The following is a 59,407-nucleotide window of genomic DNA, read 5'->3' on the forward strand; positions in this document are numbered from 1 at the left end:
GTGCCCAGACGAATTACATTATTTAATCCCCCTACAACTATATAAAGTAAGTTATGTCATCTCCGTCTTACAAATGAATGAGACACATGGAGATTAAGCAGTTTTTCTCCGGTTACACAGCTAGAGCTGGGGCTTGAACCTTCAAGATCAATCTAGCTGCAAACCCAGTGTTCTTTCCACTATTCATTCATTCATTCAACAAATGTTTATTGAGCACCTACTCTATGCCAGTCCTGTTCCAGGAGGTAGGGATAGGACAGTAAACAGACACAAATCCTTTCCTTCAGGAAGCTTACTATCTAGGAGACAAAACTCCCATTTAATAAGAAAGATATATAGCATGTCAGAGTGATCATGCTAAGGAGGAACATAAGGAAATAAAAGACATAAGGACAGGGGATAGGAAGTACTGGGGAGGTTGCAATTTGAGACAAGGTGACCAAGAGGTCTCCCTGAGAAGATGCCATTTGAGAACATTCCTGAAGGAGGGAGGGAGGGAGTCATGTGGATCGGAAGCATTCCAGGCAGATGGAGCTGCTGGTGCAGAGGCTCTGGGGCAATAGGAATGAAGCCGGAGAGGGCCTTAAGGCGGCGGGAGGACTCTGCTCCTCTGAGGGAGGCGGGCCGCTGGAGGGACTCTGCACCTCCTAACTGGATCACTGGGGCCACTGGGTTAAGAACAGCCTGTGGTGGGAACGTGGCAGAAGCTGGGAGACAGCCCCGCAGCCTCTGCGTTCTCCCCCAAGTACTCCCATTCGCCACCTTCTTGTGAATCTGCGGGTGGTTCGTCCGCACCTTCCGCTCTGTGCCCACGGCTGCCTCCTCCTGCTGACCTTCACCGTCACCAGTCTGAATTACCCCAACAACCTCTGTTTTGGGGACAGAGTTCAACAGCCCTGTGAGAAGCCTGCCTTTCCACTTGACTCCAAGTTACTTGATAAGACCCAGAACTAGAATAGAGCCTTGCCCAATCAATGTTTAAACCAACGAAGCTTTTAGGCTTTGTTTCTCCCATCCAAAAAGTTCCCTTCAAACCCCCAAGGGAAAGGGAAAAAGAAGGAAAATTTCATGGGTCTCCTGCTGCAGCTCTGCCTGGAACAGCTGGCCCATGGGTCTGGCTGGGACTGGACCCTCCTGGGGACCAGGGTGGGTAAATAAATGTCAGATGTGTACAAGAGGAATCTGCAGCCAGCAAGCCCTGTTGGGCCTCTGGCTCCCCTGCTCCTCTGAGTCAAGCCCCTTTATTATAAAGGGGATACCTTTATAATCCTTTGCAAAGTGACAGGATGAACACCTGCAATACCACACCACTGTTTCCCCACCCATTCTGCCCAACCATCCTCCTGATCCAGCCTGCCCTGACCTTTCTCTGAGGGGAAGGACATCTAGAGCCATGCCATCCAGTAAGGACACAGCCACATGACAGATGTGGTGCCTGGGCATTTGCAATGTGGCTGGGATAAATGAGATGCACTGTAAGTGTAAAATAATACCCACCAGATTTTCAAGACTTTTTTCACGCCTGTAATCTCAGCACTTTGGGAAGCCGAGGCAGGAGGATCGCTTGAACCCAAGAGTTTGAGAACAGCCTGGACAACACAGCGAGACCCCCATCTCTATTTTTAAAAATAAAAATAAAATACCTTGTACAAAATAAAACTGTAAAATAGCTCATCAATAACATATATTAAAATGTGTTTTGCAATTAAAATATATTAATTTCAATGTATTAATTGTATGGGTTTCTTTTTCATTTTTGAATGCAGCTATTAGAAATGTTCAAATTATATCTGTGGCTCACACTATATTTCTTTTTTCTCCCCCCACCCCACCGAGATGGAGTCTTGCTCTGTCACCCAGGTTGGAGTGCAGTGTCGCAATCTCACCCCACTGCAACCTCTGCCTCCTGGGTTCAAGCGATTCTCCTGCCTCAGCCTCCTGAGTAGCTGGGACTACAGGCACCCACCACCATGCCTGGCTAATTTTTGTGTTTTTAGCAGAGACAGGGTTTCACCATGTTGGCCAGGCTGGTCTTGAACTCCTGAGCTCGTGATCCACCCACCTCAGCCTACCAAAGTGCTGGGATTACAGGAGTGAGCCACCGTGCCCGGCGGCTCAGGCTATATTTCTAGTGGACAGGGCTGTTCTAGAATTATGACTGGCCTCCAGTCACCTCCACGGAACAAAGCAAAGAGATGGCAAAAGCGGGCTAAGTACAATTATTTTGTGAACTGATAATGACAAGACAAGTGTGATCTTGTTTTTCTTTTCTAGTTCACACACATGAGGAGGAGACAGCAAGAGACACCACAGGGGCTGGTCCAGGAGATGAGGGACAGCCTATACCAGCTCCAGCCAGCCTGCCTTTCACCAGTCCGGAGGGTGGTGTGTGTGTGTGTGGTGCCAGATTTGCCTATTAAAAGCTCCGACCGTGTCCCTGTTAAACTTCAGAACCCTTCATGGGCCCCTTACACGGTCCAAGTGCCTCACTATGGGCCTTCAAGACCCTGAACCACCTGAGCCAAACTTGTCTTTCCAGCTTCATCTCACATGCTTCCTGCTCAAAACCCCCACAGCTGTCAGTTCACGCTATCGTTTAGTCTGCTAATCAATTATTCAACAAATATGTGTTGATTATTTCCTACATACTAGCTACTGAGGTCATGATGATTAGTAAAAGACACACTGTCCCTGTACTTGCTGGGGACCACACATCTAGCAGAGGATGACAGGTAAATGCATAATAGGCAGTTAAGCACATTGCAGTAAGAGTAGTAGTTGGGGAAGCACAGGGACCATGGGTGCACGCAAGAGGCACCTAAACCAGCCTGCAAATCAGGGAGGGCTTCCTGGAGGAGGTGGCATCTCAGTTGAAGAATGCAAGTCGCTCAGACTGAGGCTGGGGAGTGGCAAATATCCCAGGCAAGAGAGAACTCTTGAGTTCAAAAACTGGAAGGGCAGAGAGGAGGGCAGGGTGCCAGTGGCAAATGACTGACCTGGTGCATGTGGCAGAGGCTTTATGAGCCTTGTGAAGGAGTGTGGCGTTTATTCTGAAGTGTTTATTCTGGGAGCTCCTGTCTCCCGCCTGAAAGGCCTTCACCCCTCCTCCCTGTTCACTCAAATCCTGCTTCCCCAGTAGGATCCAGTCTGTGGGGCAAGCCAGGCGTTGGAGGGAGAATGAGCGAAGGGCTTTTGGAGGCTCCAGCCTAGGGCCAAGGAATGGAGGTACTGGGGCTGTGTTTGCGGTCTGCTGGTGTTGGAATTTGGGGCTAAAGCTGGGTTTGAGGTTGGCGTTGGGTTTGGGGGCTGGATTCAGGAACAGGAGTCGAGGTTCGGGCTGAGCATGAGGTTGGGATCTAGGACCTTAGTCTAGAATCTGAGTTGGAGTTAGGAGTTGGGAGCTGAGATTTCTAGCCAGACTTGAGGTTGGATTTGGAGTTGGAACTGGAATTGAATTTGGAAATGGGGCTGGGAGTTGGGGCTGAGATGTGCGGCAGGAGCTGGGACAGGGGTGGAAGCTGGGGGTTCTAGCTAGGGTTTGCAGCTGCAGCTGGAGTTAGGGGGTGGTTTTGAAGCTGGAGCTAAAGTTAAATCGGGTCGGAGCTGGGGAATGGGTTGGCGCCCGGACTCTGGGGCAGATACACAACATTCCTCCTGCGGCCCAGGTCGGCGAATTGTGTTCCCAGCCCTAACAGCAGCAGACAGAAGCCCCTCCCTTCCCAGGAATGCCTCTGCCCAGCAGAAGCAGCAGTGCCACGTCAGCCAATCGGCTCAGGCCCTGCCCTGGAAACGACACCTGTTCATCCTCCTCCCCACAGGCTCACCTGAGTGCAGGCTAGGCAGGTGAAGTGTCTCCCCGGAAACCGAGCTAGAGCGCCCCACCTGCTCAGCCCTGCCTTCTCGGATGGGATCCAGCACGCCCAGGCTTCTCGTGAGTTACCTATTGTCCCCCCACACCCCACCACCCCTACGTTCTCCCACTCGCTTTTCCCCTGAGAACCTCCACCCTGCCCCCAGCCTGGCCCCCGCTGTCTCAGCACACCTCTGCAAGCACTTTCAGACCAGTGAAGTCACAGCCCAGGGGAATGCTGGGACAGACTCCATGGCCACGCCCACCTCCCCCACTTCCTTGGAGGCATTGGCACCAGCCCCTGCCCACCTGGGGGGTAGGGGTCAGCCTCTGCAGAGGAGTCTCCGGCAGGTCAGATACCTTGTCAGGATGTAACCTGTGTACGGCCACATAGTAATATTCCCAGAATGACCCAGGACCTACATCTTCTGCCCTGTCCTGCCTGCTTTGGAGGGGTAACATCATTTTCATGTATTCAAAAAGCACGCTTTGAGCATCTATGCAGGCTCTAGGCCCCGTTGGAATTCCGAAACGAAGATGTCAGGTGGCTCATCCCCACCCCTCAAGATAAATGTTATTGTCCTCACTTTTCAGATAAGGAGACTGAGGCTGTAAGAGATGAACCACTCAGGCTTCCTGGCACCTCCCCTAGACCCCTCTCCTGGGCTCTGCAGGGCTCTGGACTGACGAACCCCCACCCACACGTAGCACAGGCATCAGCCTGCTTGCTTCTGTCTCTGTCTCCTGCTGCAGACTGGGGCTCCATGAGGGCAGGGACCTCATGTGCTTTATTTTTGCCCAGTGTGAGACATGCTGTCCTCTGGAAGACACGTTAAATCAGCAACCACTGTTAGGTGCCTGGCCATGCTCCTACCGGTGGGAAGGACTGGAGCTGGGGTTCAAATCCAGAGCCCTCTTTTTTCCTTTGCTCCACTTTAGAGAAATCGTGGAGGAGGATGGCATGAGGGAATGGCGAGTGTGGAGAAGAGCAAGGGGAGCAGAAAGACCAGTGAGGAGGTGGAGGCGGGAGCTGTGAATACAAGAGCAGGGAACTGGCTAAAGAAGTGTTTAGAGGTGGAGCCCTGGGGACAGGATGTGGATTAGATACTGCAGAGGGAGGAGGAGCTGGCCGAGAGGGCGGTGATGGCATGCCTGAAGTGAGGAACGCAGGAGGAGCAGGTTTGAGTAAGATAACGAGCTTAGGTTGGGACCTGTTGCATCACAGGGACATCAAAGTGACAAGTGACTCAGGAGGGAGATGTAGGTTGGAGAGAGGAATTTGGGAACCGGCAGCTTATAACACCAAACTCATGGCTGTGGGATTGGATGGGATGTTAGGGGAGGGAGGGTGTTAGGGGCCTGGTCCTAACCCACAGAGGAGGAGGAGACACAGCCCTAAAAGAGAAGTATCGGGCCGGGCGCGGTGGCTCAAGCCTGTAATACCAGCACTTTGGGAGGCCGAGACGGGCGGATCACGAGGTCAGGAGATCGAGACCATCCTGGCTAACATGGTGAAACCCTGTCTCTACTAAAAAAAATACAAAAAAAAACTAGCCAGGCGCGGTGGCGGGCGCCTGTAGTCCCAGCTACTCAGGAGGCTGAGGCAGGAGAATGGCATAAACCCGGGAGGCAGAGCTTGCAGTGAGCTAAAGTCCGGCCACTGCACTCCAGCCTGGGCGATAGAGCGAGACTCCATCTCAAAAAAAAAAAAAAAAAAGAGAAGTATCAAGGTCAGTCAGGCTTCTGGTTCCAGAAGGGTTAAGTCATAAGCACCCCCTCCATCCCCACAGCTCCCCCCCAGGAACCAGTGGTGACAGCTGAGGCCATGTGAGTAGGATCCTGAATGAGGCTTTATCTCTGGCTGTTCGTCCCATCGTCCACCGTGGCACCAGCTCCCTCAGCCAGCCGGGATGGGACCAGCGACTGAGAGAGCCAGAGGCAGAGAGGTCAGGGCCTGGGTGAGGGGATTCCCTGGAGGGTTTTGGGGGGTACTATATGGGCAGGATACTCTCCTGGCTTCATTGGAGAGCCATTTCCAAGGGACAGTGCTGCAGAGGGGGCTTTCCCAGGGGAGATTCAGGGGGACACCGGGGTGGATTCTCAGGGGTCATCCCCAAGGCTCCCCAGGTGGGACCATGGGGGATAGGTGGGCTGGGAGGGTAAGACTGTGATTCTTCCCCTACAGGTGAGGGTGACTATATCCTGGACTGTGAGAGGAATGGGACTCTGGGCCTGTAGCTGCCAAGCAGGTGGCGGGTGCTCCAGGCTGTGATCTGCACCCTCTGACCCCTGACGTTGACCTACCCTGACCCCTGCCTGACCAAGCCATGTCTGAACAGGAGGCTCAAGCCCCAAGGGGCCGGGGGCTGCCCCCAGACATGCTGGCAGAGCAGGTGGAGCTGTGGTGGTCCCAGCAGCCACGGCGCTCGGCGCTCTGCTTTGTCGTGGCAGTGGGCCTCGTGGCAGGCTGTGGCGCGGGCGGCGTGGCACTGCTGTCAACCACCAGCAGCCGCTCAGGTGAATGGCGGCTAGCAACAGGCACTGTGCTCTGTCTGCTGGCTCTGCTGGTTCTGGTGAAACAGCTGATGAGCTCGGCCGTGCAGGACATGAACTGCATCCGCCAGGCCCACCATGTGGCCCTCCTGCGCAGTGGTGGAGGGGCCGATGCCCTCGTGGTACTGCTCAGTGGCCTCGTGCTGCTGGTGACCGGCCTGACCCTGGCCGGGCTGGCCGCCGCCCCTGCCCCTGCTAGGCCACTGGCCGCCATGCTGTCTGTGGGCATTGCTCTGGCTGCCTTGGGCTCACTTTTGCTGCTGGGCCTGCTGCTGTATCAAGTGGGCGTGAGCGGACACTGCCCCTCCATCTGTATGCCCACCTCCTCCACCCACAGTGGCCATGGCGGCCATGGCAGCATCTTCAGCATCTCAGGACAGTTGTCTGCTGGCCGGCGTCATGAGACCACATCCAGCATTGCCAGCCTCATCTGATGGAGCCAGAGCCCTTCTTCCCACACTGGCCTCAGTGTCCCCAGAGCTGAGCCAGGGTGTGAGTGCATGTGGACGCTGAGTATACGTGAGTGCGTGTATGCCCCCAGGCTGGGTCAGCTCTTCTGTGGATTGCAGAAGAGTGGTGCAATGTGATGAACAGCCCATGTGTTCCCACACATCCACACCATGGGAAGGTTAATGCGTGCCTCCTTGGAACTGGGTGTTTGTGTCCATGGAACTTCCTGTCTGTATCTCAGGTCAGTAGACGCAGAAACACCTCATGATGAAGACTCTTGAGCCCCATTTCCAAAACCCCTCAAATCCAATCCTGTCCTGTAACATCCATCAAAGATTTCCATAGGGGTGACTGGTGTCCACCCAAGACTGCACCAGTGCCTGCTCATTGAGGAGAGTAACTGCTGCCAGGCAGAAAGAATATGGGCTCTGCAATGAGACAGACCTGGCAGGGATTTCCCCGTTGAGCACTAGCAGCTGGAGGAGTTGGGAGTTCGTGGCTATCATGGTTGTGTTCATCGATTGTGGGGATGAAATGTCATTGTGCATGGAAGGCGGGGCTCGTGGCTGATGTGCAATAAAATGGCGGCTGCCGTTGTCATTGTCTCCATCTCAGGATGTCACCTCAGAGACCCTTCCTCCCCTACCCCAAGCCCCGCCCCATCCAAAACGAACTCCTCACTCCTATCTCAGCCTCATAAACGGTGCCTTGAGGGTCTCCTCAGTCAGGCCTATGGTTTCTCCTGTTAGGTAGGGAGAGGACGGACTGGATACCAGCCTTGGGAAGGTTGTTGGTTTCCAGTCCCAGGGAGAGGTGAGGGACCTGAGTCCTTCGCATTTGCTCACATGCTGGGTCAGGATGAGGCCTTACGTGTTTGGTGTTATTAGCTGGTTTCTCTGGCAACTGCACCTGCCATCGGCTGTGCCTCAGCAGATTCCCTGAGGGCGACTGGGAGGCTACAGCTCCCTACCCGACCTCTGAAACCAGAACATCCCGCGTCTGGGCAGTGGCTGTGCCAGCTGGCCTGCTCTAGGTTCCTGGGCATGGGAGAGGTGTTTCAAACCCCCTAGGGTGGTGAGAGTCACTTCCTGCTTGGAGTCAGCCCTGGGAGGATCCCCCCTCTGTAGCATGCAGTGCCGTTTCCTGGGTGATGGAGATCCACGGGAAGCAGCACTCAGGTGTTTCATCACTTCCTGCTTCTCGAGGTGCAGACTGCATGAAGCCCGTGGAAGATGCCCAGAGAGGCAGGGAAATGAGACCTGTCTTCAAAGAGATGTTACAGTACAGAGGCTCTGACAACAAAAAGTTGACTTTCAGCAGGCAACGTCAAGGATGTCTCCTGGAGAAAACACCGGGCTGACAGATGAGGGGAAGAGTGTTGCCAATGGAGGGAGGGAACAGCGTGAACAGACCCGGGAGAGAAAGACAAGGCGTGTCCCAGAACGCCAAGGACAACAGAAACGGCTCCCCTGGGTGCTCCAGGGGTACCTCATATCCACCATATTCCAAACTGACCCTGCTCCTCTCATCTTGAACGAGCTCCTCTCTCACCCAGAAGTGCCATGCTCAGGGGGCATCTAGGTTACAGACTTGGTGCAGTGCTAGATGGCACCGTCACTGTCTCCTCACCCAAGTCCAGTGACAAATCACCAACTCCTCTGCTTTCCCTCACACAGATTTGTCTGGCAAGCCATATCTTCATGCTCACTGCCCAGAAGGGACCCTCTTCATCCCTGCCTGAGTGGCACATCAGCCTCCTTCTCCCTGCTTCTGCTCTTTTCTTCTCTTCATTCCCCTTCCCCCGGCCACGCACACGCACATCCCTTGAGCCAGAGTGATCATCCTAAAGCTAAAACGAAAATGTGCCTCAGAGCCTGTCTGTGGCTGCCCACCCCTTCCAGGCTCCCTAACCTGGTTTGGTCCCACTCAGAAAACCCCATGAGCAGCCCCGCTGAGCTATTTCCACCAACTCCCCAGGCCCTCTCATTTGTGCCAGCCTTTACATGTTCTGTGCTCTTTGCCTTCTCATCCTTCAAGATCCAGTTCTCCAGGGATCTTCCTTGGCCCTTAGACCAGTGAGTTTCCCTCTTTCTAGGCCCACAGCACCCTCCATTGTAGACCCATCTGCAATTATTTCTTTTTGTGCCTGTCTCCTTGATCAGGTGAGCTCGTCCTAACCAGACTGGCATTGTGCTCACCTGCTCATATGCTCATCCCTTGCTCCCAGCATAGGCATGACACAGAGTAGGTCCTTTTTTTTTTTTTTTTTTTTTTGAGACAGAGTCTCCCTCTGTTGCCCAGGCTGGAGTGCAGCGGCAAGATCTTGGCTCACTGCAACCTCTGCCTCCCGGGTTCAAGTGATTCTCCTGCCTCAGCCTCCTGAATAGCTGAGATTACAGGCGTATGCCAGCACACCTGGCTAATTATTGTATTTTTAGTAGAGACGAGGTTTCACCATGTTGGTCAGGCTGGTCTTGAACTCCTGACCTCATGATCCGCCCACCTCGGCCTCCCCAAATGCTGGGATTATAGGCGTGAGTCACCGTGCCCAGCTGACACAGAGTAGGTTCTTTATTGGGTGGATGAAGGACTCCGGCATGGCCAGATGGCAATGTGTGTGCAAGGAGCAAGGAGAGACCCACCTATAACTGGGAGGGGATAGGGAAAGTAGGCCACTGCCCCTGTTGGCCCTGAATCTGTCCCTCCCAAAGCCCCATGCTCTCTACCACAGTTCTCACTCTTCCTGAGTGCCCAAGAGCAATCGATCGCTATGACCCACTCCTGGCCTGATATGGGACTACAAAATGTCCTGCTTTCCTGTAATATGGGGAGAAATACCCTTTCCTTTCATCTGAGACAGAGTTAGACTCTTGCAATTCTCACATTATTATTATTATTTTTTTCTTTGAGATCGAGTCTCCATGAGTCACCCAGGCTGGACTGCAGTGACGTGATCTCTGCTCACTGCAACCTCTGCCTTGCAGGTTCTTGTGCCTCACCCTCCCGGGTAGCTGGGATTACAGGCGCATGCCACCTTGCCCGGTTATTTACAATATTTCTTTTAAGAAACTAAAGAAAAAGCAGAAGCATAGAGGCTCAGAAAATGGGGAAAGAGGGGGTTACCTGGCATAAGCATCTGACTGAGCAGCTGCCGTGGGCGAGTCCAGCACCAGGCTCTCCCGGGAAGGACGGGAGATGGAGACTAGGGCTCATGGCCCCAGAGAACTGATCCCATAGGGTAATGGACAGCCAGCTATAACAGGAGACAGGTGATGGTACGGGCTATGTGAGGCACAGGCAGGGCAAAAATGTGTCTACCTCCTCAATCACTAACGTAGGCTTCCCACAACCTCTTGCCTTCAGCCTGCTCAAGTCATTTCGCTAAATACTTTCTCCGCCTCCATTGCAACCGGAAGCTCACTGGCATCTCCGTTCTCCCTCTGTAAAGCTGCTTCCTCCTGACTTCACTGCCCTCTCCTGTCCACCCCCTTACCACCTGGTTAAGGTTCTGTCGCCATCATTTCACCTGCTCTTTGACAGACTTGTCAAGTCCTTAGCCCCCTGCCTTTGGGTGCCACCCTCCCAGCCAAACCCCCTCCATGGACAAATCCACCCATCTGCCTTGGATGCACCTGCCCCACTGTGAGTGGCCATTAGAGAAATCTGCACAGCCAGATAGCCTGCTGTCACTGTGAACTCCTCTATCAACTTCTCAGCTGAGGCCAGGCACAGTGGCTCACGCCTGTAATCCCCGCACTTTGGGAAGCTGAGATGGGTGGATTGCTTGAGCCCAGGAGCTCAAAATCAGCCTGGGTAACATGGCAAAAACCCTGTCTCTACTGAAGATACAAAAAAAAAAAAAAAAAAGTTCTCATCTGAATCTGCACTGCGGTTCCTCAGTGACACTGCCTTTTCCTGGTTGGCTCCTGCTCAAACAGTGACTCTGAAGTTCTCTCCACCCTCTTCACCACCCCCAACCCCAACATCCCCTCCCTCTGCACTCACCTCCCACCCCCAGCACCACTGTCTGCAGAAGACTTAGCCTCCTCCCTTCGTGACAAGGCGAGAGCCCATGACAGGAGCCCTTCACCACGGCTCCCACCAAATCTATCCTCCCTTACTCCTGCTTGGCCAGTGGCCTTGGCAACCCAGCAGAGGAATTTGGACTTTGTCCTCAGGACACTGGAAAACATGGAAAGACTTTCACCAGGGGAGTAGGATACTGTGGCCAGAATAGGATTTGGGACTTGCTGGCTGCTGTGTGGAGCCAGGGATTGGCCTTAGAAGAAAAAGAATGAGAAGAAATGGTCAAACAGCCCGTCTCGGCTGGCCACCGAGGGACAAGAAGCAGCTGGCCCAGCTAGAGAGTTTGGGAAGAGTATCCCAGAAAGAAGGAATAGCACAAAGAAGGGTCCAGACCTGGAAATCTAAACTGGCATTAGATGAAGGAAAAGGCCAAAACGGGGGCTGATGGAGAGATAGCGTAGCCTGGTCTGGACCTAGAGGCTCCCCTCGGATGGTGTGAGGTGGAGAGAGGGACTTGACACATGTTCCTCCTGGGTTTAACAGTCAAACTCTAGATTCTAAGCCATGTCTCTTCATATCTGAGACTGGAAGAATCTGCTCTAGAAACTGCCAAATCTAGGCTGGGCACGGTGGCTCACACCTGTAATCCCAGCACTTTGGGAGGCTGAGGCGGGCAGATCACAAGGTCAGGAGTTCAAGACCAGCCTGGCCAACATGGTGAAATCCCATCTCTACTAAAAATACAAAAATTAGCCGGGCGTGGTGGTGGGCACCTGTAGTCCCAGCAACTTGGGAGGCTGAGGCAGGAGAATCGCTTGAACCCAGGAGGTGGAAGTTTCAGTGAGGTGAGACCATGCCACTGCACTCCAGCCTGGCAACAGAGCGAGACTCTGTCTCAAAAAAAAAAAAAAAACTGCCAAATCTGGTCCAGTCCAGGTGGTCCTCACATCACATCCAGTAACATCTCACAGGAGACTTCGGGCCTCTGGACACTCAGGTCTCCTTGAAGGAGCTTCCTCCAGGCCCCAAGGGACCCGCACATGCCCCGTCACACTCAGCTCATGCAGGAGCACAAGGACAGGGGCTGCCTTTCTGCCTTCTGCAGGGGTCCTGTGAGACTCCCCTGGGCATAGCCCTGGCAGCCACCCCAGATACCTGGAGGGCAACAGAAGCTGAGGGCCAGGCTCAGCCAGGGACGGGACACACCAGCTCTACCCTCATGACCTGCTCTCCAAAAACTGGACCTTGTACCCTGAAACTTCTCAGCCCCTATTCACTGTAGAGGGTGAAGGTGGGAGGACCCAGCCCAGGCAAGATAAGAGTCCAACAGCCAAGAGGGTCCTTCTCTGAGTCTATTTCATTGTTACTTCAAGGTGAGATAACGGTGTTATTGTGGAGTGAGGTGAGCAAATTGCAGTGAACTTGTTTGAGCCTCATCTTCTCAATCTATAACATAGATTAAGCAGGGCTGTTGTAAGAAAATGTTAGAACAGCCAGGCGCGGTGGCCCACGCCTGTAATCCCAGCACTTTGGGAGGTCAAGGCAGGCGGATCACTTGAGGTCAGAAGTTCAAGACCAGACTGGCCACCATGGTGAAACCCCGTCTCTACTAAAAATACAAAAAACTTAGCTGGGCGTGATGGTGCATGCCTGTAATCCCAGCTACTCAGGAGGCTGAGGCAGGAAAATCACTTGAACCCAGGAGGGTGGAGGTTGCAGTGAGCTGAGATCGCACCATTGCACTCCAGCCTGGGTGACAGAGCAAGACTTCCGTCTCAAAAAAAAAAAAAAAAAAAGTGCTAGAACAACATCAGTACTATTATTCTACAGCATCAGAGATTCTAATTCAAATCCTTTGCTGTCCTGACCAGATCTTCCAACCTAAGTCCTGAGAAAGAGACAATCAAATCCCCAGCGGGAAGGGAATGAGGAGGAAGGAGATGAGCAACCCCCTCCCTCAGGACGAACACTGGTTACCTCTTATGAGGAGCTGTTGCCCTCAGGGTGCCCACAGGGATATCACTAACACTGCAGAGCACTTGCTCCGCTCAGTTCCACTTAACATAGACTCATTTCATCCTGCTAACAACCTTATGAGGTAAGCACTGTTTTAATCCCCATTTCACTGAGAAGTTGGGGCGCTGAGAGGCTAAGTAACTTGCCCAAGGCCTCCCAGCATATACATGGCCGAGCCAGGATTTAAATTCAGGTAACATGTGCCCTCAACTCACTTTGCCAGTCTGCTAGGAAATTGCTGGAGTTTCCTTTTTTTTTTTTTTTTTTTTTTTTTCTGAGACGGAGTCTCTCTCTGTCACCTAGGCTGGAGTGCAGTGGCGCCATCTCAGCTCACTGCAAGCTCCACCTCCCAGGTTCACATCATTCTCCTGCCTCAGCCTCCTGAGTATCTGGGACTACAGGCACTCGCCACCACACCCAGCTGATGTTTTGTATTTTCAGTAGAGACGGGTTTCACTGGGTTAGCCAGGATGATCTTAATCTCCTGACCTCGTGATCTGCCCGCCTCAGCCTCCCGAAGTGCTGGGATTACAGGCGTGAGCCACCGCGCCCGGCCAACTGCTAGAGTTTCTTAATCGTCATGTTGGTGGCTTTGTGGGACTCCATCTTTGGCCTCCACACACTGCAAGGGATGTTGCCTTGCCTTTGAGGCAGCAGGATGAGACAGTGGGTGGCTGGGTTGGGATTCCCAAGGCAGAGTAGGTAGTGGCAGCTGCCAAGGAGTGGAGGACAAGGTGAAGGAGCAGGGGCAGAGGTAGGTGGGGCCAGGACCCGAAGCCAGAAGAGGCCAAACCAAAGAGGGCCTGGCCGCATCCCAAGCTCCCAGCAGCTTCAACACTCCCAGCCCTTTGTGCCTGTGGGCCCAGGTCATGCTCCCTCCTTGCACTTGAGGCCAGGCACGCAAACCACAGTGGGAAGAAATTCCTCCAAGGAATCAAGGCCTTGAAGAATGGGGTCCAAGATTCTTGTGACTACAGGGCCCTGCTCAGGCAGGCTGGCCACCCACAGCAGGTTCTGAGGGGAAGCCCCGGCTCGGGCACCCTGCGGGGCATAGGCTCAGCAAAATCAACTGCGGGTCTGGGATCAGGCCATTACCTTCTTCTCCTGGGTCCCTCAGAGGTTCTGACTGACGCCCGAAAGAGTACAGGAGAACAGGGCCAGCCGAGCACAGAACTGCACGCAGGGCAGCTCCTCTGTGGTGGCAGTCAAAGGAGCCCAGGGGCAGGGGGCAGGCCCAGCTGCCTGGGCAGCAGGTTTTCCTTGAAGGCCAGGACATGCCCCTTAGGTCAGTCTCTGGGGTCCTCCTCCAGGGTCTCAGGCTGGGGCAGCCTCTGCTCTCCCCAGGCCTGTGAGGGGCAGACCATCTCTGGACTCAGGAACCATGGCCAGGTTGGGGGTCACGTGAGCTGGGCTTCCCTCCTCTCTGCTTCCTCCAACTCCCTTGCCAGGCCTTGGTCCGCTGACAATCTTGAGATGTGTTTCCCACTCCGCTCCTCCCTGGTGATCTCATCCACTCCCGCTCTCAGTGACCCTGGTGCTAAGTGTTCCCAAGCCTGTGTCTGCAGACTAGACTTCTCCCTGCGAACCCAGCGGCCCCGAGGCATCTCCCCTGAAATCCTGCATCCAACACTGAATCCCCATTGCCCCGACCTGCTCTTTGTCCATGCACCCAGCAACCAAGCCAGAAGCCAGGGCGGTTTTTTCTGATACCTACCTATTCCCCATATCCAAAGTCAACAGGTCCTATCAGCAATTCCTCCCTCCTGTCTCGGAGTCTGTTCCTATGTCACACCTTAGTCAGGTCTTATCACCTTCTCTCAGTGTCTCCCCCTAATCCATCTCTGCACAGCAGCCAGAATGACTTTTCTATCATGATTATGTCATGCCCTTGCACAAAAAAAGTCCACAGATGAGCCTCCATTGTTCTCGGGTTGAAGTGTGAACTTGGCATCCAAGACCCTAACAGATCCAGTCCACTCTTGGGCTTCCTCACTACCATGGGCACCTCTCAGACACTACACTCAAGTCCTCCTCAATCTCCCACCAAGCACCTCACTACATTTGCCAATGCCTCACTTCCCTTCTGTACCAGCTCATTCCTCAAAGGCTGACACTGTACTTGGGGAACACATGGGGGCGGCTGCCTGGCTCATGAGAACTGCCTCTTGTCTGAGAATGATCTGGAACAAACAGATAGGTTCCCAAAACCATGTCCCTTGGACTCACAGCAGATTATGCTTTAAGCCCCTGTATACTTGACCAAAGCTAGGCCAAACTGATTCTCTTGTCTGAGCACTTGAAACTTGGAATTGAGAGTTTGGAAGTCCTGGTTATAGAGAGTCCCATCAGTGCCCCTAAATAACAGGATGCTAGATGTGAAATGCCTGACCTCTGGCTGCTGGGACTGCCTGCTTCCTGCTGTCCCTTTGATTCTATGCAACAGCCAGGATTCTCCCCCAAACTCCTTTCTATTGCTTGCAATTAAAAATAGCTTAACTCAAGTCTTTTCCATCTTAAAACTAGCTCCCTTGTGCAAGAATCTGAGGATACAGAATAAGACACAGCCTGGGGCCTCAGGGAGCTCCCTGAGGAGTTTAGCTATGGGGGCAGGCATAGTAAGGGGCAAGTACAAACTGTCATAGAGATTAAAATAATCCTGTAAATCCCAGCACTTTGGGAGGCAGAGGCAGGAGGATTACTAAAGTCTAGGAGTTCAAGACAAGCCTGGGTGATACAGTGAGACGCCATCTCTACAGAAAATAGCCATGCACAGTGGCACATGCATGTATTCCCAGCTACTTAGGAGGCTGAGATGGGAGGATCACTTAAGCACAGGAGGTCGAGGCTACAGTGAGCTGTGATACCCCCACCATACTGCAGCTTGGGTGATAGAGAAAGACCCTGTGTCAAAAAAAAAAAGATGGCCAGGTGCGGTGGCTCACACCTGTAATCCTACCACTTTAGGAGGCCGAGTCACCTTTTGGAGGGCAGATCACCTGAGGTCAGCAGTTTGAGACCAACCTGGCCAGTATGGAAAAACCCCATCTCTACTAAAAATACAAAAATTAGCTGGGTGTGGTGGTGGGTGCCTGTAATCCCAGCTACTTGGGAGGCTGAGGTGGGAGAATCGCTTGAACATGGGAGGTGGAGGTTGCAGTGAGCCAAGATTGCGCCACTGCACTCCAGCCTGGGCAACAAGAGCAAGACTCCGTCTCAAAACAAACAAAAGATGAAAACAAAATGTGGACAGGACAATACTAGAGAAGGGCTCATGGAAGGTGTTGTGGAGGGGGGAACATCTGAGCAGTGTCTTCTAGCTCTGAGAGATAAAGCCCAGCTCCAGAAAAATAAAAATGAGTGACAATTTTTTATTTTTATTCAAAATGAAAATAGATTTATTAATTCCTGTGAAAAACATATTATAACCAGATTACCCACTTTATTTATAGGAAAACAATTCATTAAGAAGCTGGCTGGGCACAGTGGCTCACGCCTGTAATCCCAGCACTTTGGGAAGCCAAGGCAGGCAGATTACCTGACGTCAAGAGTTTGAGACCATCCTGGCCAACATGGCGAAACCCCGTCTCTACTAAAAATATAAAAATTAGTGGTCAGGTGCAGTGGCTTATGCCTGTAATCCCAGCACTTTGGGAGGCCGAGGCAGGTGGATCATGAAATCAGGAGATTGAGACCATCCTGGCTAACACAGTGAAACCCTGTCTCTACTAAAAATACAAAAAATTAGCCGGGCGTGGTAGCAGACACCTGCAATCCCAGCTACTTGGGAGGCTGAGGCAGGAGAATCACTTGAACCTGGGAGGCGGAGGTTGCAATGAGCCAAGACGTGCCATTGCACTCCAGCCTGGGCAACAGAGTGAGACTCCGTCTCAGGAGAAAAAAAAGAAAAATGAAAAAAGAAAAAATGAAGCTTGGCACTGGTTTTCACCTGCACAAATGTTACCATCTGGGCATATTTGAAATGCTGGCAGGTAGGCAGGCCATCACAGTCATAGAGGATTTAGGAGAAGAGTAGCATAGGCAGGGGGACCAATGTGAGCAAAGGTGCCTGGGGAAACTGCATGGCAAGTGGTGGGAGGGAGAATAACATTTAGTTCGAGAGTAAAGTAGGGGAAGGCAAGAAAAGAAACCAAGAGGTCCGGAGGCATGATCACAGAGGGCCTTATATCCACACTCAAGCCTTTGTTTGGCTTTATCCTGAGAACAGCAGGGAACCATTGAGAGTTATTGAGCAAGGGAGGGTCATTGTCACTTTGCTGGCTAGTGTCAGGAAAGTGAGGTTTACTCCATCCCTGACCAACCTTTAAGCCCCAGCCACCTCTGTCCCTGAGGTTCGAGGAACCCCCGTGTCATAACCACTGTCCTTAAGCTGTCAGGCATGGAGGGAATGGGGAGGGTCCAAAGATGGGAGCTCAGAGGGAGAAGTTGTCCCTGCTACCCTCTGTCCCCAGCTCGCCAGTCCCAGGCTGAATGTAATTGTCCTCGATGAAGCCATCATCATCCTCATCTTCAGCCACCTGTGGGCGGCCCCCTCTTCCTGTCCCAGGCAGTGGGCGGTGCCGGTAGCTGGCATGGTATCGGCGGCAGAGGTGGCATTTGGCAGCCAGTGCGATGAGGAGTGAGAGGACCACAGCCCCCAGCACAAATCCTACCAGCACAGGCCACGCCCGAGCCCCAGTGCCTGGGCCAGGGGCCACAGCAGATGCTGTGGGGAGCTCCGAGGGCCCCACAAGTGCTGCAGAGAAAGGGATAGCATTATAGGTGGGTCCCAGAGGGGGCTCCCTGGAGAAACCAACAGGAGTGCGGGTAGGGTCCTTCCCCCAACCCCAGCCTCTAAGGGGAAGCCCCTCACCCCCATCATCCTCCCACTGTCACTCACTTTTGTTTGTCTCATTCATGGAGGGGCTTGATGACACCAGTGAGTCTCAGCCTCAACCAGAAAGAGCCCTGGCTCTGAGGACGCCCCCAGATGCCAGGCAGCCCCAGGGCACAAGTCCTAGAAAATAACGTAGGTATGGGTGTCAGGGACGGTCACAGGGTGCACTTTCCAGGTCACACTCACAGCGATGGTAGTGCTGCACAAACTCTGGGGACTGGACAACTGACCACACCAGTTGTCCACAGAAGAGAAACAAGCTGAGCCTACAGAAACTGGCTATTTGTAAGGGACCATCACAGGGTTTTGCTCTGGAAGATGCTAAAAAAAAAAAAATAACTAAATTGTAGAACTTACTGAGCATTCCTTGTAATTCAAGCACCAGGCATCATGCTCACAAAACCCAGTAAGGTAGGTATAAACATTATCCCCACTTTATAGATGAGGGCTCTGAGGCTGAAAAAGGTGAACTGACTCAACCAAAGTCCCCAGATTCGAACCCAGAGCCCAGTCTGTTGCACTGCTTGGTAAGCTAAGGATGGGAGACAGGGGCAGAGGTGGGTCCTGGCTCCCAAAGGTCAGAAAACAGCAATTGCTTGGAGCTACCCAGCCAAAGCGGAGACTACATATGGGGAGAGTGATGCAAGTCCCAACTGAGGACAGGGGCCCTGGACACAGCCAGAGCAGCCCTGGCCCTTCTGCCTCTAAGTTGAAAGCAGCTGCTGCCCACCTCTACTCTCAGCCCTTCAAGCAAATCCCTGTCCATTCACCTCTACTTACAGGAGGCCCACACTCTGCCCCTAGAGGGAGGCTCAAGCCAGGGAGTATTCAAATGAGGATCACCTGAATCAGGAAATTACCACCCAGGGCTGGGGACACCTACAGGAGGAACACTTCAATTAGGGGAGTAGCTGGAGGAAGATCATCCAGGCTTGGAAACACCTGGAGTGTCTGGAGGAGGCACACCTGAATCTGGGGAGTATCTAGAGGAGGAGCATGAAAGTTAGAAGTACCTGGCAGACGAAGAGCTAGGGCAGGAGCGTATCTGCAGGTGGAGCACCTGAACCAAGGGAGTCCTTGGGGGCAGAGTAGCCAGGCTAGGAAAGTACTTAGGAGAGAAGCTGAGGGGAGTACCCCAGTATATTCTTTGATACAAGTGCCTTCAAAATTCCCCCCCACCTCCTCACGTCCAACCTGGCATCAAGCCCCATCATCTCTTCCACTAAACATCTCTGGAATGACAATACCCTTCTCTCCACCCCTCTGCCACAGCTGAGTCCAAGCCACCTTCCTCTTGTACTCTAGCCATAATCTCCTAACTGGTCTCCCCACCTCTGGTCTCTTCCCCGGAGTGATTGGCCTAGAACCCAACTCTGACCCCATCACTAGCCTGGTTAAAATTCCTTTAAACGCTCCCCATTCCCCACAGTGCCTTGCAATCCAGCACATGGCCCTCAAGCCAAACTCTTCTTCCTCTTCTCCACAGTTCCCTCCCCAGCACTCCAGACAGACACACACACCACCCTCCCACTCACCCACCCTCCTGCTCCCTGGCCACACCCTCCTCAGTTTTTGGGGCCCCAGTCTGTCAAGGCCAAATCAGACCATACCTGCCTGTGAGGTTGTCCCTGGACCTACCCTGGGTGACCTGTCACCATCCTGCCCAGTCAACCGTCAGTCAGAACCAGTCATTGCTAGGTGGGCAGCTCCCCATGGTCAAGTGCTGGCTGATGGATCTGTACCCTCGTGCTGCAGGGAGCTGGGCACTCAGCCGCTCAGTGTGGTGCTTGTGACATTAACGAGGGGAGCAGGAGAGACGTCCTAGGAAGGAGAGGTCACCTGCTCATTCATTTCTCAGCCTGCTGTGGACCTCATCCTAGCACTAGGTCCGCAAAACATGAGAATGTGTAACACTGGAATGAACTGAATTCAATCTGACGTTTCTAAGGTTGTACTCCTATTCCTTTCCTCCCTGCCCTGTGAATTCTTCCCAAGAAGACACACACACACTAACCTTCCAAGGGCACATACACACTCCCCAACAAGCCTCTGAACTCACAGCCCACACTGACCTGCCCATCCCCCATACACACATACGCATAGTCGCCCCTCCCCCCAGGTCACACTTTCCTCCACCAACAAACACACCCTTTGACATGCACAGACACCTACCCCCACTCTGATGTGTAGCTTCTTTCCCGCTGCCAGGAGCCCCTGAGGATCTGTGCAGAGCCTGGGTACCCCCTCCCCGGCCCCCCCGAGCCTTCTGTTCCCACCTCAAGAACTGTGCACAGTCCGCGGAGTAAGCTTCCGGCTGGGGCCGGCAGAACCTGGACAGGTGGGCGGGTCAAGGCCAAGCTTGACTCACCTGCGGAGGCAGTGGGCGGGGCCGAAGTTGCAGGTCGGGCAGAGGGCGGGCTGCGGCAGCGCCTCCAGTGGGGAGGGATCATTCTACGTCTCCCCCAAGCTTTTGCCAAGAACTTTATGGGTGTAGACCTCACCCTCACCCCCCAATGCTGGGGGTTTGTACAGCTGGGATCCAGAGAAGGGTCCAGCGGCCCCTAGAGGGGCAGATACCTCAGCAGGCAGATGCTCAGGCTGATAAACAACTGAATGTCCGGTGACTGGTACAAAGTCCAGAGTTGAAGCAGGAGCTTTGCAGGCCTGTAAGGGTGGTGGGCTGGAACCAGAGCGGGTGGGGAGGGCATTCTTTCCAGGCAAAGCCAGAAGGACCAAGAACTCTCCCTAATTGCCTGCAAATGGGTGTGTAACTGTGTAGGGGGTGAGTGGTGGATCTGGATGGGGGCTCAACCTTCATCTGGATCTCAGGATTCTGTGACCCCACAAGCCAGCCTCTGAACCTCTCCCGGGTGCTCTCTGATTCCCTTTAGCTTTCCTCATCTCTGGGCCTGGTGCCCCCTGTTCTTCAAGTTCCAGTTCAGGAATCACCTTCCCTGAGCCCTCCCTCTACCCTGCAAGCCCCTACTCTTCCACGCCCAGAGCACCCACAGCATTCCTCATTATCTTGTGATTATTCGCTTTCCCAGGGTGGGGCCAGGCTTTGACAGCCTGTGGCTCCCAGCACAGTACTGAACCAGGCCAGGCTCCCCGTAACTACCTAAGGGAAGAAGGACAGCATGTGCCAAGGCCTGGAGGCCCCGAATTCACAAGGAGAGACAGGGCACAGTGGGAACAAGGGCTGCAGAGAGGCCAGGCATGGTGGCTCACGCCTGTAATCCCAGCACTTTGGGAGGCCGAAGCGGGTTGATTGCTTGAGCCCGTGAGTTGGAGATCAGCCTGGGCAACATAGGGAGACCCCATCTCTACTACGAACACAAAAATTAGTTGGGCGTGATAATGCTCACCTGTAGTCCTAGCTACTGGGGAAGCTGAAGCGGGAGGACTGCCAGAGCCCAGAAGTTTTAGACTACAGTGAGCCATGATTGCGCCATTACACTCCAGCCTGGGCTACAGAGCAAGACCCTGTCTCAAAAAAATAAAAGAGGGGGTACAGAAAGGAGATGCAAACAAGGCATGGTAGAACTGTGGCTGGAAGGTGGAGGCCAGTTCACACTTGGCCTTGAAAATCTTAGGTTGAAATCTGAACCCTCAGGGCATCCCTTCCCACCTATCCTGCCTCCTCTGCTGCAGCTATACCAAACTATTTTCTTTTCTTTTTTCTATTTTCTTTTTTTTTTTTTTTTTTTGAGACAGAGTCTCTGTCACCCAGGTTAGAGTACAGTGGTGCGATCTCAGTTCACTGCAACCTCCAGCCCTGGGGTTCAAGCGATTCTCCTGCCTCAGCCTCCCGAGTGGCTAGATTACAGGCATGCACCACCACACCCAGCTAATTTTTGTATTAGTAGAGACAGGTTTTTGCCATGTTGGCCAGGCTGGTCTCGAACTCCTGACCTCAAGTGATCTGCCCATCTCAGCCTCCCAAGTGCTGGGATTACAGGCATGAGCCACTGCGCCCGGCCACCAAACTCTCTTCTATTCCCTGAACCCACCATGCCCTCTCATCTCCCTGGCTCTGCTCCCTTCTCCTGGGACTCCTGCCTTCCCCACTCTCCACTGCACCCCTGCAGATGGTGGCCCTTCTCCCCTATATCCTGAACCATGTCGGGTGTGATTTTCTCTTTAGTTTCCCCCAACCTGTAAACCCTGGGAGTGGGCTCTGCATTGGTCTTGTTTCCATCATATCCCCCATATCTAAAATGGCAACAGTATACTCTTCTGAAACAAATTTGAGGAAAGAGAGGATTATCCTGGATGGGGCAATGAGGCACCAAGGAGGGCTTAGGGTTTTACTTTGTTTTTGAAGCAAGGAAATCATGAGATTCAACTGATATTCATGAGCACCTACCACGTCCTAGACACTGTGCCAGGTTTTGTTAAATTGAGGTGTTCATATACCATAACCTAATTCATATAACATAAAATTCCCCATGTTAGCCATTTCCTGGTACACGGTTCAGTAGTGTGTAGTACATTCATAATGTCATGCAACCATCACTCTAGTTCTAAAACATTTTCATCACCCCAAAGGGATACCCCTGACCAATTAAGCAGTATTTCCCACGTCCCTTTCCCCCCAGTCTTTCACGACCATTAATTTGCTTTCAGTCTCTATGGATTTGCCTGTTCTGGATATTTCATATAAATGGAATCACATTTATGCCAGCTTTTTAATGAACTGTTTCACTTAATCCTTGTAACCATGCTATGAGGTAGATGTTAACTGTCCCCTTAATGGAAAAGGAAAATGAGGCTGTGAGAAGGTAATTGGCATGAAGTCCTGCAGAGGAAAACAAGCAGAGGGTCTGCACATCCATCATTCAGTAATTTATTCAATGAATATTTTTTGAATGGCCACCAGAGTCACAGCCAGCCCATATGTCACAGATTGCTGAAAAGCAGATGGCTAGCTGCTGGACGGCCCCACATCGTGGAGAACAGAGGGCAAACTGGGTATCAGCACCCACGGCTCCTCAGCCAAGAGCTCTGATGTAGTGAACAACCTTTACAACCTTCTGTGGCAGCCCCGGCAACCATGTGGTAGGCTCTGTGCTAGCTTGTGGGACAATTTCTGCCGCCATAAAGCTTCCATTCTGGTGGATAAGATGAACAATACACAAAGAAATAAATAAGATTATTTCAGATAACAGTAAGTGTTGGGAAGAAAACAGCTTCGTGATAGCTCCATGTGTACATGAGGCGGCTGCTACTTTAGATAGTCGGAAGAGGGGACTCACTGAAGAGGGCACATTGGAGCTGAGATCTGCCTAAGAGTGAGACAGCGATTGTGCCAATATCTGGGGGCAGAGCATTCCAGCTAAAGGGAACCGCCAGCACAAATGCTGAGATGCAGGAGCACGGCTGGCTTGTTCAACTACAGCAAGGCAGCCGCTGGATGGAGTGCAGAAAGATGGGGGCAGATCTGAGGGGCTACACCAGGTGATGTCAGGAGGGGCCTCATCGGATCTCTCCGGGAGATAGGAAGTCACTGGGCATGTGAGCAGAGGACTGCTCTTTGCATTGTAAAGGAACCGGTCTGTCTTCTGCATGAAGTATGGACCAGGGGAGGCCAGGGTAGAAGCAGGAGGCCAGTTAGGAGGCTGCTGCAATCATTGAGGGGAAAGGACATGTGGCAGCCGGGAAGTCTGGGGAAGGTGGGGACAAGTGCTCAGACTCCAGATATATCTGAAGGTAAAGTTGACATGATTGGCTGATTAATTGTGGGACTTGAGAAAAAGAAAGGATTCAAGAATAACTCCAAAGTTTTGGCCTGAGCAACTGGAAGACTGGAGCTGTCGTTTAATGAAGTGGGAGGAGTCTGGGAGGGAAACTAGGACCTCAGTTTTGGACACATTGGATGCCTGTGAGCCATCCGGTAGCATCCTGAGTAGAGCGTAGCGTCAAGTGGCCTGGATGCAACGGGCGGTGGGGACTAGAAATATACACTTAGGAACCAACAAAACATAGATGATTGTCAAAGCCAGGCATCTGGATGAGATCCTCAAGGATAAGTGTAGAGAGAGAGGAGCCCTGGAATGTGCCAGGAGTAGAGGTCAGAGTGGGGAGGAAAAGCAGGAAAGGAGACCAGGGAGGGGCCCATAAAGTAGGAGGCAAATGTGGGAGAGTCCTGGCCAGGGAAGAAAGCGTTTCAAGGGCAAGGGCTCAGCTAGCTTGGTTAGTCAAATGCTGCAGGAAGGTTTTAGAAGATAAGGAGTGAGAATTGACCTTTGAAATTGGCAAAGTGGAGATCACCAGTGACCTTGACAAGAGCAGGGGTTTTTTGTGTTTTGGTTTGGTTTGGTTTGGTCTTTTTTTTTTTTTTGGAGATGAAGTCTTGCTCTGTAGCCCAGGCTGGACTGCAGTGGCATGATCTCAGTTCTCTGCAACCTCTGCCTCCCAGGTTCAAGCGATTCTCCTGCCTCAGCCTCCCAAGTAGCTGGGAATACAGGTGCACGCCGCCACACCTGGCTAATTTCTGTAGTAGAGACGGGGTTTCACCATGTTGGCCAGGCTGGTCTTGAACTCCTGACCTCAAGCAATCCGCCTGCCTCGGCCTCCCAAAGTGCTGGTATTATAGGCGCGAGCCACTGTGCCCAGCAATGAGAGCAGTTTTAAGAGACAAGAGAGCGTTCTGGGGTCAACCGCCTGATTGGAGTGAAGCATAAGTATGGGACCAGAGGAAGTGGAGGCCACGCCTCCAAGGAACTTTGCTATAAAAGGAGCAGAGACATGGGACTGACCCTGGAGATGGGTGTGGGACTAAGGGAGGATTTTGCTTTAAGGGGAGGAGCTGTTAAACCATGTGTGTAATGCTGGCCAGAATAAGCCAGGAGAGACCGGAAACTGATGATGCAGAAGGAAGAGAAGGGACAAGGCAAGTGTGGAGTCCCTGAGGAATCGAGAGGGTGGGGTCAAGGGCACGAGGAGGGTTGGCAGCAGAGTCCCTCTGAGTCACAGGAGGAAGGTGGCTTAGACAGGTGAAATGCACTAGGTCTGCAATGGGAACCTTAGGAAGCTTTCCCCTGATGGCTTCCATTTTTCCAGAGAAATAAGAAGCAGTGTCCTCAGCTGAGTGAAGAGCAGGAAGAGGGTGCTGAGGCTGAAGAGAAGAAAAGGTGTGAATTCACCACCCCAGAGCATGGCAGAGATAATGGGCCCAGCCGTGTAATGGGTTTACCAGACAGCCTCAGGCCCCCTGTAAGGTAGATGGGCATGGTCAGTTAGGGTGTCTGAGTTTTTCCTTTTCTAGTCCCTCCAAGTGCAGGTGGGGAGAAGATGGAGAGAGGGGTTTTGGCAAGATTAGGGATTTGCTGGGCAAATATGAAAAAGCAAGAAGGGGGCGGGCAAGGGAGCTGAGCTGCGGGCAAGGGAGTGGTTGTAATGATGGCCCACAGTATCTGGTCAGGGTAAAGGGGGAAGTGGGGACAGAGGAGTGCAGAGAACCCAAAAAGGTGGTAGGATCAATGGATTTCAGGATGGATTGCTGGTGTACTAGAGAGAGTGAGTAGAAAAAATAGATAAACAGGAGGTGGTGGGCAGATGGTGGCAGAAGGAAATTGAAGTTACACTAGGGGATACAGTTTGTTTTTTTGTTTTTTTGTTTTTTTTTTTAGACAGAGTCTCACTCTGTCACGAGGCTGGAGTGCAGTGGCGCGATCTCCGCTCACTGCAACCTCCGACTCCCTGGTTCAAGCAATTCTCCTGCCTCAAGCTCCTGAGTAGCTGGAATTACAGGCACGCACCACCACGCCCAGCTAATTTCTGTATTTTTAATAGAGTTGGGGTTTCACCATGTTGGCCAGGATAGTCTCGATCTCATGACCTCATGATCCTCCCGCCTCGGCCTCCAAAGTGCTGGGATTACAGGCGTGAGCCACTGTGCCTGGCCTGCAGGGTTTTTATTTTATTTTGTTTTGTTTTTTTAAGAGACAGGGTCTCAGCCAGGCGCAGATATGCTTGCAGGCCAGATGCTAATAAGATGTTCCATAAAAACTTACTGGATGAATGAATGGTTAGAATTCCAGGCAGCTCACTTGCTCACGCCAGATTAAGAACTGGTGTTATGGGCTGGGCGCGGTGACACATGCCTGTAATCCCAGCACTTTGAGAAGTTGAGGCAGGCTGATCGCTTGAGCTCAGGAGCTGGAGATCAGCCTGGACAACATGGTGAAACCCCGTATCTACAAAAATAAAAAATTAAAAAAAAAATTAGCCAGACGTGGTGGTATGCACCTGTAGTCCTAGCTACTAAGGGGGCTGAGGTAGGAGGATCGCTTGAGCCCTGGATGTCAAGGCTGCAGTGAGCTGTGACTGCACCACACTGTACTCCAGCCTAGAAATGAGACTGCATCTCAAAAAAAAAAACCAAAAAAAAGAAACTGGTGTTAACACTTTCCACTCTTTGTACAGGGATCTCTATTCTGTTGTAAGCAGATGTCCCTTTTGAATCGGTAGAGGACACTTTCCTTCTCTTTGTAACCCTTTGGAGGAAGGCTGCCCATTTCCCAGGCTTCTGGCTTCTTCCAGCCCCAGCCTCCCAGAGAGGAATCAGCCCCTTCTTGGGACTTAGGACTGTCCTTAGGGACACCACACTCTTCCTCCTTCATTCAAGCTCCACCTTCCCAGAAGGCTGCCTTTCCCTATTCCTAGTCTGCCCTCCCTGACCTCCTAGACATGCCCTGGCATTGGAAGCATCCCTGCAGTCCCACTGAGGGCTGTGCTTGAAGGTTGGTGAAAACGAGCCCCCTGACCCAGTTATCCCTAAGAAGTCACAGTTCCCTGAGTCAGCTCAAAGGATCTATCCTAAGTGGAGCATCCCAGGAGACTGAGACTAGGGAATGTTTCGAGACACAACTTCTAGGGTTTCCTCACTTCTTCAGGAGGAGACCAGCCTATCCAGGGCCATGTATGCCATGAAATCCTGAGGGGGAGAGCTCACCAAGCCTCATGGATCACCAACCACACCACCCTGAAACTCCAGTGTGACTACCTCATGGAGTTGCCACATCAGATCTAACCTCGGGTTCATGGGACAATTTCTCCCAAAGCCACCAGCTCCACCTCACCACATCTGACCTAGGAAGATCATTAGATATCACACATGCACAGTGTAACAATGGCAGTCTATGAATCCCCTTGGTTATTATCTCTGGGGTAGCCAGGTCTCACAAGAACAGAGCTCAGCAGGCCTGCCAGGGACTCCCACACCCTCTCCTGAGGATGTCGTGTCCATGCAGCTGGCCAGAGGCCATAGACTCACTGGACAGAGCTGCCCCTCCCAGCCATGCCTCCCTGGGCCCCTGCAATACCAACAGTCATCTCTGAACAGTCATCTCTGCCACATTCTTGCTTTCTCATGGGGGCCTTGTTAGAAAGGGGAAAGGAGGAAAGCTGGTACCCACCTGAGACCCCAGCTCTGAGACTCCAGGGCTGTTGGAGCAGTTCCCATAGAGAAATCCTCTGGGGGCAGGCACCACTTAAGCCTGTAGGAGAGGTCTCTCCCCAAGAGAGCAGGAAGCCCACACCTGTGTGCTGGTGCAGTAGTTCACTCCGACTCCCCAGTGGGAACAAGTGTCCCTTCCTTAGGGTGGGAAACAAGTGTCCCTTCCTTAGGGTGCCAGCAAGGGTGGAGCTGGCAAAGCACCAATATGCCTTTAGGGAGAAAAGGCTAGGGAAAGAGGAGTTGGGACACTGCCTTCAAGCCTTTCCTTGTCATCCCTGCGTCACCATGAAATAAATCATGCATCATGAGCACTAATGGACTTGTGTTGTCACTACCTCTTATCCTCAAAGTAAGACTGAAGCCAGGGGTGGTAGCACACACCTATAGTCCCAGCTACTCAGGAAGCTGAGGTGGGAGGATTGCTTGAGCCCAGGAGTTTGAGGCTGCAGCAAGCTATGATTGCACCACTGCACTCCAGCCTAGGCAATAGAGCGAGACTCTGTCTCTAAAGTAATAATAATAATAATAATAATAATAAATAAACAAAGTAAGACTGAATAACCAGAAAGCAACCCCCATGTGGGGCTCCTGCAAAGAATGCACGGCTGTGGCTGGGCCAGCTTTCCCTCATAGAATGTGTTTTGTATGCTAAGTAGGCTGCTGTTGTTTGAGGCAGAAAGACAATGAGTCACTTGTGTCTCGTGCTGTTGGGTGAGCTATTCTTCTAGGATCTCAGAGTGACCTGGGGTGAAGCAAGGACCTGGTGGAACTTAAAGGCAAGACATCCTTAAAATTCATGCCTGCCCATCTCTCCTGATCGGCCCTTGTCTTTTAAAGGGCACCACTCCATCATCACACAGCACAGAGTTGACCTCATTGTTTTCCAGAATAAAATCTCAGATGCATGCGGGACACAAAAGCACTGGTTTTCTTAAATCATTTTTAAGAGTTTGAGGGATGACATGCAGATGATAGCAGCCTCCCTGGGTGTGCTGGCAGAGACTGTTAGCCTTCTTCCTGTCTAGGTAGTATAGTCTAACAGGCCTTGGGTATAGTTAAGCTCTCTGGCTGTGGATCAAACTGTCTGGGGTCAGAATTGAACACCATCACTTAACTAACCTGAGGATGCATCGGTTTCCTCATCTGCAAAATGGGGATAATAATAATGACACCCGGCCCGACACGGTGGCTCACGCCTGTAATCCCAGCACTTAGGGAGGCCAAGCAGGGCAGATCACCTGAGGTCGGGAGTTCGAGACAAGCCTGAGCCCAACCAACACGGAGAAACCCAGTATCTACTAAAAAAAATACAAAATTAGCCTCTAATCCCAGCTACTCAGGAGGCTGACACAGGAGAATGGCTTGGACCCGGGAGGTGGTGGTTGCAGTGAGCCGAGATTGTGCCATTGCACTCCAGCCTGGGTTACAGAACAAGACTCCATCTCAAAATAATAATAATAGTGACACCCATCTCAAAAGGCTGAGTCCATGGGGTGTAGCCAACACTTTTTGCCAGCACCTGTAAATGTGTAGCAACTGTTAGTCATTATAATTGAGGTTTGTTGGTGTTCTAGCATAAGATTCAGCATTGCTGTGTAAATTCCATTCTGACCAAAGTGGGTAAAAGTTTGTTATGCTTTACTAAATACGCTCTGAGCTTCTAACTGCCTGAACCCGACGTGGGGGTTGATTTCAGTTTCTGACCTCACAGGACTCCTCTGGGCCAAATGGCCTTTGTCAAGCAGTTTCTATAAAAGGGACTTCTTTCAAAGCCTTGTTGAATTAACTGGGGCTTCCTTTAAATAAGGGCTTGTTTTTAGAAGCTTTCTTTTTCCAACAAGGAAAAGAACACAATGGATTCCAAGTAATCTCCAGTCCTCATCACAGCTTGTCACAAACACCTGGCACGTCTTTTCTGACCAGCGTGAAAACACACACGCATGCGCGTGCGCGCGCACACACACACACACACGCTTCAGGGACACAGACTCAGCCTGATGCTCCAAAAGCATTTACTGCAAACTTCCTCTCACTACAGAGTTATTTCCTGGAAGAACAACAAAAATTGTTTTGGAATTGACAGTATGGCTTTAGTTGCTGCTGAAGTTAAGTGAAAGTACCATTGTTACTATTAACTTAAACAAAATCTTAAAAGAATTACTTTCTTTTCCTTTTCTTTTCTTTTCTTTTCTTTTTTTTTCTGTTTTTTGGACAACAACAACAAAAAAGAAATTTTCCTTTCTTTGCTGATCAATATGAAGAATGATTTATCAGTAAAGTCAATTTCAGGCAAAGGTAGAACTTAGGAATTGGGTTAAAGTGTTGCTTATTTCAATCAAAAGAAAACGTTCTAGTTTGTTTGGGCAGCATGTACGTGGTTCTTGGAAAAGCAATTGTGACAAACAGTACAGAGAGTTAAGGCACTTATGGCATATACAAAGATGCCAGCATTTGGAGCTGCACATAACAAAGAAATATCTTAAATGCTTTTCAAAATATTCTAGGAGCCAAGACACAAGGGCATGCTTTAGGAGAACATAGGAATGTAATTTGGGAGGAAAATTGGAACTACTCCTTCCCTTTAAAAAAATCACTGAGCAAAACAAAGCAGCATTCTACTTCACATACTGACTTTACATAGCTTATATATAATAGTTTGACTTTAAGAAGCAAAGATGGGACTCTTACTGTTTATGTTTTATTTATTGCTTTTTATTTTTTGAGACAAAGTCTCACTCTGTCACCCAGGCTGGAGTGCAGTGGCATGATCTCAGCTCACTGCAACCTCTGCCTCCTGGGTTCAAGCAATTCTTGTGCCTCAGCCTCCCAAGTAGCTGGGACTACAGGTGTGTGCCACCACATCCGGCTAATCTTTTTGTATTTTTAGTAGACATGGGGTTTCACTATGTTGGCCAGGGTGGTCTTGAACTCCTGGCCTCAGGCAGTCTGCCTGCCTTGACCTCCCAAAGTGCTGGGATTACAGGCATGAGTCACTGTGCCGGGCCTCTCACTGTTTATTTTGAAAACTAACTGCATGGTCACCCATGTAACCCACCCTAGTCTGGCAAGTTCAATTGGAAGAGGTCTCTGTTACTTAGAATAGTACCAACTTGACTCTTTAATCCAGATAGCCCTGACTTCATTTTTGGGGAGCAACTTGGAGAGGTTCATTCTTTCCCCCCAACTCATCCTCTGTTGATCCAGTCACAAATTTCACCAGCCTTTTTGTGCATAATTTGCACAACAATTTCACCCAAATGGATCTCAACTGAGCCATCATTTCTGCAAGAAGACTATGGAGTTTGTCTATACAGACAATTAAATCAAATTCATAGACATTTTTAAGAGTCTGTCGGCCGGGTGTGGTGGCTCAAGCCTGTAATCCCAGCACTTTGGGAGGCCGAGACGGGCGAATCACGAGGTCAGGAGATCGAGACCATCCTGGCTAACACGGTGAAACCCTGTCTCTACTAAAAAATACAAAAAATTAGCCGGGCGAGGTGGCGGGCGCCTGTAGTCCCAGCTACTCGGGGGGCTGAGGCAGGAGAATGGCGTGAACCCGGGAGGCGGAGCTTGCAGTGAGCTGAGATCCGGCCACTGCACTCCAGCCTGGGCCACAGAGCGAGACGCCGTCTCAAAAAAAAAAAAAAAAAGAGTCTGTCAAATGTTTCCACATGTATTTACATGTGGTCTAAAACCCTAAGGACATTGTAAGAAGCCACACAAAAGACCCAAATGAATGTTCTAAGGGGCATAGATTAGTTGTCTGAGCCACCTGTTAAGGGAAATGAGTGGAACTTGGAGAGTCAGGCTTTCCTGTCCCTCTTGATCATGACAGTCACTTGGAGAACAGTGAGTCCAACTCGCTGGAGTGGCCACAGGGGATGGACCTTTACTTTCCTACCATAAAAGAAAAAAAAAATCTTTGGTTTCCAAATGAGCACTGCCACCAAAGTGGAATTTAATACCACAACAGATATTCACCCTGTGCAAACACAGGTTGAGCACCCCTAATCCGAAAATGTGAAATCCGAAATGCTCCCAAATTTGAAACTTTTTGAGCACTTTGTGATGCCACAAGTGGAAAATCCACATCTGACCTCATGTGATGGGTCATATATATCATATGAAATATTGTTTAAAATTACCTTCAGGCTATGTGTATAAGGTATGCATGAAACAAATGGATTTCATATTTAGACTTGGGTCTTATCCCTAAGATATTTCATTATGTATATGCAAATATCCCAAAATTCAGAAAAGTCTGAAATCTGAACACTCCTTGTCCCTAGCATTTTGGATAAGGGATACTCAACGTGTACAAGCAGTATGAATATATATTCCTATTTTTTCTTTTTTAGGCAAACGCTAACATACAACATACACTTTTGTACCTTCTTTTTATCACTTACTAATTAGTATGTCTTGGAGAGCTTTTAAAAACCAGTATATAGACTTGGAGAGTTTCTTCAACAAATTTCACAGCTGTTATATTTTACTGTATAGCTACATCAAAATTTATTTAACTATTTCCCCATTGATTGACACATGAATTGTTCCTAATCTCCTGCCATTACATATAATGCTACAATGAATAACCATGACATTTGTTGTGCTATGGGAGTATATCTGCAGGATAAAGTCCCAAGAATGCAATTGTGAGTCAAGGATACATGTGCTCATGAATTTTTTTTTTTTTTTTTTTTTTTTTTTTTGAGGCGGAGTCTCACTCTGTAGTCCTAGCTGGAGGGCAGTGGCGCGATCTCAGCTTACTGTAAGCTCCGCCTCCCGGGTTCACGCCATTCTCCTGCCTCAGCCTCCCGAGTAGCTGGGACTACAGGCACACGCCACCATGCCCGGCTAATTCTTTGTGTTTTTAGTAGAGACAGGGTTTCACCGTGTTAGCCAGGATGGTCTCGATCTCCTGACCTCGTGATCCGCCTGCCTTGGCCTCCCAAAGTGCTGGGATTACAGGCGTGAGCCACCGCCCCTGGCCTTGTTCATGAATTTGACAGATATTCCCAAGTTGCCCTCCATCAGAGTTACATCAACATGCCTATATAGCACATGCCTATTTCCCCACGACCTTGTCAAGAATGTGTGTTATAAAACTCCCAGACTTCTGCCAAACTGATAGGTGAGAACTGTAGTGAGGAAGAGTTTTGTTTTTATTTTTATTTTTGAGATGGAGTCTAGCTCTGTTACCCAGGCTGGAGTGCAGTGGCGCGATCTCAGTTCAACTGCAACCTCCACCTCCCGGGTCCAGGCGATTCTCCTACCTCAGCTTCCTGAGTAGCTGGGATTACAGGTATGTTCCACCATGCCTGGCTAATTTTTGTATTTTTGGTAGAGATGGGGTTTCACCATGTTGGCCAGGCTGGTCTCGAACTCCTGGCCTCAAGTGATCTGCCTGCCTTGGCCTCCCAAAGTGCTGGGATTACAGGTGTTAGCCACTGCGCCTGGCTGTTAAAAAATAAATTACCTTGAGTTGGCCGGGGGCCTTGAGTTTAACTCTAGCATTATCAGTTGAGTTTGTTTTGGGTTTGGAGGTTAACCCTCCAATGTATAGAACTTCATATTTGCATTATTTTTAGCCTATAATTTTCCAGTGACTGAGACTTCAAGATGTGCATTATGGCTTAAGTCTTTTTATACATCTGCAACAGCAGATGTATACACAACCCACTCAAAATTTGTTTGTGCAGTAATATTTCATTTGGGACATATTGTTTGTAAATTGATGCTATTTAAATTACTTGCAGCATAATCTCAACACATGTAAAAATACTTTTACACTTGTAGGGTATTGTTTTATAATACAAATTCTTGTGTACAAACTCCATTAACATTTTATTTATGTACAGATCATTATTACCAGTTTTTGTTTCCCAGTGGAGAGTGGGGAGGGCAGATGGGCTCGGAGTCTTTACATGTGCCAGGATCGTGCAGTCTCAAACTTTTCCATTCGAAGCAAATACCTGTGCCAATATCTGTGTCACTTCCAAGAAGAATGAATGCTGCCTAAGTGCTCTCCATACGTTTGCAAAATGACATCAGGCCCCCCAGGTCTTCCAAGAACCAGAGGAAAAGTTCCTTTTGTTTCACAAAAGTGAATCCTGTCACACAAACAGTCCCAGCACTTTCCAGCTCCTTTTTCTTTCCAGATTCAAAGGTCTGGCACCAGGATGAGCTGAAGTCTAAGGCATCCACCACTCTCCCCCTGCTCCTACTCCCATCCCACCCAAAGCCTTGTCCAGAGAACGCTCTTCCCAGCCTGAAGCCCAGGAATGGGAGTCTCTGTGGGCCACACATTGGTGGGGAGGTCTTTCCTGATCCTTTTCTATGCTACTCCAGGAGTCAAAACCTCTCCTGGGACTTTTCAGGGAGCTTCAGAAGAACCCTGGGCCTAAACCAGCTCAACGAAGCTGCAGGGACCCAGCCTCCTGAGGAAAGTGAATGTGAGCCTGGTGCACCCAGAGGAGAATGAAGCCTTCACCGAAAAGATTCTGGGAAGATGTCCCAGGCCCAGGGGGAGGGTTTGTACTTCCAGACCTAAGTCACCTAAGCTGACACCAGGTCTCAGGTGCACCCAGAGGAGAATGAAGCCTTCACCGAAAAGATTCTGGGAAGATGTCCCAGGCCCAGGGGGAGGGTTTGTACTTCCAGACCTAAGTCACCTAAGCTGACACCAGGTCTCATCCATCCCAATCATTCCATTCCGGGTCAGAGGGGTCATCGATTCAACCAGCGAGGCTGCCCATCCGACGGTTGCTCCCTCTGCTCCCTGGAAGGGCCTCTTCGTGGGCATTCTGTACCTACAGGTCTTGTTCTGTTCTGGGAACTGCCAGTGGTGGCAAGAGGTGGAGCAACGGGTGCCAGGGCAGGGAGAGGTGAGTCTGGGAGGGAAGCAGAGGCAAGATCCACGGGGCTTTAGAGACTTTGCCAAGGCAGGGGGACTGCCCCCAGGTTGTTGTCACCCGTCAAGAGTGAGTGCACCTCCCGGGGCAGACTTCTGCTGCCCCAGTGCCCAGGGATAGACATGGGTTTGCTGCAAAATGAATGACACCTGGCAGACAATAAGCTGAAGCTTTCATTAGCAGCTTAAGCTGAGGACTATCTAGGCAACTGACACTCCCTGTGTGTTCCCCTGGGTCTGCTTAATGTGTGCCCTTGTGGAGCGACTGGCACCAAGAAAGCAAGGACTAAGTCAGAAGTTCAAGTCCCAGCCCTGCCACAGCCTCAGGGTGCCCTCGAGCACAGCGAGCCTCAGTTTTCCCATTTGTAAAATGGGAGAGGTACACAAGGTAGACTCCAAGGCTCTGTGTTGCCTGAGCCCTGTGTTCCTTTGAGTGTACGTGTTCTCAGGCCCACAAAGGTCCCTTGTGTTTCCTGTATGAACTGCTCTTTAGGAAACCCAGGTAACCACCTGTGTCCTGGGGCACATACATGAGGACTCATGTGGGCCGTATTGTGTGTTTGCGCTGGGGGGAGGGGAGACCCCAGAACACTGTCCCCTACCCCACCCCCTTCCTCAATAGGCGGAAGCCACTGGCTTCCTCCCTTTCCTGCCTCCTGCCTCCTGCCTTCTTTGTGCCAGCAAGACTGAGGATTGGAGGGAGGCAGGGGTTGGGAAAAATCAGTCCAACTGTCCCCAGGTCTGCCCTTACCATAACTTTCCCCCCACCTCAAGTGACTCCTTCCAGGCCACACCCATCCCCAGCCTTGTGGGGGCCAGACTGGGGGCCTAGAGGCTCAAAGGCAGAATAAGTCCTCCACCCCCTCCCCTGCCACCCCTCCCACCCAAGCCATCTCATTTCCTCTTCCTCCCCAGCACCGACCCACACTGACCAGCACAGGCCGAGCAGTCAGGCCCACAGCATCTGACCCCAGGCCCAGCTCATCCTGGCTGGCCTGGGTCGGCCTCTGGAGTATGGTCTGGCGGGTGCCTCCTTTCTTGCTCTCCATCCTCTTCTTGGCTTCTTATGTGGGTAAGTCTCCCCTGAGTCCCTCACCCCATTTCTAGGCCCCGAGGCCCTGATTTCCACCCGAGAAACCCTATTTTATTGTAGAGACAGAAAGTAGGATGGTGGTTGCCATGGGCGGCAGGGAGGAAGAAATGGGGAGTTTTGTCTAAAGGGTACAGAGTTTTTTACAAGATGTTTACTCGGTTTTACAAGATTAAAAGAGTTATAAAGATGGGGCCGGGTGCGGTGGCTCATACCTGTAATCCCAGCACTTCAGGTGGCCGAGATGGGAGGATCACTTGAGGCCAGGAGTTCAAGACCAGACTGGTCAACATAGTGAAACCCCATCTCCATTTTGTTTAAACTTTTTTTCTTTTTCAAAAAAAAAAAAAAAAAAAGGATGGATGGTGGTGATGGTGGGACAACATTAGGAATGTATTTAATCACATTGGGTTATATGCTGCTTACAGATGGTTAAGATGGTAAAATTTGCCAGGAGTGGTGGCTCATGCCTGTAATCCCAGCACTTTGGGAGGCCGAACGGGTGGATCACAGGGTCAGGAGATTGAGACCAGCCTGGCAAACATGGTGAAACCCCATCTCTACTAAAAATACAAAAATTAACTGGGCATGGTGGCAGGCATCTGTAATCCCAGCTACTCAGGAGGCTGAGGGAGGAGAACCGCTTGAATCTGGGAGGCAGAGGTTGCAGTGAGCCGAGATGGCGCCACTGCACTCCAGCCTGGGCGACAGAGCGAGACTCATCCAAAAAACAAAGATAGTAAAATGTATGTTATATGTATTTCACCACAATAAAAAACTTTGGAAAACAAACCCTATCATCACTGCCATCATTTTGATCCACTAGAAAGTGAGATCAAGGCCAGGAAAACCCAGGCAAGTGCCAGAAATCACTGCAACCTGGGATCAGGGGAGGAGTGAGGAGTAGCTGCTGACTGTGTTGGATCTGAGGATCTGTGGGAGGCCATTTTCAGGGGGTGTTCCTAGGATCATTGTGTTGGATTCATTCAATTATTCACTGGACAAACATTTATTGCACACCAACAATATTCCAGGAGTTGTGTTAAGTGCTGGGCCATTAGTTGAGAGGCTGGCAACCCCCAAGTCTGTACAATGAGATTAAATGATGCCAGCATCCTATGGTTGTTATGGGGTTTAAATGAGAAAATGATGCAGAGCAGTTGGCATAGTGCCCTGCGCTTGCTAAGGATTTCTGAATAAGTGGCAGCTGATTCCTTCAGTCTGCTGGTCAGAGGATTAGCACACAGAGGCTGCCTTTGAGTGGTTCATGGTCTAGTGCAGAACACAGGACAGGGGGAGAGGGCTAACCAGGGACAGACACAGGAGCTCTAGAGGAGCACTGAGGAGGAGTCAGCTTACACTGCCTCGGGTAGGAGACAAAAAGGGAGTCAGGGAAGATTTCACTAAGAGGGGTGGTCTTCATTCCAGGCAGCCAGAACATAAAAAATGCAAGTCTCATAGGCATGGAGGTGCATAGGAGAGAAGGAGCCTGTTAGGAACACAACAGGAGGGACAGTGTGGGAGCAGCATGGGGGGCTCAGGAGCATGGACATTATCCTAAGGGCAACGGGGAGCCGTGGGAGGTCATAGGCAAGAAAGTCACAAGGTCAGATTTGGTGTTAGATCACTGTGGAGGATGAGTTGCAGAAGGAGGGGCTGTGGCTGTTGGGATGGTCCAGGTGAGTAAGGAGGGCTGAACAAAGGCAGGCTGGGGGTGTGGGATGAAGAAGCAGCATTCAGGAAACAATGTGCAGACTTCTGTGACTGATGGGGCAGCCAGCACAGTGCTCAGAGGTGTGGACTTTAGAATCAGACAACCTGGCCCTGCCGCTTACTAATTGTATGACCTTGGGCAAGTTACTTAACTTCTCTGAGCCTCCCTTTCCTGGCTATAAAACAGGGATAATAACATCCACCTCCCAGGATAGCTGGGATGGTAAAATGAGACAACATCAGTAAAGTGCCTGGTGCATAACTGGCAGCCAATAAACATTCATTCTCATGACAATGGGAGTAGAGATGACTCCACAGTTTGTGTCTCAGGTGGCAGGTGCTGACCCGTGAGTCAGGGAGCACTGGAGAGGAGCAGGTTTGGGAAAAGCTGATGGAAATGCAGGTCCAAGCTGAAAGACAGTTCCCGAGTTATTGACTCAGAGGTGATGGTTAAAACCAGGGGAGTGGGCGAGCTTGCTCAAAGAAGACAGTAGAATAATTACCATGATCCTCCTTTATAAATGAAAGAATATCCACTTCACTGGTTGTGAGGATCCAGTGGAAAATGGGGGTTTGGTATGTGCTGGGCGGTCAGTAAATGCCAGTTTCATTTGCTCATGGTAGCCTTTCAAACACTGATAAGCTAGGTGGTATTTAAACTAATTAACTGCTTGACAGTCAGCTAGCAGAGACAGAGAAGGAAGGGCTGGTGGAGGGGTGCTGGGTCCTGGAGCTGAGGCAGGCTCGCAGGCTCTCCACCATCCAACCTGGATTCTGACTCCACCTGGTCTCTCCTGCCTCAGCCTCCACACAAACCTGGAGTCTTCACCTGCCATAATATTGCCACTGCAGGCCTTTGCCCAGGCTGTTCCCTCTGTCTAGGATGCCCTCTCCTGCCCCTGACTTCTCTCCCTCCCCATTGTCCTCACACCAATGTGTCCTGCTCCAATTTTACCTCCCAGGAAACATCTCTTCATCTCCCTGTGCTCCCCCAGGCTGGATCAGGGGCCCCTTCTCTGTGCTCAGAAGCACAGCGCCCTACATTTGGCAGCTATGTCCATGCCTGTTCCTCCAAGTAGGGCGTGAGCTCTTTGGAAGGCAAAGACCAAGACCCACCTCCTGTCTGAGTCTGCTGGGCTCCAGGCCTGCCCTGGGGCTGCCCTCCCTGGCTCTGGGCCCTGCCCCAAGCTTAGCTCCATTTCTTTTTGTTTTTCTTTTTCTGGAGAATGGGGTCTTGCTATGTTGCCCAGGCTGATCTCAAACTCCTGTGCTCAACGGATCCTCCTGCCTCTGCCTCCTTGAGTGCTGGGATTCCAGGCGTGAGCCACCGCACCCAGCCCTAGCTCCATTTCTGCGCCACAACCTTCTGGCTGCAAGACTCAGCCTCTCCCATCTCAAATCCCAGCCCAGCAGACATTTCTAGATCTCCATAGTGACAGAGAGGGGGACCCACGGGACACGTCTGTTCTGGCTGGCTCTCCTGGCCTGCACTCTCGTGGTGAGGGCAGGGAGAAGTGGCTCACAGCGACCTTTGCCGGGCTGTTTTAGAGACGAGTGGGGAAACAGGACTGATAGAAAATACAGTGAGGAAACGGAGACAGGGAGCATAGATCATTCTTTCCGAAAGCTGGGGCGAAAGGGAAGCCATCTGGCAGGAGAAGGGAGGGGACGCGGCCAGAGGATTCGTGGTTTTTCGTTCTTTTAAAATGAAGAGACTTGAGGGAAGAGGACAGTGCGCATGGAAGGGGAAAGCAGAGGGGGATGGGCATGCCTGATAAACTGAGGTGCCTGTGGAGTCCGAAGAACCGGGCAGGAGAAGGAAGAGGGGTGAAGGTTGGAGACCCTCTTCTAAGTGGACGGTGGTTCAGTAAGACTAGAGGACTGGGGCTGGGGGGTTCTAGGGCACTAGGGTTGGCTGGGACTACAATAGGGTCACTGGTGTCCTGGCCCCAGGCGCGGCGGTGGACCTGACGCTGCTGGCCAACCTGCGGTTCACGGACCCCCAGCGCTTCTTCCTGACCTGCGTGTCTGGGGAGGCCGGGGCGGGGAGGGGCTCCGACGCCTGGGGCCCGCCCCTGCTGCTGGAGAAGGACGACCGCATCGTGCGCACCCCGCCCGGCCAGCCCCTGCGCCTGGCGCGCAACGGTTCGCACCAGGTCACGCTTCACCGCTTCTCAAAGCCCTCAGACCTCGTGGGCGTCTTCTCCTGCGTGGGCGGCTCCGGGACACGGCGCACGCGCGTCATCTACGTGCACAACAGTCCTGGAGGTGAGTCTGGCAGGCAAGGGGATGGCAAGGGGGAAACCAGGCCGCTGACCTACCTTCCATCCCACAGCCCACCTGCTTCCAGACAAGGTCACACACACTGTGAACAAAGGCGACACCGCTGTACTTTCTGCACGTGTGCACAAGGAGAAGCAGACAGATGTGATCTGGAAGAGCAACGGTGAGAGGGGCATTTGAACTGATGGGGTAGGTAGACCCATCGTTCTGAGGCCCCAACACTTTCATCGCCCATGGAACCCTCAGCTTTGGTCCCTAACACACCCGACCTCCAGGGCCCCTCCTCTGTGGTGGACCAGGTCCCATGGGATGCACCTGCATCTATCTTATCTGTAGTTCTGAACTGCCCTCTTACTGTACACAGAGGGCCAGGAGCCTGTGGTCAGCTGCCCCTTCCCTTTTAGCCCCAAATGAGCATGATGTTAAACCCTCATCTTTGACTCTCCCCTGGGAGTTAGCAGGTGCTGTCACATAGTCCACCTGGCGGACAGCAGCAGTCCCCCTGAGGAAGAAGAGAACTGGTAACATCATGCCCAACACAGGCAGGGCAGAGGCTAGCCTCTCCCAAAGATCTGTCCAGCCCAGATCCTTGATACCCAAGACAGCCTGATGCTGAGGCCTGGGTAGATCCCTGGGATCTCAGTCCCAGGCCTGACCCTTTGGCCACCCCATAGCAGGAAGCTGTTTTCCTATGTGGCCCCAAGATTCCTGCCTCAGTCCTCAGGTTCACAACCCCTTGGCTGACTCTTGAATCCCTGGGCTCCTGAGGGAGGAAGACCCTTTCCTTTGGCCATGGGGCTGCCTCCTGAGCTCTGGACTCCCTGAATTGACAGGAGATGTGAAGAGGCACAGGCAGACCTGGGTCTCTAGGCTCTCTGTTCAGCCCTGAGCAAAGAGGCAAGAAACGGGTGGGGCAGGGACTGGGGCACTCTTCTAAAAGGGAGAGGCTCACGGGAGAGACCCCAGAGTAAGTGGCACTTGAATTGTGCTCAGAGGAAAAATGGGAAGACAAAGAAGGCAGAGAGGGAAGGAAGGGCATTCCAGGAGGAGGGACTGAGAAGAGCAGGGGGATCTGAAACACAAGGGTGTTTCTGGAAGATAAACAATCCATTCAGGAATTCAGAAATGTTAGGAGTCAAGAAGTGGGTGAAGAGGAATGGGGCTGGATGGCTTGGCCATGGCCAAATTGGTGAAAATGATGTCTAAGGAGCTGAATTTTTGTCCTGAGGTCACTGTAGAACCAGGAGAGTTTCAGCGGAGGAGTTAAAGAGGAGTCTGTTGTAAAAAATCACGCTGGCTGCTGGGTGGAGGAGGGACAAGAAAGGGTGACACTGGAGGCAGAGGAGCCTGCTTGCGAGGCCCTGGAGGCCAGGACTAGGGCAGTGGCAGTGGGTGGGGAGAAGCGGACTGGGTTAGGGGATGAGGAGGAGGTGGACGGAACAGGACTTGGTGATTTACTGGGTGGTTGATGGAGCATGAAGAAGAGGGCGCTTCTGAGCTTTGTGGCATGGGCATCGGCTCTCGTGGTGCCGGCCCCAGGTCTCATCATTGTGCATGGGGCCCACTGGTGTGACCTGAGCAGAGGCGGACAGAGAGAGGTAACACAACCCTCATGGAGAGCTGAGGCCCCTGACCCATTCATGCTCCCCCAGGATCCTACTTCCACACTCTGGACTGGCATGAAGCCCAGGATGGGCGGTTCCTGCTGCAGCTCCCAAATGTGCAGCCACCATCAAGCGGCATCTACAGTGCCACTTACTTGGAAGCCAGCCCCCTGGGCAGCGCCTTCTTTCGGCTCATCGTGCGGGGTCAGAGGCAGAGGGCAGAGGTTGTGGGTAGGGTGGGAGGCTGAGAGCCCTGTGGGTACTTCCTGTGGGTCCCCTGAAGCCCCTGGATCTCCAGTCCTCAGCAGCAGTGGTCAGGTGGGCGAGGGGCCGCTGCTGAAGACACCTTCCTCCAGGTTGTGGGGCTGGGCGCTGGGGGCCAGGCTGTACCAAAGAGTGCCCAGGCTGCCTACATGGAGGTGTCTGCCATGACCATGACGGTGAATGTGTATGCCCCCCTGGCTTCACTGGCACCCGCTGTGAACAGGGTAAGGAGGAGGGGAGCTAGGACCCAGGCAGGAGAGGATCCCTTACTGGGAGGAGACCCTAGAACCATGTGGGTGGAGCTTGGGGGGTGAAGGCAACAGACAGGTCCTGGGCCCAGGGACCCATAAAGGCCCATACACCCCACACACTCTTTTTCTAGCCTGTAGAGAGGGCCGTTTCGGGCAGAGCTGCCAGGAGCAGTGCCCAGGCATATCAGGCTGCCGGGGCCTCACCTTCTGCCTCCCAGACCCCTATGGCTGCTCTTGTGGATCTGGCTGGAGAGGAAGCCAGTGCCAGGAAGGTATGCTTAACCCACCCTCATGGTCCCTGACCAAGACAGCTGGCCCCAAGCTTGACCCGGACCCTTCACTCTGCCTCTGACTTACACAGCAAGCCCCCCTGCTCACTTGACCAGTCCTTCTACCCTCAGCCTGTTGTATAACCTGTGCCCCATCTGTGCCCTAATCTGTGCCCTAATTGCCCCCTGTCCCATGCCCCTCTAATCATACCTCCTCTATTCCCAGCCTGTACCCCTGGTCATTTTGGGGCTGATTGCCGACTCCAGTGCCAGTGTCAGAATGGTGGCACTTGTGACCGGTTCAGTGGCTGTGTCTGCCCCTCTGGGTGGCATGGAGTGCACTGTGAGAAGTCAGGTATAAGCACTATTACCTTTGAGACTCCCCCAAGATAAGTCGGCCTTTACCAAACACTTCTCCCTGGTGGAAGAGACTGGTCCCTCCTTTCCCTGCAAGGGTCCAAGTCCTGCCTTCAGGGAGCTTAGAGTCTAGTGGGCAGGGAGCTCTGGAGTCAGTCTGGTAGGGAGTCATTCCAGCAGGGAGCTCACTGCCAACCAGCCATACTGGAAAGGGCAGCAACCCAGAGAATGTGGGAGCCCAGAGGATGCCTCTGGGCAGACTGAGCAGGTCAGGGAAGGGTCTGGAAGCAGGTGTGATCTGAGATTGGATATGAAAGACAAGAGAGAGATAGCTGAGGAAAGAACAAGAGCGAAGACCCAGGGATTGGGGACTCAGGTTTGGGTGCCAGGACAGTGGAGTAGGGGACGCAGGGATTGGGGACTCAGGCTTGGGTGCCGGGACAGTGGAGTAGGGGACCCAGGGATGGGGGACTCAGGCTTGGGTGCCGGGACAGTGGAGTAGGGGACCCAGGGACTGGGGACTCAGGCTTGGGTTCCGGGACAGTGGAGTGGGGGACCCAGGGATTGGGGACTCAGGCTTGGGTTCCAGGACAGTGGAGTGGGGGATTGGGGAAATGGTCAAAAGAGGTCAAATCGTGGGGCCTTTGAATGAAGGCCAAAGAGTGCACTTCATATGATGGGGCAAGAGGGCATTGTTAAAGAGGAACAAAGGGGTCAGATCTGTGTTAGAGAAAGGACCCGTAGCTGTTGGACGGGGAGCGAGAGTAGGAGACCCTGGAGGAGTCTGTACCTGGGGACCAGAAATGATGAGGCCTGAGCTAGTGTGCTGGCCAGGAGGATGGTGAGGGGCCTGCTGGCGGGTATTAGAGGGTATCAGGAAGTGGGGAAGTAGTTAGGAAGTAGACTTTGCAGCTGATGGGATGTGGGGCTGGGACGCTGGAGGAGTCATGCGGGCCTTTGCTGGAGGGACTGGGTAGATGGCAGTGCTTCCACTGAGAAACAGAACATGGATGAGGGGCGCTTTGGTGGTCATGTGTCTGCCCCTGTGGAAGCTCCAGGATGAGTGTCCTCTCTCCCCAGACCGGATCCCCCAAATCCTCAACATGGCCTCAGAACTGGAGTTCAACTTAGAGACGATGCCCCGGATCAACTGTGCAGCTGCAGGGAACCCCTTCCCAGTGCGGGGCAGCATAGAGCTACGCAAGCCAGATGGCACTGTGCTCCTGGTCAGCCCCAGTCACCCAACCCACCAGTCCCACAAGCCGCCTGCTTCACAGCTGATCCCTAGACCCCTAGTCCCTCAGAACTTTCTATAGGGCCCACCCATTGGCCTGACCATTGCTCAGATGAGGTCAGGCTGATTGGTGAGGGGCTGCCACTGGGCCTCTGTCCTGCCATCAGTCCAGATGGACACCTGTGTGCCTGCCACAGGGGTGCTCATTCCCTGTGACCTGTCCCCCTCCCCCATCTCTTTTAGTCCACCAAGGCCATTGTGGAGCCAGATAAGACCACAGCTGAGTTTGAGGTGCCACGCTTGGTTCTTGCGGACAGTGGGTTCTGGGAGTGCCGTGTGTCCACATCTGGCGGCCAAGACAGCCGGCGCTTCAAGGTCAATGTGAAAGGTCAGTGATGTCCTAGGTCCACAGGGGATGGACGGTGACCACAGTAGGCTCTAGCTGATGCTGCTCAGGCTGGAGGTCCTAGCAGGAAGGACAAGGATATCTAAGGTCATAGCCTAGCGCCAGGCAAAAAGAGGGGTTGTGGTCAACCAGAGGTCCGGACTGGGCAGTGTCAAGGCTGGAGTACAGCTTAGACCCATCTGGAAAGGACATCCTGTGCCCCAGAAACTGGGGACACTCTCCAGCCCCGCCCTTCCTCCTGCCCAGCCATGCTGTCTCCCACCAACCACCACACACACACAAGTGTACCTTTAACTCTGCTCAGGGATGCTGCCTCCCATCTCTGAGTCACCCCACAGACACTCAGTGCTAGCCCAGGGGGAGCACATGGGGCTGTGGAGCTCAGAGGGTGACCAGCTTGGCTTCCTAGAAGTGGTGCATGCCTAGGAATCTGCCAGGTAAATAAGGAGGGACCTCCCAGTGCCCAAGATTACTCAGACCAGAGCACCCCCAACCCCCAGTCCCTTCACCTTCTCCAGCTTCTCCAGCACCCTAAGCCTTAACCGTTTGCACCCCGGCCACCCTGTGACCCTGCTGTCCCTCTCCTCCTGCTTCCTGTTACCCCATGTAAGCCCCCTCTCTCACCTTCTGCTTTCTCATTGCCACACTCTGCCTCCCAGGTCCTCGCCATCTCCCCATCCTGTGACTGTGCATCCCTCTCTGCCATCATGCCCCACCTTCCGCCTTTCTCTTCTCACTCTGCCCAGGCTTAGGAGCCAGACAACCTGGGCTTGAACCCTCTCTCCACAAATTCCTTGCCCCATCACCTTAAGCAAAGTACTTAACCTCTCTTACTTTGTTTCTCTCTCTGTGAAATGGGGATAGTTAGCACTTGATGGGGTTGTTAGGAAGATTAAATTAGATGATGCATTTAAGCATTTAGCACAGTGCCCAATACAGGGTGCATGCTCAATATATGTTGATAATTATTGTTCTTATTATTTAAAATGTCACCTAGTCCCTAGATTTTGATTGTTCTCTAGCAGCTCTCACATATGATCTGCAGCCGGGACCCCTCTTCTGACTCCAGATCATTTGGTGGGGCCCCCATGAAGTGGGGCATCTTCTCTGGAAGTCTGGTTTTGAAGTTAGTGTGGAAAGTGGCTGCTGTATGATTCAGAGGCCCATTTTATATCCAGCCACTTCCTGGACATCTAATCCCCTGCATGAGACAAAGGCACCAAGGGCTTCTCCGCACCCAAAATGGACCTTCATCTCCCCCCAAATCAGCACCGCCTCCTGACATGCTTATTGCTGCCTGATACTCCCTCAGCTTACAGCGCTGCATCCTTTTCCTCCCTTGCTCCCTCCCTCTTTCCTTCCTTCCTTTCCTCTCAAAAAGCCAGTCTCATAAACATTTGTAAGAGTCAAGGGAACCTGTTAAAAGCACTAATGCAATAATCTGGAGAGAAAAAGTTGAGTCCAGAATAGGAACAGCGATCATGGGGTGAGGAAGTGGGACAGGGACACGAAGGCTGTTTTGGAGTAGAATGGATAGATCCAGGCAGCCTGTGCAGACAGACCTAGTTCAACACATGGCTGTATCTCCTCCTAGTTGCGTGTCCTTAGGCAAGTTATTCGGTGTCTCTGAGTCTCAGTGTTTTCATAATGCAGGCTAATGAGCCCTGACGGAAAGGTGGCTGTGAGAATTAGAGGTCATACTATGAAGCATGTGGTGGGGAGCAGGTGCTTCAGGGCCAGTGCCATTTTTTTAAATTAAGAGAGTGGTGAATGAGGGCAGGGGCAGAGAGCAGGATGATGCCCAGGTTGTCTCCCTGCCCTGGGTTTCAGCCCCTTCTGTCTACCCCCACACTGCATGGGAAGAGTGCACCCCCAAACCATGTCTGGCCATGTCACTTCCTCATCTACTATCTTTTGGGACACCCTCATGCTTTTATTGCTTAATCCTTGTGCCCCAAGCTACCCAGGGGCCCGAACTCTGTCCTCCCTGGGCCCTGGCCACTATGGTCATCTGTTGAACTTGGTGTCCCTCAAGCCCAGAGGGTCCCCAGCTTGAAGTAAGACACAGAAGTGGACTGGATAGGCTGTGTGGCCATGCCTTACCCCGAGTCTCCTGGCAGTGCCCCCCGTGCCCCTGGTTGCACCTCGGCTCCTGACCAAGCAGAGCCGCCAGCTTGTGGTCTCCCCGCTGGTCTCGTTCTCTGGTGATGGACCCATCTCCTCCGTCCGCCTGCACTACCGGCCCCAGGACAGTACCATGGACTGGTCGACCATTGTGGGTGAGTAGGGAGAGAGCTGGGGCAGGACAGGGGTGTTGGGTAATAGTGAAGGGATACGGTGAGCAGGAGAGGGAGGGCAAATGGTTTGAGGGGGCTGAAGGGAGCATGGAAGCTTCTAGAAGAGGTGGGGGCTGAATGATGTGTGCTGTACACCCCACCCCCAGTGGACCCCAGTGAGAACGTGACATTAATGAACCTAAGGCCAAAGACAGGATACAGTGTTCGTGTGCAGCTGAGCCGGCCAGGGGAAGGAGGAGAGGGGGCCTGGGGGCCTCCCACCCTCATGACCACAGACTGTCCTGGTGAGAGGCCAAGAGTCATCTCTTCCTGTCCCCCCAGCAGTTACTGTCCTGTCCACCCCAGGGACCCCTGCCTTTCCCATTGGAGGTTGTTCTTCCTTGTTCACTGGGGATCACTGTCCTGTCCAGCCCCAAGTACCTACTGGACAGTTCTGACCCCTGACCTCTGGCCCCAGAGCCTTTGTTGCAGCCATGGCTGGAGGGCTGGCATGTGGAAGGCCCTGACCGGCTGCGAGTGAGCTGGTCCTTGCCCTTGGTGCCCGGGCCACTGGTGGGCGACGGTTTCCTGCTGCGCCTGTGGGACGGGACACGGGGGCAGGAGCGGCGGGAGAACGTCTCATCCCCCCAGGCCCGCACTGCCCTCCTGACGGGACTTACGCCTGGCACTCACTACCAGCTGGATGTGCAGCTCTACCACTGCACTCTCCTGGGCCCAGCCTCGCCCCCTGCACACGTGCTTCTGCCCCCCAGTGGTATGCCCAGGGCGCAGGGATAGCTGGGGGTTGGGGGAGGACGTGGGACGCAGGGACACATGAGACCTAGGAGACACAGGAGGCTATAGATTAATGGACATGGAGAGGACATGGGACATGCCTAGGGTATTAGGCAGACATGACCCCAGCGGGGACATGGGACTTGGGGAAGATCCAGGATACCAGGAGGACACAGATCACCAGGAGCATGTGGGGAGAGCATGGGGAGGTCAGGGTTCATGGCGAGAACCAGGGTCATGGGAGGGCAAGAGACTTGGGGAGCAGGGGGCATGGGAGGATGTGGAGAGGACTTGGGATACAAGTAGTACAAGGAGAAGCAGAAGCTTGGGGGTGAAGGTGGCCTGGGGGAATGGAAAGGAATTCAGGCTGGTGGGGAGGAGGAAGTTGGCAGGGTGGCTCCTGTGCGTGGACCCACAGAGCAGGGGGCACAGCTAGAGCAGATGTGTCCAGCGCCACAGCTACATGGCCCAGTCCCGTCTGAGCCTTGCCTTCCCGCCCCCATCTCCTCAGGGCCTCCAGCCCCCCGACACCTCCACGCCCAGGCTGTCTCAGACTCCGAGATCCAGCTGACATGGCAGCACCCGGAGGCTCTGCCTGGGCCGATATCCAAGTACGTTGTGGAGGTGCAGGTGGCTGGGGGTGCAGGAGACCCACTGTGGATAGACGTGGACAGGCCTGAGGAGACAAGCACCATCATCCGTGGCCTCAACGCCAGCACGCGCTACCTCTTCCGCGTGCGGGCCAGCATTCAGGGGCTCGGGGACTGGAGCAACACAGTAGAAGAGTCTACCCTGGGCAACGGTGAGAGGGGAAGGCCCACGGGACCCCCGGGCTCTGAGCGGGGAGAGCTCAGCGTGCTCTCCCTCCACATCACCCCCTGCTGTGGAACTAGGGCATCCCAGGCCCCTCCCAACAAAGACTCAGCCCCAGTCCGGGGGACTCAGCCTTCCCTTCTCATGATCCACTGTCCTAGGGCTGGGAAAATCATGTCACCCCTCTGACACCCCTCATCCCTTCCTTCATGTGGCCCAAGTGATTTCCTGACAGTCCTGGCACTGGGATCTGTCACCTCTCCCTCTGTGTAACCCCATGGTGGCCTCTGGGTTCCCTGACCCCGGTGTCCCCACAATCTGCCCCTCTCACTGTATCCAGGGCTGCAGGCTGAGGGCCCAGTCCAAGAGAGCCGGGCAGCAGAAGAGGGCCTGGATCAGCAGCTGATCCTGGCGGTGGTGGGCTCCGTGTCTGCCACCTGCCTCACCATCCTGGCAGCCCTTTTAACCCTGGTGTGCATCCGCAGAAGCTGCCTGCATCGGAGACGCACCTTCACCTACCAGTCAGGCTCGGTCAGTGACCCGCCCCGCCCCCGGGTGCATGCTCACAGCCCGTGTATGTGTTTCTACCTGACTACACACAAGACCTTGTACACCTTGTGTGTGTGTGCGTGTGTTTGTGTAGCAGGTAAAAGATTACACTCAACAATGTTAAAGAGTACAAAATATAATTTTCTTTATTTCTCTAAAACTGAACTCAGCTCACGAGCCCATTTATATTAGTGGTGAAATATTTAATATTCCCAATTCAAAAGAATTCCGTGATGACCATATTTCATGAGGGACACTCCAGGTTTGGGCTCTGTCAATTGGAGATTTTCCTCTCCCGTTTTCCTTCTCCCTAGCGGTTATCTAGGCCTAAATAGCAAGGTGATCAAATGCAAGGACACTTGGGGTTCATGCTGGCCTCTGTCCTTGCAGGCCTTCCTGGACTTGAGAGCCAGCCTCTGTCTGCACACATCTTTGGCTGATGTCCTTAGCTCTACTGTGGTCACCTGCCAGTAGGCCAGTCATGCTGTGACCTCCTCATCCTAACCTCCATTCTTGCAAATCCCAGGGCCTCCTTTCGGAGACTTAAGAAAGGGGCCGGGCGCAGCAGCTCACGCCTGTAATCCCAGCATTTTGGGAGGCTGAGGCGGGCAGATCGCCTGAAGTCAGGAGTTCGAGACCAGCCTGACCAACATGGTGAAAACCCGTCTCTACTAAAAATACAAAAATTAGCCAGGCATGGTGGCACACGCCTGTAATCCCAGCTACTCAGGAGGCTGAGGCAGGAGAATTTCTTGAACCCAGGAGGTGGAGGTTGCAGTGAGCTGAGATGTTGCCACTGCACTCCAGACTGGGCAATAGAGCAAGACCCTGTCTCAAAAAAATAAAAAAAGAAAAAGAGAAAGAACTAAAGAACTGTAGGGGCTTCCTTATACCTTATGGAGGGAGGCATATTCTGTGGCCCTCAGACCCACTGTCCCACTTAGACAACTGTTTCTACCATTCTAGAATTGTGCTGGCCTGCAACCTCACCCATTGCTCCTTGAAAGAGGAAGCAAAAACCTCCACTCCTCCTGGCTTCCCTGTAATCCTGCCTGAGTTTTCTGTCCTCCTGTGGCCCACACCCTTCCATCCCTCAGGCCCCTGCTTAGAGGTGGGGCGTGGGAGCAGACCCACTATCCCTTCATCCTGTCACATTCTTCCTTCTAGCCACCCATCCGCAGGTCCTGTCTCCTCTGAGGGCTTCCTCATAGTCGTCACTTAAGATCCGAACTCTGTCCTTGGCCTTCCAGGCCTGGACTCTTAATATTGAGAGCTAAGCTTTGGCATTTCAAATAAAAAATAAAAAAAAGAAAGAAAACCCTCTTCTCTCTCAAGGGCTGACCCTTGTGATAGAAAAGCTAGTGTCCCTGCTATGCCTTTAAAAAATCCATTCAGAGACCGGGAGGTGGTGGCTCACGCCTGTAATCCCAGCACTTTGGGAGGCTGAGGCGGGTGGATCACGAGGTCAGGAGTTCAAGACCAGCCTGCCCAATTGGTGAAACCCCATCTCTACTAAAACAACAAAAATTAGCCAGGCACAGTGGCAGGTGCCTGTAATCCCAGCTACTAGGGAGGCTGAGGCAGGAGAATCGCTTGAACCCGGATGGCAGAAGTTGCAGTGAGCCAAGATCATGCCACTGCTCTCCAGCCTGGGCGACAGAGTGAGTGAGACTCCACTTCCAAAAAAAAAAAAATCCATTCAGAGATTCAGTTGGCTTCTTTGTTCCAAGCTGTGTTGGCCCTTCCTCTGAGGTCAGTGCACAGAAAGCCCTCACTGCTGTGGTGGGGGAGGGTAGTGGATACAGATGTTGACGGCAGGAGGTGGGAAAGCAGTCTTGAACAGACATGGTGTCATAGTATATATCAAGATATATCCCCCTAGCCTGGGCAACATGGCAAAACTCCATCTCTACAATAAAAGAAAATATGAAAATTAGATGGGCATGGAGGTGTGCACCTGTGGGCCCACCTACTCGGGAGGCTGAGGTGGGAGGATTGCTTGCACTCAAAAGCTTGAGGCTGCAATGAGCTGACATCATGCCACTGCGCTTTCGCCTAGGCAACAGACCGAGACCCTGTCTCAAAACAAACAAAAGGATATATCCCTGGTACATGTGCCTGCATATGGATAGGAAATGTGTGTGCACAAATGCGTGCGCCCCATGTATGAGTGCACACGTGCATCCCCTGTGAGTGCCCCATGTGTAAATGCATGTGTCCCAGATGCACGTGTCCCTATGCCTGTGCACCTTCAGGCCTGCGTGTGTATATGGACCTATACATGCATGCACCAAGAACATCACGTGCATTTGGTATGTGCCATCAGCACCAGTGCTTCATGCAAATCCCGGTGCCCCAGGTCCTCAGCCCTTGCCCATCAAGCTGGGCTTCAGTGCACTTAGGAAGCTCCACCAGAAGGTCTATCTTAACCCTTCTTCCAGTTCTCATATTGGTAGCTTCTTTGGTCCTGTTCACTTATTTCCTTTTCCTGCCATCAGCCCCGCCCAGATGGCCTCCTCCTACTCAATTAGGGAATTGGACATTCCTCTTTGTTATGGTTTTGCTATTTGCAGGTCCTGGCCTGGTTTTAGAGCTATGGAGAGAAGCCAAGTGTGTGGACAGGGTAATCTCTGCCTCTGCTACTGTGGAGAAGAAAACCCCTCCACTGGCTCCCAGCAACTCAGGGCTGAGCATGTAGTAGGTGTTCAGGGAATATACCCTGGCCTACTCCCTAAGGCTGGAATCTTCTCCAGAGCTTCCCTGGTGACCCCTCCAAAAAAAAAAAAAACCCTGGTTGTGGGATTAGCACAGTCATAGGAAGCTCATTCCAATCCTTTTCTGTTTTAAATGTTAGAAATATCCTCCTTCCATTGACCCACATTGTGGCTTCTAGCAACTTTACCCACAAGCCCTGGTTCTGCCTTCCAGAGTCCTGCACACCTGATCCCCCCGCTGCAGCCTCTGCATTTCTCTCCTTGGACATCTGCCCACCCAGCAGCCTACCTGTGGCTCTGTTACCTAAGATTCTGTCTCAGTTATGTCCTCTGTCTGCCTGTCCGTCCCTGGCTGACCACCAGGGTGCCCTCTGTCTGGGTCTCTGCCCACTTGTCTGACACTGAAACCTCCTTGTGTGCCTGTCTGTGCCTCCTTCTGCCCCCTTTAACTCTCGTGTGGACTGTCTACCCTCTTGTCTCATCCTGTGAAGGGCGAGGAGACCATCCTGCAGTTCAGCTCAGGGACTTTGACACTGACCCGGCGGCCAAAACCGCAGCCTGAGCCCCTGAGCTACCCAGTGCTGGAGTGGGAGGACATCACCTTTGAGGACCTCATCGGGGAGGGGAACTTCGGCCAGGTCATCCGGGCCATGATCAAGAAGGATGGGCTGAAGATGAATGCAGCCATCAAGATGCTGAAAGGTCCACTGGGGCGACCCCTGGCCCAGCCCCAATGCTCTCCTTTGTCCCACAAATCCCAGGCCCCACCTGGCTTCCTCCAGCAATTGACCCCAGCCCTTGCCAGCCCTTTCTCCAGAGTTATTTCTGGCAAAAGTAATACTGGATTCTTTACAGAGTATGCCTCCGAAAATGACCATCGTGACTTTGCTGGAGAACTGGAAGTTCTGTGCAAATTGGGGCATCACCCCAACATCATCAACCTCCTGGGGGCCTGTAAGAACCGAGGTGAGCTCCCTGCTCATCACCTACCCCTTCTTCCAAACCCCCATCCTCAGCCATCACCTCCACCACATGACTAGCTTGCCAGGGGCTGCTGGCGACCTGTGCATCGCCCTCGATCCTCCCTCATCCCTGTCTGTTGCCATCGGGTGCCTGCTCCCACCCTAGGTTCCCTGTGTCTAAATCACCACGGTCTGTCTCTTTGCCTCTCAGGTTACTTGTATATCGCTATTGAATATGCCCCCTACGGGAACCTGCTAGATTTTCTGCGGAAAAGCCGGGTCCTAGAGACTGACCCAGCTTTTGCTCGAGAGCATGGGACAGCCTCTACCCTCAGCTCCCGGCAGCTGCTGCGTTTCGCCAGTGATGCAGCCAATGGCATGCAGTACCTGAGTGAGAAGCAGGTGTGTGTGAGTGGGGGCGGGTGGAGGCCAGAGGGGGAAGCCACTGGGCTGATGTCAGGGGAAGAAGTCAGCCGGCCCTGATTGGATGTGGGGATTGAGGTTCCTGGCCCAAGTGGGTGTGTGGGTGCGAGCAGAGCGAGGAGGCAGGGCCAAGGGGCAGGTCTGGAGGAGGTGGGGACTTCCAGTATGGAGGGTGCAGGTGGTGAGTGAGCAGGTCTAGATGCTAGCCTGGAACTCAGGAGAGAGGCCCAGGCTGGAGACAGCATCTGCGTGTGAGCTGTCACCCCACAGATGGTGCCTAATGGCAATGGACCTGGTACGATCTGCCGGAGAGAGGGAAGAGCAGAGATCCAAGCCCAAGTCAGCTCAGGCCTGAATGAAAGGACAGGGGGATGACTGTCCAGGGGAATGTAAGACTGAGGGAAGGCATTTTATTCTTTTTTTTTTGAGACTGAGTCTCATTTTTTTGCCCAGGCTGGAGTGCAGTGGCACGATTTTGGCTCACTACACCTCTGCCTCCCAGGTTCGAGCAGTTCTCCTGCCTCAGTCTCCTGAGTAGCTGGGATTATAGGCATGCACCACCACGGCCAGCTAATTTTCGTATTTTTAGTAGAGACGGGGGTTTCACCATGCTGGCCAGGCTGGTCTTGAACTCGCGACCTCAAGTGATCCACCCGCCTCAGCCTCCCAAAGTGCTGGGATTACAGGCATGAGCCACAGCACCTGGCCAGCATTTTAAAGATAGTAAAGTTTTGAGTATGTTTGAAAGCAGAGGGGCAGGGGATAGGGCCAGTGCAGAGGGAGGGGCTGGTGGAGAGAGGTCTCTGGGGAAGCTGGGGAGAAGAAAGTTTCTCTAAGGGAGAGAAACTGGAACCCAGGGGATGGGAAGAGGGAGGGGGAGAAGCATGGAAAGAGAAGGTGCAGTATGGCCACCACTGTCTCAGGAAAAGGGATCCAGCCTGAACTTGGCCATGGCCCAGGAAGGAGCGGGTGAGAACCAACACTGATCTTTCTCAGACATGAGTCAGCTGATGAGATTTCAGCCAGGTGGGGCGGAGAAAGAGTATGGGGTACTGAAGGCAACCAGGGTACCCACAAAGACTGACTCCTTACTGGCCTGACTGGCCTGGGCTCCCTTATCCCCAGTCTCTCCTGACTTCTGACCCTGCCTACAGTTCATCCACAGGGACCTGGCTGCCCGAAATGTGCTGGTCGGAGAGAACCTGGCCTCCAAGATTGCAGACTTCGGGCTTTCTCGAGGAGAGGAGGTTTATGTGAAGAAGACGATGGTGAGTCTCATTCAACCCTCACCCTTAGGGCTTGTGCCTGGCCCTGCCCCATAGGGGCCTCAAACAGGCCCTTCCTCCACACTCAGCCCCTTAAACCCATTCTCTCCTAGGGGCGTCTCCCCGTGCGCTGGATGGCCATTGAGTCCCTGAACTACAGTGTCTATACCACCAAGAGTGATGTGTGAGTGTAGGATGGGAGGGCACAGGAGGGCTTGGCCCCAAGAATCACACAGGCCTGACCTAGACACATCTCAGAAATGTCGTGGGTGGTCTAAGGCATGACCTGGGCTGTGTTCCAGGTGTGACACGGGTGTGTCTTTGGTATAAAGTACCCAGCCAAGGTGGGGCTAGCTGGAAGGAGTCTCAGAAGGTGTTTCAGGGATAGGACTGGGGTAAAGGTAGTTTCAGATTATGTTTGTGTAAGTGACAGGGGGATGCCTTGGAGAGGTTTGGGAATGCTGGTGGATGCTTCCTGAGGTAGATGGAGAGGCCACTCAGGAATTGCTCTCATCTTCCTCCCTGAAGGGCAATGTCATGCCCACCTGAGGATCTTACCAGAGCATGACCCCCAAGACTCCCTCTCTGTGCCCCTCCCCTGCAGACAGCCCTCTTGGCACACTCCTCCTGTCTCTCCAGGGATGTCCATCTTGGTCTGAACCTACCCCTTGCCCCAAGCCCTTTGTCCTTGCCTGCACGGCTCACTGCTTACCACACTGATCACCCCTCTGACCACTACATGCCTACTTCCTGCTTCTGCCCCAACACTCCCTAGATTCCCTCCACCTCCTTGAACTCTCTCCCCTGGTCTCAGGCCTGATGCACACTACACAGAGGCTGTTACAAAGTGAGATGCAGTCAAGAGCAAGAGCTTTGGAGCCAGACTGCCTGGGTTTGAACACTTGCTCTGCCACTAACTAGCTGTATGGCCTTGGGCAATCTAGCTAACCTCTCAGTGCCTCAGTGTCTTCATCTGTAAAATGGCAAGAATAATAGAATCTGTATCATAGGGTTGGTGTGAGGGTTAAATGAATTAACATATCTGTTAAATGACCAGTGCCTGGACCACAGTAAGTGCTCAATGAAAATGTTAGCTCGGCTGGCTGTGGTGGCCCACATGTGTAATCCCAGCACTGTGGGAGGCCAGGCAGGCAAATCACTGGAGACCCGGAGTTTGAGACCAGCCTGGGCAAGATGGCAAGACCCTGTCTTTACTAAAAATACAAAACATGGCCGGGCGTGGTGGCTCACATCTGTAATCCCAGCACTTTGGGAGGCCAAGGTGGGCGGATCACGAAGTCAGGAGATTGAGACCATCCTGGTTAACACAGTGAAACCCCGTCTCTACTAAAAATACAAAAAGAAATTAGCCAGGCGTGGTGGTGGGCGCCTGTAGTCCCAGCTACTGGGGAGGCTGAGGCAGGAGAATGGTGTGAACCCGGGAGGCAGAGCTTGCAGTGAGCTGAGATCTCGCCACTGCATTCCAGCCTGGGCGACAGAGCAAGACTCTGTCTCATAAATAAATAAATAAATAAACAAACAAAACATTAGCTGAGCATGGTGGCACATGCCAGCTATAAGGGAGACTGAGGCGGGAGGACCACTTGTTCCTGGGAGGTTGAGGCTGCAGTAAGCCACTGCACTCCAGCCTGGGTGACAGGGTCTGTTTCAAGAAAAAAAAAAATTAGCTCTAATGGTGTTGAGCCCAGGGATGGGGGCAGTATGAAGGAGCTTCACTGGAGCAGAGACAACAGCTGGCCAAGGCCAGATACTTACAGAGTAGACACATACAGGGGGGCTGGGAGGTACTGCACATCTTGGGCAGGTAGAAACTAAACTGCTAGGGGCCAGGGCCTAGAAGGTAACTAAGTGCATCCTTCTTATTTCAGCTGGTCCTTTGGGGTCCTTCTCTGGGAGATAGTGAGCCTTGGTGAGTTCCTAACCCCCATTGCCCAGAGTGCCCCACCTTACCCCACGTGGAGCCCTGGACCAAGAGCACTTTGTCCCCTCGCAGGAGGTACACCCTACTGTGGGATGACCTGTGCCGAGCTCTACGAAAAGCTGCCCCAGGGCTACCGCATGGAGCAGCCTCGAAACTGTGACGATGAAGTGTGAGTCACCCCATCCTTGAGCTCCATGACCCTATCTCTGTGATGAGTGACCTCAGCTTTGATCCCTGTGACCCCATCACCCCAGCTGGCCTGACTCCTCATCTCAGCAATGCCCCCTCGCAGGTACGAGCTGATGCGTCAGTGCTGGCGGGACCGTCCCTATGAGCGACCCCCCTTTGCCCAGATTGCGCTGCAGCTAGGCCGCATGCTGGAAGCCAGGAAGGTGAGGAGACGGGCTGAGGTGGCGGGTTGGGCTCACAGAGTGCTCCAGAGTGCCCTCTCAGAGGTGCCGTGACCCTGTCCCAACCACACTACCTGCCCAAACTCCCTCACTGGGGGCTGTCACCACAGCTAGGCTGGGCCCCAGGATGCAGCCTGCCTTTCCAGCCCTCACTGGGTTAGACACCAGGCCCTTCCAAAACTCTTTCAAGGCCACTGCTTAGCCCCAGCAGCAAATCCCTCCCTTGAGTCCCAAGTCCCAGACTGCTTGCCTGTCCTCTGCTGAGGCCATCAGCCCATTCTCATCTGGGACACCTCTCCCCACCTGCCAGAGCCAGAGCAGAGTGCATGAATGGTCACTAACCAAATGGATGGATGGGTAAATGAGTGATACAGTAACTGTATGAATGAATGAATGAATGGAATTAGTGGATAGATGATACAATAATCATATAAACATGTAATTCAATAACTGAATCTACTAACCATGTGAATAAGTGAATTATCAAATAAATATAATGAAAAATATATCAAAATTAGTAAATATGAAGAGTTCTTCAAGTAAATTAATGATTAACCATCTTAAGAATGAGGGAATGATCAAATAACCATATAAATGGGTGAGTCATCTAAAATGGCTTTTGAACAGATAAGTTACTTAATGAATGAATGCATAAGCCAAGAATTCACTGAAAGAGTGCATATAAAAACCGTCCTCTAACAGTGGCATTGAGGGCCTCTCACCTGAGGCCCCAGCTGTGGCCTGATGCCTTCACTGCCCTGGGCTGGTAAAGGCCACTCTTGGCCATGGGGCCATCTTGAGTCTCCAGAACAAATCAGTGTCAGTTCAAATGCCCCAACCACATGGAAGTCAAAGAGCTTGCGGCCAGATTCATCCCTATTCCTGGCCCCCACTAAAGCTTGCTCTGCCCCCAGGCCTATGTGAACATGTCGCTGTTTGAGAACTTCACTTACGCGGGCATTGATGCCACAGCTGAGGAGGCCTGAGCTGCCATCCAGCCAGAACCTGGCTCTGCTGGCCGGAGCAAACTCTGCTGTCTAACCTGTGACCAGTCTGACCCTTACAGCCTCTGACTTAAGCTGCCTCAATGAATTTTTTTAACTTAAGGGAGAAAAAAAGGGATCTGGGGATGGGGTGGGCTTAGGGGAACTGGGTCCTCATGCTTTGTAGGTGTCTCATAGCTATCCTGGGCATCCTTCCTTCTAGTTCAGCTGCCCCACAGGTGTGCTTCCCATCCCACTCCTTCCCCAACACAAACCCCCACTCCAGCTCCTCTGCTTAAGCCAGCACTCATACCACTAACATGCCCTGTTCAGCTACTCCCACTCCCGGCCTGTCATTCAGAAAAAAATAAATGTTCTAATAAGCTCCATTCAATGTCTACCTTTTACTGCTGGTCAATCTTGGGGTGAGGGGCGTAGTTAAACCCAAGAGACAGAAATTGGCCGGGCGCCGTGGCTCATGCCTGTAATCCCAGCACTTTGGGAGGCCGAGGCGGGCAGATCACGAGGTCAGAAGATGGAGACCATCCTGGCTAATATGGTGAAACCCCATCTCTACTAAAAATGCAAAAAATTAGTTGGGCGAGGTGGCGGGCACCTGTAGTCCCAGCTACTCGGGAGGCTGAGGCAGGAGAATGGCGTGAACCCAGGAGGTGGAGCTTGCATTAAGCCGAGATAACGCCACTGCACTCCAGCCTGGGCCGCAGAACGAGACTCTGTCTCAAAAAAAAAAAAAAAAAGAAAAAAGAAAAAAGAAACAATATATAGACATGGCCTTTACCTCGCTGGATCTTCAGACTTATACGGGAAACAAACATTAAAGTATACAAATTTTTTTTTTGGCAAACTTTTTTTTTTTTTTTGAGACAGTCTCGTTCTGTGGCCCAGGCTGGAGTGCAGTGGCGTGATCTCGGCTCACTGCAAGCTTCGCCTCCCAGGTTCACTCTATTCTCCTGCCTCAGCCTCCCCAGTAGCTGAGACTACAGGTGCCCGCCACCATGCCCGGCTAATTTTTGTATCTTTTTTTAGATACAAACTTATGAGATCAATGGAACAGAATTGAGAGTGCAGAACTAAACCCATGTGTCTGTGGTCAACTGATTTTCAACAGAGGTGCCAAGGCCATTTAACGGGGAAAGAATAGTCTTCAACAAATGGTGCAGGGACAACTGGATAGCTACATGCAAAAGAATGAATTTGGACTCCTACCCAAACACCACATACAAAAATTAACTCAAAGTGGGTCAAAGACCTAAATATTAGAACCAAAATTATAAAGCCCTTAAAGAAAGCATAGAAGTAAATAATAATTACCTCAGATTTGGCAGTGGATTTTTAGATGTAACAGCAAAGGTACAGGTAACAAAATAAAAAATACATAAGTTAGAATTCATCAAAATTGAAAACTTTTGTGCATCAAAGGACAGTATCAGGAAAGTGAAAATCACAGAATAGAAGAAAACATTTGCAAGTCACATATCCTGTAAGAGACTTGTATCTAGAATATATTAATATAAAGAAGTCTTATAACTCAATAGTAAAGTGGCAGATAACCCAGTATCTTTTAATGGACAAAGGATCTGAATAGACCTTTCTCCAAAAAAGAAAAACAAATGGCCAATAAGCACATGAAAAAGATGTTCAACATGAGGAGTCATCAGGAAATGCAAATCAAAACCAATGTGAGATACTACTTCATACACACTAAGATGGCTATAATGAAAAACATAACAAGTGTTGGCAAGGAAGAAAATGGAACCATCATACACTGTTGGTGGGAATGTAAAATTGTGCAGCCTCTTTGGAAACCAGTCTGGCAGTTCCTTAAACATGTGGAAACTCTACACATAGAGTTCTCAGAAGACCCAGAAATTCCACTCCTAGGCATATATGCCCAAGAGAAATGAGAATGTATGTGCACACAAAAATATGTACATGGATGTTTATAGCAATATTATTCATAATAGCCAAAAAGTAGAAACAACTCAAATGTTCATCATCTGATGAATGGATAAATGGTATATGGTATATCCATACAGTGGAATATTATTCAGCCATTAAAAGGGAATGAAGGCTGGGCATGATGGCTTGTACCTGTAACCCCAGCACTTTAGGAGGCTGAGGCAGGCAGATCGCTTAAGCCCAGGAGGTCAAGACCAGCCTGAGCAACATGGCAAAACCCTGTCTCTACAAAAAATACAAAAATTTGCCAGGAGTGATGGTGCATGCCTGTAGTCCCAGCTACTCAGGAAGCTCAGGTGAGTGGATCACCTGAGCCTGGGAGGTCAAGGCTGCAGTGAGCTGTGATCGTGCCACTGTACTCCAGCCTAGGCGATGGAGTGAGATCCAGTCTCAGAAAAAAAGAGTGGGGGGCAGTGAATGAAATACTAATGCATGCTATATTGTAAATGAACATTGAAAATACCACGCTAGGCCGGGCGCGGTGGCTCAAGCCTGTAATCCCAGCACTTTGGGAGGCCGAGGCGGATGGATCACGAGGTCAGGAGATCGAGACTATCCTGGCTAACATGGTGAAACCCCGTCTCTACTAAAAATACAAAAAACTAGCCGGGCGTGGTGGCGGGCGCCTGTAGTCTCAGCTACTTGGGAGGCTGAGGCGG

At 52.1% G+C, this 59,407-nt stretch overlaps 3 protein-coding genes across 5 annotated transcripts; 2 read left to right on the forward strand and 1 right to left on the reverse strand.

Annotated features, from left to right (window-relative positions):
- Window positions 1-3,126: 3,126 nt before the first annotated feature.
- On the forward strand, window positions 3,127-7,462 carry TMEM125 (transmembrane protein 125). 2 transcript variants are annotated; one of them, XM_025396031.1, is made up of 4 exons: window positions 3,127-3,225; window positions 3,724-3,931; window positions 5,641-5,796; window positions 6,036-7,462. In XM_025396031.1, the coding sequence occupies exon 4, from the start codon at window positions 6,178-6,180 to the stop codon at window positions 6,835-6,837; it is 660 nt and encodes a 219-aa protein (XP_025251816.1). In that variant the 5' UTR covers window positions 3,127-3,225; window positions 3,724-3,931; window positions 5,641-5,796; window positions 6,036-6,177; the 3' UTR covers window positions 6,838-7,462. The 2 variants fall into 2 exon arrangements, with proteins under 2 accessions (XP_025251816.1, XP_025251805.1); XM_025396020.1 differs by having other exon boundaries at window positions 3,819-3,931.
- A 9,613-nt stretch (window positions 7,463-17,075) lies between these two features.
- Window positions 17,076-20,088, reverse strand: C1H1orf210 (chromosome 1 C1orf210 homolog). The gene is made up of 3 exons (XM_025360536.1): window positions 19,962-20,088; window positions 17,793-17,909; window positions 17,076-17,648 (listed from the first exon to the last, which is right to left on the reverse strand). The coding sequence occupies exons 2-3, from the start codon at window positions 17,809-17,811 to the stop codon at window positions 17,326-17,328; spliced, it is 342 nt and encodes a 113-aa protein (XP_025216321.1). The 5' UTR covers window positions 17,812-17,909; window positions 19,962-20,088; the 3' UTR covers window positions 17,076-17,325.
- Window positions 20,089-34,885: 14,797 nt separating this feature from the next.
- On the forward strand, window positions 34,886-57,159 carry TIE1 (tyrosine kinase with immunoglobulin like and EGF like domains 1). Of its 2 annotated transcripts, none has more exons than XM_025358515.1 (23): window positions 34,886-35,237; window positions 38,922-39,236; window positions 39,304-39,414; window positions 40,904-41,059; window positions 41,212-41,343; window positions 41,502-41,642; window positions 41,866-41,994; window positions 43,077-43,222; window positions 43,474-43,618; window positions 45,757-45,915; window positions 46,080-46,217; window positions 46,391-46,687; window positions 47,219-47,509; window positions 47,861-48,051; window positions 51,275-51,485; window positions 51,639-51,749; window positions 51,957-52,147; window positions 53,323-53,436; window positions 53,547-53,617; window positions 55,323-55,363; window positions 55,448-55,544; window positions 55,668-55,767; window positions 56,700-57,159. In XM_025358515.1, the coding sequence occupies exons 1-23, from the start codon at window positions 35,180-35,182 to the stop codon at window positions 56,769-56,771; spliced, it is 3,417 nt and encodes a 1,138-aa protein (XP_025214300.1). In that variant the 5' UTR covers window positions 34,886-35,179; the 3' UTR covers window positions 56,772-57,159. The 2 variants fall into 2 exon arrangements, with proteins under 2 accessions (XP_025214300.1, XP_025214307.1); XM_025358522.1 differs by having other exon boundaries at window positions 35,004-35,237; window positions 39,005-39,236.
- Window positions 57,160-59,407: the final 2,248 nt, after the last annotated feature.

This window comes from Theropithecus gelada, chromosome 1 (assembly GCF_003255815.1).
Source record: "Theropithecus gelada isolate Dixy chromosome 1, Tgel_1.0, whole genome shotgun sequence".
NCBI classification, from domain to species: domain Eukaryota; kingdom Metazoa; phylum Chordata; class Mammalia; order Primates; family Cercopithecidae; genus Theropithecus; species Theropithecus gelada.

Excerpts from the sequence above, each read along its gene's own strand:
- TMEM125 (XM_025396031.1), top strand. The coding sequence starts at position 6,178 with ATGTCTGAACAGGAGGCTCAAGCCCCAAGGGGCCGGGGGCTGCCCCCA.
- TIE1 (XM_025358515.1), top strand. The coding sequence starts at position 35,180 with ATGGTCTGGCGGGTGCCTCCTTTCTTGCTCTCCATCCTCTTCTTGGCT. Across the intron at positions 41,344-41,501 it reads TGGCACCCGCTGTGAACAGG|CCTGTAGAGAGGGCCGTTTC; the intron begins GTAAGGAGGAGG and ends CTCTTTTTCTAG. Across the intron at positions 51,750-51,956 it reads GGGGGCCTGTAAGAACCGAG|GTTACTTGTATATCGCTATT; the intron begins GTGAGCTCCCTG and ends TTTGCCTCTCAG.